This window comes from Populus trichocarpa, chromosome 13 (genome assembly GCF_000002775.5).
Source record: "Populus trichocarpa isolate Nisqually-1 chromosome 13, P.trichocarpa_v4.1, whole genome shotgun sequence".
Taxonomy (NCBI): Eukaryota; Viridiplantae; Streptophyta; class Magnoliopsida; order Malpighiales; family Salicaceae; genus Populus; species Populus trichocarpa.
The window spans coordinates 4,257,163-4,315,510 of NC_037297.2; the positions used below are offsets into that span (position 1 = coordinate 4,257,163).

At 32.9% G+C, this 58,348-nt stretch overlaps 7 protein-coding genes and 1 non-coding gene across 16 annotated transcripts; 5 read left to right on the forward strand and 3 right to left on the reverse strand.

Moving 5' to 3' along the window:
* Positions 1–1,119: 1,119 nt before the first annotated feature.
* On the forward strand, positions 1,120–9,091 carry LOC7482352 (glutamate dehydrogenase 1). Of its 8 annotated transcripts, none has more exons than XM_024583691.2 (12): positions 1,120–1,275; positions 1,600–1,671; positions 1,830–1,934; positions 6,045–6,178; positions 6,289–6,402; positions 6,564–6,785; positions 6,925–6,999; positions 7,355–7,471; positions 7,591–7,841; positions 8,032–8,107; positions 8,195–8,281; positions 8,546–9,091. In XM_024583691.2, the coding sequence occupies exons 4-12, from the start codon at positions 6,071–6,073 to the stop codon at positions 8,729–8,731; spliced, it is 1,236 nt and encodes a 411-aa protein (XP_024439459.1). In that variant the 5' UTR covers positions 1,120–1,275; positions 1,600–1,671; positions 1,830–1,934; positions 6,045–6,070; the 3' UTR covers positions 8,732–9,091. The 8 variants fall into 8 exon arrangements, with proteins under 8 accessions (XP_024439459.1, XP_024439463.1, XP_024439461.1 ...); XM_024583695.2 differs by having other exon boundaries at positions 6,053–6,178; XM_024583693.2 differs by lacking the exon at positions 1,830–1,934.
* A 994-nt stretch (positions 9,092–10,085) lies between these two features.
* On the reverse strand, positions 10,086–12,317 carry LOC7489670 (putative H/ACA ribonucleoprotein complex subunit 1-like protein 1). Of its 2 annotated transcripts, XM_052446369.1 has the most exons (5): positions 12,175–12,300; positions 12,046–12,126; positions 11,639–11,787; positions 11,433–11,548; positions 10,086–10,574 (listed from the first exon to the last, which is right to left on the reverse strand). In XM_052446369.1, the coding sequence occupies exons 1-5, from the start codon at positions 12,230–12,232 to the stop codon at positions 10,412–10,414; spliced, it is 567 nt and encodes a 188-aa protein (XP_052302329.1). In that variant the 5' UTR covers positions 12,233–12,300; the 3' UTR covers positions 10,086–10,411. The 2 variants fall into 2 exon arrangements, with proteins under 2 accessions (XP_052302329.1, XP_002319696.1); XM_002319660.4 differs by having other exon boundaries at positions 12,046–12,317.
* Positions 12,318–16,536: 4,219 nt separating this feature from the next.
* Positions 16,537–21,125, forward strand: LOC7482353 (T-complex protein 1 subunit theta). Its single transcript, XM_002319127.4, has 13 exons — positions 16,537–16,856; positions 17,265–17,527; positions 17,658–17,804; positions 17,891–18,052; positions 18,212–18,289; positions 18,447–18,580; positions 18,796–18,868; positions 18,977–19,054; positions 19,179–19,301; positions 19,402–19,496; positions 19,687–19,896; positions 20,490–20,547; positions 20,844–21,125. The coding sequence occupies exons 1-13, from the start codon at positions 16,709–16,711 to the stop codon at positions 20,910–20,912; spliced, it is 1,638 nt and encodes a 545-aa protein (XP_002319163.1). The 5' UTR covers positions 16,537–16,708; the 3' UTR covers positions 20,913–21,125.
* A 687-nt stretch (positions 21,126–21,812) lies between these two features.
* Positions 21,813–23,763, forward strand: LOC112323810 (photosynthetic NDH subunit of subcomplex B 2, chloroplastic). The gene is made up of 3 exons (XR_008057116.1): positions 21,813–21,998; positions 22,507–22,974; positions 23,392–23,763. It is a non-coding gene; the product is annotated as a photosynthetic NDH subunit of subcomplex B 2, chloroplastic (transcript).
* Positions 23,764–25,034: 1,271 nt separating this feature from the next.
* On the reverse strand, positions 25,035–28,489 carry LOC7489672 (protein SINE1). Its single transcript, XM_002319661.4, has 3 exons — positions 28,247–28,489; positions 26,362–27,706; positions 25,035–25,677 (listed from the first exon to the last, which is right to left on the reverse strand). The coding sequence occupies exons 2-3, from the start codon at positions 27,697–27,699 to the stop codon at positions 25,186–25,188; spliced, it is 1,830 nt and encodes a 609-aa protein (XP_002319697.2). The 5' UTR covers positions 27,700–27,706; positions 28,247–28,489; the 3' UTR covers positions 25,035–25,185.
* A 2,789-nt stretch (positions 28,490–31,278) lies between these two features.
* LOC7482354 (PHD finger protein ING2) lies at positions 31,279–35,928 on the reverse strand. Its single transcript, XM_002319662.4, has 7 exons — positions 35,788–35,928; positions 35,605–35,676; positions 34,823–35,043; positions 32,392–32,455; positions 32,020–32,285; positions 31,845–31,883; positions 31,279–31,522 (listed from the first exon to the last, which is right to left on the reverse strand). Exons 1-7 carry the CDS (start codon positions 35,831–35,833, stop codon positions 31,409–31,411), a joined length of 822 nt encoding a protein of 273 aa, XP_002319698.1. The 5' UTR covers positions 35,834–35,928; the 3' UTR covers positions 31,279–31,408.
* A 1,223-nt stretch (positions 35,929–37,151) lies between these two features.
* Positions 37,152–40,920, forward strand: LOC7482355 (pentatricopeptide repeat-containing protein At4g13650). Its single transcript, XM_024583139.2, has 2 exons — positions 37,152–37,392; positions 37,605–40,920. The coding sequence occupies exons 1-2, from the start codon at positions 37,252–37,254 to the stop codon at positions 40,680–40,682; spliced, it is 3,219 nt and encodes a 1,072-aa protein (XP_024438907.1). The 5' UTR covers positions 37,152–37,251; the 3' UTR covers positions 40,683–40,920.
* A 6,919-nt stretch (positions 40,921–47,839) lies between these two features.
* LOC7489673 (NADPH-dependent aldehyde reductase-like protein, chloroplastic) lies at positions 47,840–48,979 on the forward strand. Its single transcript, XM_002319129.4, has one exon. It carries the CDS (start codon positions 48,041–48,043, stop codon positions 48,845–48,847), a length of 807 nt encoding a protein of 268 aa, XP_002319165.2. The 5' UTR covers positions 47,840–48,040; the 3' UTR covers positions 48,848–48,979.
* Positions 48,980–58,348: the final 9,369 nt, after the last annotated feature.

The window sequence follows — 58,348 nt, forward strand, 5'->3', positions numbered from 1 at the left end:
TGGATATTGATGAATTTTTTACTTTTAGTTATACTTTTTAAAATATAAATGGAATACCAACATTTAATATCGTCATTTATATATATAAAAAATCTAATTAGTTTGGCCTATCTAATTAATAAAAAAAAATCCAATTACTTTCTTGCGAGTGTTGATGATCTCACAAACTTAAATTAATGGCAGGCAAATACGTCACGAAGAATAATTAGGTCATGACTCGTACGAAAGCTATTAATGGCCTTTGGTTCCATTGAGGTATCAAAACAAATGAAGAACAACGCTTCATCATATTGCAGAATCAAAATGAGAGATCCCCCTTTCTCATCTAAGCTTCCATAGAAGTCCACTGGGAGCTTTCTACACTAAATTATATAAATTTTCACATTAATCTGTGGCCTTTACATATTTTATACAAAGCATTTCTTTCCATTATAGCTCATAATAAAAGTTATTTTTCTTATAAATGTTAACATGAGGATAGAGGAACAGATACACTTAATAATCAAGGTAATCCTCTAACAATTGAAGATGGAGAAGAAAGAAATAACAACGAAAAAAAAATCAGATTTCTCTTAATTGTGTGGCTAAAGACCACTCCATCTTGGAAATTGCCTAGGAAAGTCTTCACTAACAATCTACAGTGCCCACTCTTGGAGTGGAATAATATTATATAGAAGATGTGATCGAATCGTTTGTATTCTGTAAAGTGGCCGGCCGGAGGGAGAGTTGCCGTCGTGAATGTTACGAGTTCGCTAGCTAGGATTAGTCGTGAATGATATGAACTAGCTAGAGTAGTTGTTTTCGTGCTCGAGAGTAGTTGTTTTCAGGAGTTAAATTAGAAGCTTTAACAATTCCAAGAGTATTAGACTCCTTGAATTGAATTATCACAGTAATTCCATTGCTAAGAAGAATATATATCGACGTGCACCAATAATTGAAAAGACGATACAGCAATTTCACCAGACTTTGATCATTAATTTGTCGTGATTGAAGGCATGCATGTTCTTCTCATTCTTTATGTAATCTTTTTGGCTGATAAATGACGGTACATGAAAAGCAAAGATTTAAATAACCAGTAATGGACACTATCTCGTCTTTCTGTTTCACACACCACCATGATCACAATCACTAAAGGCATTAATGCCCAAACCAGTTTCTATAAAACCCATACCTAGTTAGCACCTGCTAAACCTTCAAGAAAAGCAATCATGGGTTTCGCGTAGGATTCACGTTCATGCAGTAACCTTTGCCAGGCTTGAAGATTTTGTTTTCCACGTATGATGATTCTCTCTTTCTCTTACTTTTCTATCTATCTTGAAACATTCTCTTATGATGATCAATCACCAAGTGTATATAACCTGCGACACCATTAATGGATGGAGAGTGTGGCTTTGAGGCTGTCTTGTGAGCATAGTAGGGGTATCATATTCTTACATGAAAAGCAAGCAGCATGTTGAAGATACATATATATATGATAACAGAAATATTTAGATTTGGTTTGGCAAGTACATGGGGAGATAATAAAGTCTTCTTTCTTGGATTCTTAAGGAATTTGATTCTCATTCTGTTCTTCCTTTTTTTTACACTATTTATTCATAGATTTGGTGCTTAACTTGGATCATCGTTGATAAATTTTGGAAGAGATCGGGCTGTCGTCTTCACCATCTTGAGGTAAAGATATCTTCTGTCGCGCCCTCTTTATATATGTATCGTATGGATTTTGTTTTGTTTTTTTTCTTGGTAGTACAAGAGAAACCTGCCTCTTCGCACCCATGCACAGGGACTTAGGTTAGCATTTGGTTTAGTTTTTCGTGAATTGGCCATTTCAGGTGCTGCGCGTCGAAAACGAAGCCAAAAGGGGTAAAGTGCTGGGAAGATTTTGGTTTTATTTCAGATCCTTTTGGCTTCTTTGTTGTCAGGCGAGGACCGAGGAGGTTAGAGAGGAGGCTTTTTTTCCACTTTTATTATCCTTATTTTTGCTCTTCTGGGCTTCACTGTTTCATGACAACATGCCCCCGTGACCTCACAATATATATATATATATATATAAAAGCTCTACAGTAAGAAATTTTATTCCCCTCCCGTGAATTTGTGCAGTTCAGATCAGGCCAGTTTATATATGTCGTGACACCTCCACTTTGTAGGCCAATATTTATATTTGTCTTTCCTTGATGGGCTACCATTTACAAATTTCAGTCCTTTTTTTAAGGATATCCTCCACAATCGTCTCCGAGCAGCGTTTCCTGGCTCTGCTACGTTGATTGCTTTCTTTCTTTCTTTATTTTTTTTATCGATTGATAATTTTGCTCTGAATGTGTTTGGGATAGAAATATGGTGATGTGTAGTTTGTTTTTTTAAGATTAATAAAGAAAAATTAAAAAAACATGTAAAATTTATTTTTAACAATGATTTTTGTGCATTAAATATATATTGTATATTAAAAAAAAGCCATCACATCCAATGGTATCACACTTTCAAACCTCTGTTTTAGTACTAGTTTGCTATGCTTGTAATCGTGTTTCGAATGAGATTGGGTGAAATTTAAATTTTAAAAAAAAATGTATTTATTTTTATATTTTTAAATTGTTTTGATGTGTTAATATTAAAAATATTTTTTAAAAAATAAAAAATATATATTATTTTAATATATTTTAAAATAAAAAAACTTTTAAAAATAATCATTACTGCATTCTCAATCACCTTTTTTATCATTAATCAAATGTTAATAATGGATCGTTATGTTGTCTATTTAGAAGTGTGGTTACAGTTATTTTTCAAAGTGTTTTTTATGTAAAAATATATTAAAATAATATTTTTTTAAAAAAAAAAATTATTTTTAAAATTAGTGCATTAAAACGATCCAAAACATATAAAAAAAATTAATTTATAACAAAAAAAATTTAAAAATTTTAAAAACATGAGTTCGCACGTTATTTTAAAGACTCCGAGACATTTGTTGTAAATAAGTTATTCTCACTTTTCTTGTTTACATATACTAATTCAGATATCATTAATTTATTTTAAATTAAATACAATCAGTTTAATCTTGATATGAACAATTAACTCGAGGATATTTTATCATAGAGGGAAAAATATTATTTTTAAGAGTATAGTTTTTCATTTGAGTTGGATTTATCTAATTACATGAAAAAACGAAAAAAACATTTTAAGTTAAATTTCTGGACTCTTCAATTGTTCGTACCCTTGTTCTTACAAATCAAGTATTTTTTTTTTCATTAAATTATACTTTTTGCAAATATCAGAAAAGAAAAACACTTTTTTTTTTATGAACACGTTATTTGTGGGTGTGCTTTAATCTGCTCCGCCATGAGCACCGGCAACATCGATTAGCTTTCGATCAAGACAGTCACGTTGTCTGCTATCAAACACAGAAAATAAGGAAATGAAATCCACTGTAACAAATCCGATCGTGATCTTCATAATCCGATCATGATCTTCATAATTAATTCCCATTCAATTCTGATCCTTCACCAAAAACCCACCTACGAATCCATCCCTTTATGCTGATACAAAGCACAGAAAAAACAAAAAAGGAGGCAACTTTCCTTCTTTCTCAGCTTATATATGTATATAATGGATGTTTGCCTGTTTTTGCCTTTGGTTCATCATCTTGGAGTTTTGGCTTGTCTGCTATCTCTTGACAACTCCATGTAAGCAACCCATTCCCTTCTCTGTGTTTAAATTGGTTGTTGCTAACAGGAAAGTTAAGCATCGTCTTTAGAGCCATGAGTTTTTTACTGGTTCAAGATTGTCCTTTCCTAGGTGATGATGATGATGATGGTCAACTTGTATAAAAAACGGACAGATTTTCCAACAATTCAACGGTCTAGATTGGGATTTATGATTTGCATGTTTCTAAATACTTGCTTATGTGTCACCATCTAAGCCACCCAGAAAGCATTGCCCCCCCCCCCCCCCCGGGTCAATAGCCATTTGATCTTAGATGTTTTTTTAAAAAAATTTCTCTGGTAAAAGAAACGGGATAGTGAGGATTAAAATTATATGTTTTTTTTATGTTTTTTTTTATTTTGAAAATATAGAAATTCTTTCATAAAAGAATTATATTCGATTTTATGCTTTATGTTTTATATTTTCAATCAATTATGTTTATATATATATATATATATATATATATATATATATATATATATATATATATATATATATATATATATTATCTTGAAACATATATTATATGATATTTTTTTGGCAGCCATCCTCATAAATTCAAATCCAAAATGATAAGTATGTCCATTGATGATGTGATAAAAGTGCAACGTCAGCCTCTCTTTTTTCAAACAAAATAATGTCAGCAGCACACAATTTGACATTTATGTTAATTACAAAAGTATAGATCTTGTTAAAGTACATATACATTTTAAGGTGCTCATAATTATTGGCAATTTACATAACGTTAGTTCATGTATTCTATCCAAAAAAAAAAAAAAAACATTTAAGGACTAAATTATAGTTTAGTGGAAGGAGGAGTTTGGAAGTTCGGTTTTACTTACGGTTTAAAGTATTTTTAATTTAAAAATGCATCAAAACAATATTCTTTTTATTTTTTAAAAATTATTTTTAACATTAGCACGTCAAAACGATCTAAAAACATTAAAAAAAATAATTTTAAATAAAATATAAAAATAAAAATTTTAAACTTTTTAGAAAATATTGTTCCAACTGTATTTTCAAACACTGTTTATATATATTGGTTGATTTGCAGCTGTCCCTTTTTTAAAAAAAATTACATTAATAATTTTAAGTGTTTTTTTCCGAATTGATGGAAATTCTTGTAGTTAGGATGTCAAGTTGGAATTGAAGGACTTTTCCCCTTCTGGATTATTATTATAGAGAGAAATTAATTTTAAATTTGAAATAATTTATTGGACATGTTAAAAATGTCTGATCTTATGAGCTTCGAGTTAAAAATCATTTTAATAGAGTTATTTAAGCCATGATTTGTATTTATTTAATTTTAAAAGATTATTCAACTGATTTTCCTACACATGTTTCATACTCGTAGTAAACGCTGATAGGGATGGCACTTTGGATACACATCAGATTTTTTTTTATATTTTTTCCAACCATTGTCACGGAAGTTGTAGTCAAACAAAGTCACGTTCCAGAGTTGCCACCCACCACATTTTCCAATTTTAATTTTAGTGTCATGGTTATTTGATCCTGGCGTGGACTTGTCTTTGAGTTAATCGGAGAACGGTGGATTTGGTTTCGGTGAGTAAGATACCGATCCAAAATCATCACCGGATCACTAATTTCGGTCCCCGATAGCTTGTCTAAGAATACCGTTTGATTTCAAAACTAGAAAAAAAGAAAAAAACGTGGCCGCTTTACTGCATAATTTTCTATATGGTTTTTGCACTTTAGAGAGAGATTGTCTTGGTTGATTTACGTTAATCTGTAGGCTCATAGAGATTAGTTGATAATGTTGAGCAAGGAAGGTATCCAAGCCTCAAGAGTTGGGATCTTGGCAAGATTAATTGCTTCGTGATTTTGAATGCCTTGTAACCTACATGCATATATTCATTGCATCTGATACTTCTTAACTCTTTCGACTTGATATTTAACTCATAGCATATTTCTTCTTAGGTCTTTGTATATAATAAACCATTATGATTATATATGAAACTTTTTAAAGTGTTTGTCTTCTTTGACCAATTAAGTTTTAACGATGATCATTTGTTAATTTTGCCCTTTCAAGACCTCGACGGGCTCAAAAAATGAACCTGATTAGTCTCCTCTCAGAAGTGCTATATTTTATTTTCAGATTCTTAATAGACAACGTGGTGTAAATTGATGGCATTGCTGATGAATTAGTTTTCTCATTAGATTAATGGAGTCCTAAATCTTGTTGATGTGGATGAGTCTATCTCTTGTATTATCTTCCATAATATATTCAAATGACTGTTTTATGTAGACTTTGACTGATTGCTTTGTGGGAAGCTATAAATTGGTCTGTTTTCCTCGTCTTTATCCATAAACAAGGGACTAACTTCTGTGATTAGCTCTTCAGACAGTTTCAGGAGCAGTCATGAATGCATTAGTGGCAACCAACAGGAACTTCAAGCTGGCAGCTAGGCTGTTGGGGTTGGACTCCAAGCTTGAGAAAAGTTTGCTTATTCCGTTCAGAGAAATCAAGGTGATTACAGAAGTTGTTTAAATCTATATAATTTTTTAATACCCTATACAACTGGCTTAAACATGTGTGTCCTGCTGTTCTAATGGACTTTGATGGGGGGGGAAATGCAGGTTGAATGTACCATACCCAAAGATGATGGCACTTTGGCATCTTTTGTTGGGTTCAGGGTTCAGCATGACAATGCCAGAGGTCCTATGAAGGGAGGAATCAGATATCACCCAGAGGTACCTTACATTATCACTTTAGCTGTGGCATTATTTTGATTTAATGCCAAAAGCGAGTTCTCTTTCTCTTTAGCAAGATTTAGTGGTCAAATCTTGCAGAGATCATGACTAAACAAGTATATATTGAGTTTGATTTCTGATAATATTATGGATGATTTTAGGTTGACCCAGATGAAGTCAATGCATTAGCACAACTTATGACATGGAAGACGGCAGTGGCAAATATTCCCTATGGCGGGGCTAAAGGTGGAATAGGATGTAATCCAGGGGAGTTAAGTGTCTCTGAACTAGAACGACTTACCCGGGTGTTCACTCAGAAGATACATGATCTGATAGGAATCCACACAGATGTTCCGGCTCCTGATATGGGAACTGGTCCACAGGTTGGGCACTGAAAGCATGTCTTGTTGCCAAGGATATATTTCTTTGTAGCATGAAACAGATGAACTGAAAAGAGTTTGTGTGTTTATTTTTACTACATTGATGACTATACTAAGATATGCTTGTTATTTGGTTAAACAGACTATGGCGTGGATACTTGATGAGTACTCCAAATTCCATGGCTACTCACCTGCTGTTGTTACTGGAAAACCAATTGTAAGTACATTTAACTCTTAATTGTAGCGTAGTTGTCATTTCCTGTAGCCTTCCACTTTCGCTAATTTTTTTAATACACCATCCAGCTGTTTGACAGAAAATTTTGGAGTTCTTTCTGCTTTGCTTATGAGTGTTGACATTTAATCTAATCCATTAAATAGTTTATGTTCTTGTTTATGATGGGAGATACAGGGTTTTAGTATTGAATTATTTTTTTTTTTATCTGTTGAGTTTCTCCTAGTCCATCTAAATGGGCATCTTTTAAAATTGCAGCATTTTAGTCTTGCTGCTGAAATTTGTTTCTTGCAATAAATTGACGGTCCTTTTGGTTCTCTTCTTCTTTGTTTTAAATTAGGATCTTGGTGGATCTCTAGGCAGAGATGCTGCCACTGGACAGGGAGTGCTCTTCGCAACAGAAGCCCTGCTTAATGAGCATGGGAAGACCATATCAGGTCAACGATTTGTCATACAGGTGCAATTTGAACATTATTTCAGCTTAGTTGATCATTGACTCAAAGACATTGGGTTGCTTGCCCTAGCACGTTTCATGCATAAAAGGTCACTTAATCTAAATGGAGGTGTTGGTTTCAGGGTTTCGGAAATGTGGGTGCCTGGGCTGCCCAACTAATCAGTGAGCAGGGTGGGAAGATTGTTGCCATAAGTGACATCACTGGAGCTATGAAGAACAGCAAAGGGATTGATATTCCAAGCCTACTCAAACATGCCAAGGAACATAACGGTGTGAAAGGATTCCATGGTGGGGATCCCATAGATCCCAAGTCAATACTAGTTGAGGACTGTGATATTCTCATTCCAGCAGCCCTTGGAGGTGTCATCAACAGGTCTATTTGTCATAACAGAAGCTCTTTTCTTATCAAAATATTCACTGACGAGGAATTTTCCTCTGAAATAGATTTTAAATGCAAATAAAATTTTGTTTCTTGGACTAATAATAAGATATTCCTTCTCCTTTATATTGGTCTTGAAAGTGTGAATTTTCAACCAAACGTTGTTCTTTTTGTCTGATAAAAGGGAGAACGCAAATGATATTAAAGCCAAATTCATTATTGAAGCTGCCAACCATCCAACTGACCCTGAGGCTGATGAGGTTAGTGCCTGCTTGAGGTTTAGAGTTATAGACGGCCACACAAAATTTTGGAAATGATAATTGTTTTTTTTTTTTGTCTTTCCACAGATTTTGTCAAAGAAAGGAGTTGTTATTCTTCCAGACATTTATGCTAACTCAGGAGGCGTTACTGTTAGTTACTTCGAGTGGGTGCAGGTATAGAATGTCGCTTTTCTGTGATAGCTACATCTCCTTGCAGCTTGTCACCATGACCTTCTATTCCTTTTACTCGCATTTTCTATCTTGATACATTCAAGTTTGAATACTTGAATGATCAAGAGGAGAAAAAAGCAAGTCCAAATTCTAGGATTTTTTCCCTATATTGTGACAACCTTCTCTACTTTTTACATGTAACACTGAATCAGGACTCCTTGTCAGTAGCACATGTAATAATGTTTTTTTGTTGTCTGTGCATTGCAGAACATCCAAGGATTCATGTGGGATGAAAAGAAAGTGAACAGTGAACTAAAGAATTACATGACCAAAGGTTTCAAAGATGTGAAAGAAATGTGCAAAACCCATGATTGTGATCTCCGTATGGGAGCCTTCACTCTAGGTGTTAACCGTGTTGCACGGGCGACCGTTCTTAGAGGTTGGGAAGCCTGAGATGCCTGCTACTCTGAATAAAGATGAGGCTTCAATGAGGCTACTTATACTTGTGGGGATTTCTTATGCCTGCTAGTCTCTGTTCTTAAAGGTTTTGTTATATGTATTGCCCTAGTTTCCTCCTCACCTGAGTTTCTACCCCTAAGGCGTTTCTCTATGCACTGCAAATTCTCCTACAAAGAACAGAGACTAGAGAGGAGGAATTCCTTAGTTTTATTGTAAGCTTTTTTGGGTGGAATGATTTGAACTTGGACGCCCAACTTCTAAAACCTCGGCCTTGAGGCCTTTATCTCTGAACATTGCAAGTTCTAAATTACATTAAGGGTTTGATTAGATTCCTAATCATAATTTCAGTCTTAAGATGTGTTTCAACTTTCAAAAACCCATGGAGAATCCCAAGATGGTAGCTTTTTAGCTTGTTCCCACTAAAAAAGTTCCAAGAAAACCCTAGCATCAAACAAATTCATTGGATTTGACTACTTACATTACTTAGATTTGATTAAAAAAAATATGGGACTAGGTTTATATTTTGGATTTATTTACTAAAATGCTACATCATGTTTTGTATTTTTATTTTTTTTATTCCCTACATTGACTTTCATCTTTCAAGCAATCACATTGTAAGTTTTTATTCATCTTTTTCAAATCTCAATTTAATTTTGTGAGAAATCCTATAAACATGTGAAAAACAATTAATGAGTTGTTTCTAGCTAGCATTATACTTGTTTTTCTAATTTATTACTTCTTATCCTATCTGAGTTTGTCCGTTCTTTATAAAGAATATTAGGTTGTGTTAAGAGTAAAAAATTTTATTTTATTTTATTTTTTAGCTTTGTTAAGCCTCTTGCCTAGTTTGAATTAGTTTTACAATATGTTATAATTTTCATAAAGATTATTTGATTTAGTTCGACATTTTGATTTTTTTTTTAAACAATTGACATATAAAATATAATCAAAACATATGATTTTGAATACAACTTTATGGAGTTGACTCTACAGTGAAAAGATAAGACTCGGCAGTGTGCTTCTATTCAAGATCTCAGATTCAATTCTTGAAACTCAGGAATCGGTTGAACACCCTTCATCAAAATGCGTTGACATTCACTATAATACAAAAAAAGGTGGCACCAATTTTGGAGAAGTTGCTTAAAATCCATGACCATAGATTAAGGTATAATCAAAAGAGACACAGTAGCCTCCTTGATCCGCACAGCGCGGGTAATGGAGCTGTAGGCTCTTATAGCTAATTAATGCTTTCTTTCTTTTTTTTTACTTAAGGAAGCTAGCACAGACAGAAGGGAGGAAAGTGAACCGACTAATTATTCAAAGGGAAACGAAAATCAAGATAGCAGTGTGAAAAAAGTGATATGATTCACGAACTAGAATATGTAGAAGATCGCGCCCCCTTCAGTGAATTACAGAGGGTAGAACCCCTGAAAGCACTATATAATCTCTACAGGCACCGTGATCCTCCCATTTTCTGAATGAAAGCTCTGACCAGATTCTGAAAGATATCAGCAATTCATGGAATTTAAAATAAAATTACATTGCAACAACAACTACTGCAGAAAACCAAATCTCTTCAAGTCAGAATCCAAATGTTGATTGTTGTTTTCCCATTGCATCTTGAAATTAAAACTTAAAAGGGCAAGCGCGCTGGAAACATTACAGAAAGTTGTTTTATCCCCTCCCTCTTCCCCTAAAGCCACCACCACGTCCACGGCCACCACCTCTTGGTGGACCTCTGCCTCTGCCTCTCCCACGGAAATCACCTCTGCCACCACCAAAACCGCCTCTGCCTCTTCCTCCACGACCACCACCTCTGCCACCTTGTGCTTGTCCCCTGCAAAAAAAACATGACACAATGTAATTTGATTGAAATAGACAAGATTCTAAACACCGAGAGCATGGTCAGATACCAGACATGATATGCAAATATAGTGCGAAAGAATACAGTAGAGTGAAGGCTGGTAAGAGGATTTAATTTCAGCAATTGAATCTATATGTTAAACAAAATAACACAAAGGGTTGAAATCCTTAAGTTACACAACACTCAGTTGATCATTGCAGAATATTACGTGGTATTTAACTAATACCCATAATTTCTTCCACAGCTCAGATACTTGGAATAAACCCGCTCACGTTAAGTTTGAGTAACAACCATCTATATGTTAAGCAAAAAATCATAAATGGATTCCGTTGTTTGTCCGGAGTAATTCAAAAAATGTTCTGATACTTGGGTATAGCATGTTTACAAACTATCACAAATGAAGAATAACATCTGCAAACCTCTTGCAGCTATTTCTCAGTACATCATGTATAGAATTCACAACTGATATATATAACAATATGTGGTGCCAGTGCTTGTCTTGTATATTTCTAGAAAATGTTACAAGCAACAATACATAGAGAAAAGACAAGTAACAAGCCAATGATAACATTACCAAGATTGGAATTAAGCAACTTCCAGCCAATAGACTCATTAGTCACTGAATCTAATATGCACAATCTAAAATAACTTAAGCCATCTCCTACGATGCAAAGAAAACGTATCACATATGATGTAATGGCAGAGTTTTCACGAGAAACATCCAAATCCCCACAGAATGCAAGCAATACAGAATGGTATAGTAGTAGAACGTTCAACTAAGGAAAACAAGGAGCTTTATTTCAGTATCATAGAAAAGGACAAGAAGCATACTTTGGTTGTGTAAGAAATCTTGCAAGAGGCAAGAGTTTACTCGGATCAATATAAAACTTATCCCCTGGAGCATACGAAGTTGCCACAATTCCTTCCATCATTTTGATAGAAAAATACTGCAATCGTAGGCATAAAAAAATTTAAATCTTTAAAATGGAAAGCTACTACAATATATTAGTAAAATACAGAAAAGCAACAAAGCTCACAGATTCATTAATGGGACCGAAGATTTCATCAACTTTCCCTATCTGGGTCTTATTCTGCAAAAAGATCGGAGCATTGAAGTATGGAATTTTCTCATTGGTTAGTTTTGTCACTGCATCTCCTTCACATGCATGAAGAAACGATGAAACCTCTACAAAAAAACAAAACCCGTCAATAAATCAACGAACACCAGTCCCTCCTTGATCAAGTGCTATAAAAAGTTTTAATTTTCAATTCACCCACCAGCTACCATTCTTCACAGTTGCAGGTAAATCTCAATCATTAGCTTTCAAAGATCAAAACTTTAAAACACATTTATGCAGCTTCTTAGCTGAAACAAACTAGAAAGCATATACAGGAAAGAAAACAAGCTAGCTAAAGAGGGAAAATAGAATAAAAAAGAGCACACCTATTACTTCAGAAGGAGGGCCTTCATCACGAAACCCGCCGCCACGTCCGCCACGTCCGCCCCTGAAACCGCCGTCTCTACCTCCCCTAAAACCGCCGTCTCTACCTCCCCTAAACCCGCCGTCTCTACCTCCCCTAAACCCGCCGTCTCTACCTCCCCTAAATCCGCCGCCTCTTGGTGGCCTCATTGTTTGCTGTTCTTTAGGTGAAGAAGAAGAGAGGTGGAGAGTTTTTCTTACAGAGTGGGCAAAGTGAGTTTTTGAGCTTTATGGTCTAGGGGTTAAGAGGTAGGGTTTTGGGGTCTCGTTTTTGTGGTACAAAACTACTAAATTACCCCCCAACTTTGCTAGTATTTATCCAATAGTAATTGGGTCCGGTTAATGGGTAGAGTTGACATGGCCTTACCTTCCACCATTTGAGCCTTTTAGTGAAGCCTAAATGTGGCCCAATAAGAACCTAGATGTTGGGTATCCAGGCCCAACCCAGAATAGGTAGTCAGCTATTTAGGCCCGTTTGTTTGCTGGAAAGTAGTTTTCTTTTGAAAAGTGAATTCCGGGGAAAGTGAATTCCGATATTTGGTAGTACAATGAAAAATAAGTTGGAAAACACTTTCCAGTGTTTGGTTATGTCATGGAAAATAAGCTGGAAAATAATTTATTAATGTTTTATTTTTCTCAAGTTTATTAAAATAATGAGGAACAAATCTTACAAATTAAAAATTTGAATGAGAATGAAATTGAAAAAAAATATAATTTCATAAATTATCTCAAATAAAATAAATAATAATCAAAATAATAGAGATCAAATCTAAAAAATTAAAAAAAAATGAAATGTGAAGAAATTAAAATAATAATAATTAACATTTCATAAATTATTTCAAATAAAATAAGTAACAATCAAAAGAATGAGGACCAAATTTGATAGATAAAAAATTTCAATAAAAAAATGATAAGGCAAAAGCAAATAGCAATTATAAAAATAAGGACCAAAATTAATATAAAAATTAAATTTTAAGATATGGAATTGAAAAATAAATATTCAAAACAAATTATATATAGCAATCAAAAGTTTGAGGATCAAAATTGATATAATCAGCAAATAATGACATTTCTAATTTTTTCACAACTTCCGGAAAGTGTTTTCCGTCCAAATTTTTCAGGAAAACACTTTCCTGAAAACCAAGCCAAATTTTCCTTTGACTGGAAAGTGTTTTCCGTTGACCAACTTTTCTAATGGCAAACAAACACAAGAAAGTTTGGAAAGTGGTTTCCCGGAAACCACTTTCCGGAAAACAAACGCAGCCAAAAGGGAAAACACTTTCCTGGAAACCAAACCAAATTTTTCTTTGACTAGAAAGTGTTTCTGTTGACCAGCTTTCCTAATGGCAAACAAACATAGGAAAGTTTGGAAAGTGGTTTCCCGGAAAGTGAATTCCGGGAAACAAACATGGCCTTAAAGAGTTTCCATTGGGAAAAGCGCTTAGATTATGGTTTTAAAAAAATATTAGCACAATAAACATGAAGATTTAGCAGAATAATACTATTTGAAAAATATTTGACAAAATAACACAGTTTGATATTGTCGCACTTTCAAAGTGCAATATTTACTAAATATCGCTATTCAGAAGCGCGACAACTTAAGATATCGCGCTTTTAAAGTATGATATCAATTAAAGTTTTAGCTCTCCTCTATATCAAACAACATATAGACTAGATGCTCTCTCTTTAAAAATCAAACGATGCTCTCACAATTTCTATAAAAAAAATCCACCAAATACTTTTATTTTGCCCTTAAAACAATAAAAAAAAATCGAACCTATCCTAGCCTCTAAACATTATTGGACGTGTTTTGGGTTCAAAATCGACCGTTCCCTTTGTTTTTGCCACCTCCCCAACCTTTTTTCTAGTCCTGCAAGAAAGGTAAACATACTAAATTGCTATGAATTTGTGTTTGGTTTAGTTGAAATGAAATAATTGTCTAGGTTGAATTTAGATTTTATGGTGAATTTAGGATTTATTTAATTAATGTTAAGTTAGTTAAGAATACCATCAATTATGGTTGATTTGATATAGTTGAACATGAAAATAAGTTGAATTAATTATTTCAATTAATTATATGTTGTGTTTAACTGATTTTAAGTTGTCGAATTATGGATTTTGTGTGTGTTGTTAGAATTGACTAATAATGTAATTAACTACACTTAATGATTTAATGTAAGAGGGCATGAATGCAGTAGAATTATGAACTATATGTTCCATTGAATTGTTGATAAGTTGATGAATTTAGTATTTTTTATGAATTGTACTAATTTGCTACAGATTTGGGTTTGATTTAATACAATTGAGTATGAAAATATCAATTAGATTTCGTATAATAAACTATGTTTATTTTTTGCTGAATTTTTTTTAACGTTAAATTTTGAGGATTTAATTAAATTTGATATGATTTTTGTCAAGTAGTGTTAGGGTGATGCAATTTAGTTACAATTGCATCCAATTAACAATAATGTAATTTGTTTTTTTTACAAAATATCTTGTAACATATTTATATTATATCATTATAGTGGCACTATTGTTCATGATGTGAATAATAATATCACATACAATGCTGACAATAGTTTGTTGTTAAATAGTAATTTATGCATGTTATATGTAGAAATGAAAGAAACTACTTGTCATGAACTTAGTTGGAATTATAATGATATTGATGTTGAAATAGCTTGAAGGTGTAGATTGGTAAACATCAGTGTCATCCTATTTCAAATATGTGTGATAACAGTTTTAAGATAATTATTGATTCTTTCATCCAAAGTGATTTAATATATTATGATATTATACGTAACTAGTCAACCAAAATTTATGTGTTTCCCAACTTATGTTGGTCCTATAAATTCAGTTAGTAAAGGTAAAGGTTGAAGAGTTAATAAGAATTAATTTTCACCATTATCGTTCTTTGATTATCCATCATAAATAATGAATTAAATTTGGAAAATAAGGTTCTTTAAGTAGTAAAATAAAAGGTTTTTTTAGATTAATTTTTTATTTATCTATAATTAATTTAAATCATGCTAATTAAAATAAAATTACAAGAAATTCTTCTCTTGGCATGGCTTATTGTGAATCATGAAATAGGAGAAAAAGAAAACACTTAAAAAGGCCACTAAAATTGTTTGTGAAACGGAAAAGAAATAAAAATGTAATGTTCTTAAACTTCACATACCTTTTAATTAAAAAATAAACAAATATATACATGCATATTTCTATGCTAGTGAAAACATGTAAGCAGGGGAAGTAAATTTTAAGGACTTTGAACATTTTTTTACGAGAACGCTTCATAATCTTTGTTAATCAATAATCTTGATTAAATAATATTTTTATTCAATCTTAAATTAAATACTATCTTAATTAATTAATAAATTTTCATGTTAATTTGTAAAGGCTCAACTATACAGCAATAAAATATTATAATGATATTGTTATTAGATATAATTAATACTCCCCCATAAAAAATGTTTTAATTAACACACTTAAAGTGTTATGTATAGACTAATGACACGAAATTAAATAGTATCATCATTCCATTCAAATAACTTCAATGCACGAATAAATTTTTGTATGTCATAGAGAAAACCACAATACATTGAACCAATTAGACGCGAGTTAAAAAATTAAAAAACCGATTAAACTGAGAAAATCAGAAAAAAATAACTGAAAAAATCGAACCGTAAGAAAAAACCGATTAAAATTTTGAAAAAACCAACCGGTTTGGTTTTATAAGCCTGAAACTGAAAAACTGAACCGAACCGAAAAAACCCGAGCCAAACCGAAAAAACCGAGCCAAACCGGTTGAATCAGTTTTTGTCCAAAAAACCGAACCGAACCGAAACCGGTCGGTTTGAACCGGTTTCAGTTTTTTTTTTAAAAAAATTTTCAGTTTAGTTATTTTTTTTTAATAAAAACTGAACCGAACCGAAAATGATCACTCTTAGAACCAATCATCTATTTTTGTTATAATTAATAATCTAAAGTCAAATTCCTTTCTTAATTAGTTTATTTATCTGAAGATACCATATATGTGTGGACATATGCTTTTAAAATTGTTCAAGAAATACTGATGATAAATTTTTGTGTTTGATATTTAATAAAATTAATATTTTTGTGTTTGATATTAATTTCTGAAATATATTGGCAGGGAAACAAGGTTGTTTGGTTCCATTTCTATTCAATAAAATTAATATTTTTTTATGTAAGGACCATATGTTATAGTTTTATTTTTCAAGTTTACTGAATGTTGTGAGTGAAATATCAGTTATTTTTTATTTATTAAAAAAATTATATTAAAATAATTTAAAAATAATATTTTTAAATTAAAAAATAAACTCTTAAAAAACACTATTTCAACAAATTTAACATATAACGGCACTTTGTCAACCCTACAAAACTCGAAACGACGACGTAAAGCCTTTGAGAAACTTTTAAAATCAAGGTTTCTAGGGCGTATTCTCTGGAACCCTTGCATCCATTTGCACACACAACAGAACACAGTAAAGGACGTAAAACCTTTGAGAAACTCTTTTCAAGTTTCTTTCTTTCTGTTCTAGGGCTAGGGTTCTTAGTTTCTCTGTAAAAGAAGAAGAGAAAAATCAGAGAGAGAGAGAGAGAGAGATGGGGTTCTCAATGCAACCATATGGAATGCAATCAATGTTAAAAGAAGGACACAAGCATTTATCAGGTCTCGATGAAGCCGTTCTCAAAAACATCGATGCTTGTAAGCAGTTGTCTGCTATCACTCGCACTTCTCTCGGCCCCAACGGTACTTCCCATCTATTTCTGGATCCTCTACTTTTCTGGGTTTTTGCTGTGTGTCTTTAGGGTTTTTTCTTTTGATTGTCTCACATTCCAAGTTTTGTGCTGTGCCACTACTGGATAAGTAGGGTTTTTGCTACATTTCTGTGTTTTGTTTTTGAATTATCAATGAATGACAAGTGAATCTAAAAGCTGTTAAGTGAGAAAGAAACCAATGCTTGCACTTGTAATTTGAAATTGAAGGCAGGAAAGGCTTGGATTTAGGTTCATACATTAGGAATTCAGTTACCAAATCTAAATGATTTTAGTCACATGTATGGGGATCTTCTTTTCTGGGTTTTCTCCAATATATTTTTCCTTCCTTACATGGATTAATTATTTTGAAGCTATTTCTTTGTTTTTTGGCTGTGACCAGGTATGAATAAGATGGTTATTAATCACTTGGACAAACTCTTTGTCACCAATGATGCTGCCACTATTGTAAATGAACTCGAGGTTCAGCATCCAGCTGCCAAGATTTTGGTCTTAGCTGGCAAGGCCCAACAAGAGGAAATTGGGGATGGAGCTAACTTGACCATCTCTTTTGCTGGAGAGATGCTTCAAAATGCGGACGAGCTTATTAGGATGGGCCTGCACCCCAGTGAGATCATCAGCGGTTACAATAAAGCAATCAACAAGGTTTGTTTGGTGCTATGATAAATTTGCAAAAATGACTTGTTTTATTATGTTGAAGAGAGCGTAGTGTAGTGTGCATGTACCTTCCTCACTTGATATGTTTTTTTTTCTCTGTTTTCAAATGCTCTCTTAGGCAATTGAAATCTTAAGCGAACTGGTGGAGCCAGGTTCTGAAAACATGGATGTGAGGAATAAGGAGCAAGTTATTTGTCGGATGAAGGCTGCTGTTGCTAGCAAGCAATTCGGACAAGAAGATATTCTATGTAACCTCATTGCCGATGTAAATACATTTACTGAAACTCTTTTAATTATCACTTAGCTGTTCTATCAGTTGTTTTATTATGATTTTTTTTTCTTGCATTGTAGGCGTGCATCCAGGTATGTCCCAAGAACCCAGTAAACTTCAATGTGGACAATGTCCGGGTTGCAAAGCTTGTGGGAGGAGGTTTGATCAATTCTTCAATAGTCCGTGGTATGGTTTTGAAAGGTGATACTGTGGGAACCATAAAGAGAGTGGAGAAGGCAAAGGTGAGCATTTATCTGTCTCTTTATGCTTTGGGTCGGTAACATTTAATCCAAAGCTGATCTGAATTTGTTAATGTTTTCTTTTATTTTAATTTTTTTAAATGGACTTCTGAACCTTGCAATTTAACAATTTCAAATATTTTTTTTTCCGTGCACTCATAGGTTGCTGTGTTTGCTGGTGGTGTTGATACCTCTGCAACTGAAACCAAGGGAACCGTCCTAATTCACTCTGCTGAACAGGTATGTCTGGAGGGAATAGCATTTTTTGTTGCTCTCTACATGCAATGTTGTGGAATATACCTGCTTTTTTACGAGACTTTATATTTCATACAAAAAGAGTTAATGAAGTTTGTGGTGGCCTTGGTGTATTAACAACTACCTAATTTTTGCCTCGCAGCTAGAGAATTATGCTAAAACTGAAGAAGCTAAAGTTGAGGAGCTCATTAAGGCAGTGGCAGAAACTGGTGCCAAAGTAATTGTTAGCGGGGCAGCTGTTGGAGAGATGGCATTACATTTCTGTGAACGTTACAAGTACACAAGTTTTCTGCCTTGTGGTTTTGTTTTATTCTTCCTTTGAATATCTCCATTTGTATGGGTTGTGGGAGAGTATTTGGACAAATTGAGGTCATGTTATGCTGTACTTGTGTTTGCTTATAGTAACGTTATTAACGGGTTGCTTAAGTAGTTTCTTCATTGCATCCATAACCTCTGTTGTCAATTCTTATTTCCAACATTCTTGCTTGTAGACTCATGGTTCTGAAGATAAGCTCAAAGTTTGAACTGAGAAGATTTTGCCGCACCACTGGCGCTGTTGCTATCGTACGTTCACTTCTGTTTAAAGTTTTTTTTCTTGTTAGAAATATTTGTTCATGCTGCTTGAAAGTTCTTTTGGTTGCACTCTGAGATTCTTTTGTGTTCTTGCAACAGCTGAAGCTTAGTCCACCCAGCCCAGATGACTTGGGATGTGTAGATTCTATTTCGGTTGAGGAAATTGGTGGTGCTAGGGTATGTTCATAGACACCTTAATCCCATCATTTTGGCTGTAGATTTTCTCCTTTCCTTTGTCTCGCCTCTTTTCCTTTATTTTCTCGAAATGATGTTTGTGCTCTGAATGAATTATATGAAACAGGTCACTATTGTGAGAAATGAAGAAGGTGGCAACTCTGTATGCACTGTGGTGCTACGAGGAAGTACAGATAGCATACTAGATGACCTTGAAAGAGCTGTTGATGATGGAGTCAATACTTACAAGGTTATTGTTGCTAAACATTTATTCCGGTGGAGAATTTTGTTGCAGGAAGTCAATTCTAAACATTTCTTTGTACATCTTTTTTTTTTCTGCCTCTTTTCAGGCAATGTGTAGGGACAGTCGAATAATACCTGGAGGGGCAGCTACTGAGATTGAGTTGGCCAAAAGACTTAGAGAATTCTCATTTAAAGAAACAGGGTAAGCTGTTTATTTCTGTTCATCTCCCTTTGTATTAATTCTTTGGGTTTGTCATTTTTTTTATAACCATGATTGTTTTTTAACTTTGACAAGTTTTGAAGGCATAGAAATACTTTCCAGCATTCAGACTTCAGTCACAAGGGCATTACATGAATGATCTGTTGATATGCTACTTCCATTGCTCTTGCAGATTGGATCAGTATGCTATTGCAAAGTTTGCTGAAAGTTTTGAGATGATACCTAAAACACTGGCTGAGAATGCTGGACTCAATGCAATGGAGATCATATCTTCTCTCTATGCTGAACATGCTTCTGGAAATACCAAAGTGGGCATCGACTTGGAGGAAGGTGTTTTCAAGGATGTATCAACCACTAATATCTGGGACCTCTATGTCACAAAGTATGTTTCTTTATCACTATCTTGTAGCATCCACACTTCTCTGTGAAATATTGGCATGTCATGCTGTTTTTTCCACTTGTTGCAGTTTAGGGCTTAATGGAACTTTTTCCATGACCTTTTTTATGCTAACTTTCTGTGTGTTTATGTATATAATATTGTGCTTTAGTCTGCTGTGATTGTTAGCAATCATTTTCTTATATGCCTTGTTGTTCAATAGAAACTTCGATTTGAAAGGGTTAGTTGTGTAGTTAAACAAGGCATACATAGAATTTGGGTCTGTGAAACCAAATTTTTTTGCATGTTTCATCTATCAGCAGGGTAGATGAGTCTCTGATCATAAAAAATAAGGATAAAAGAATCTTATTCTGCCATATGATATTGGTTACTAGTTTTTTATTGTACCATTCTCAATCTTAGGGTTTCCTTCCATTTAGGTTCTCTACAAGAATGTATATTTCAAGATTCAGATCAGATATTGTGAATTCTAGTAATTAATTCTTAACTGATATAGATCAGAAACTATCATTTGTCAAGCTAAAATTATGTCTAAATAAAATACAAACTCAATCTTTTCCTCCCCCAATTTTGGACAGGTTTTTTGCTCTCAAATATGCTGCAGATGCTGCCTGTACTGTATTGCGCGTGGACCAGGTATTTAATTCTTGCATCTGTCACCTTTCCTTGTGATTTGAAATTGATATCTGCTAAACTTTTTGGTTCTTGAGCAGCTTGGTTTGCTTGCACTTTAGATTTTTATAATCCAATCTTGTCAGGGGGGCAATTTATAAAACTAAAATATTAGGTTATATTCAGCTGAGAGTTTTGGTCTATTATTCTTGTATGAGATAGCAGTGGAATTGATTTATAGCCATATATATGGAACTGAACACGAATTTGAATTGTGACTTTAGCTTGCTTTCTTTTATTTTTCCCATTCTGCCATGCAGATTATAATGGCAAAACCAGCTGGTGGTCCAAGGAGAGATGCTGCACCTGGAGGGATGGATGAAGATTAGTTTTGCACATGGCAACTTCGCTTTTGTCTTGATTGTATCAATTTAAAACGATTTTGTTTAGAGTCAAAGAAAAGATATGTATATGCCATTTCTAATCCAACTGATGTGATGGTTGGTTTCAATTAGTTCTGTAGTTTCTATTGAAAAATGTGTTTGGTTTTTTGTGCTATGAGCATCTTTGGCGAATGAATTTGATTTCTTCCAGTGCCCGCATCTGAGTTGTGCAATGTATTGGGGATGTGTTATGACTTGCGAGTTCGTTAAAGGTGTGTTTCTGTTCGGTGAAAACTGGAGCACATCCTTTCTTGTATGCCCTTCTGTTGCCAATAATGACTAGGGTTTTATGGGTTTTATGTAGGATTCATGAAGATTATAATATGGTGTTTGTGAGTATGGCAATGGTAGAAATGTTTTTCATTTGAAAATACATTAAAATAATATTTTTTTTATTTTTAAAAATTAATTTTTACATGAGTATATCAAAACGATAAAAAAATAAATAAAAAAAAATTTAATATTTTTTTAAAACATGATTTTAACTGCACTTTAGAGTCCATCTGTAATCTGACTTCCCAGTCCAATATGCAGATTTTATAATCCAAAATCTACCCTCCAGATCCAATTTAGCTTGATGGACGGGGAAGGTGAATCTGTCAAAATACCTGTGGTAATTTAGCTTGATGGATGGGAAAGGCTGCTGCTCCTAATGTACTGGGGTTTAACAAAATATCCTCCTTCGTTCGAAAGGCAAAATATTATACGTCTTGCACGTCAGGTAGATAAGGCATCAAGTTCTAGGAATCCAACAGTGTTCTCTAACTGTTAGAAATGGCAGCTCTGTGAGGGACCAGATACCTAATGCTCATGTCACGTCTTCCAGGCCAGTAGTTTATTGGAAGGATGATGGTTTTCAGGAGGTTCGTTCTTTATACAGTTCTTGGTAATGAAAAGGATTCTAGTCAAGCTGAAGGAGGCGTTGGTTTGGTCATCAGTGATTCCTCTGAAGGCGGTTCCAAAGGGTCACTCGTTTCTTCTTCTGAATGGACTGTAAAGGATGTTGGCTCTGACTCCATTGATGCTATTCAGGTATTTTCTTGGTTACATCATTTTGTTCAGCTTATATCTTAGTTCTTTAAACTAGTTCATGCCTGAAACTGATCGGGTTCTTTTTAGAGGAAAGCTAATTTTAAGGTTTTATTTTGTTTGAATTTCAGACTTTGCAATGACAAGTTAAGGACAGGGTCAAGTGACAATTTTATCAATTAATTTATCAATTTGGAAATGTAAAAATGGTTGACTAATCAATTACAAGAACGAGAAAATGCAGCAGTTTTGGAACTATGTAGGGGGTTGTTCAGTTTAAGGCTCGAATTCCCTTCAAATTTTATATCCTAGCATTTTGTCTTGGAATCATGAGCCTGGATCCGTTTATTTTCACAGTAACTGAACTTCTTTTACCATTGATCAAAATCTTCATTGGTTCAGTGGCAACAGGAAGAAGGGAGAAGTAGGGTGGGGGGTTGTAGAATTAAAGCTGCAGCCTGCTTTTCTTTGGGAGAAGGAGGATCAACGCCTACTCAAGGACTGAAATTCTCATGCCTGTTTTTCCGGCTTGTTGAAGGTTGAATTGAGCTGCAGCAGCGGACCTCTTGACATAACATATGTAGTCTCACTTTATCCTCTGAACATGGCAACAGCAGTGATAGTAAAGAATAATGGTCGAAAGGATGTGACTCTAACTAGTGTTATACTTCGTCATCTCAAATTCATAAGGCGAGCAAAGGCAGGGATCCAAGGACTCAGAAAATGTTCTTACTGAACACGGCCTCCTTTATCTTCACCGTTCGAAGTTTTATCTGCGTCTGAAGTTATGAAAGTAGAGTCTCCGAGAATGTTTGATTTTGATTTCGAGCCTGAAGAGAAACCTGGGTTATGGAAAGTGCAAGATGAGCCCTTCACAATTTTGAAGAATAGGCTTGGTAGAGTTTATGCTGCTCCACCAGAAGAGAGGTTGAAAGCATTCTATAACACCTCTCCTACAAAATATGAAGCGCTCGATCAGGTATGTGCGTGTCATTTCTACTTCCAGCCCAAGATCAAATGGCTCTAGCATATAGTATATGAAATCATTGTTGAGAAAGTTTTTAGCTTGTCACTATGGCTCATCACTTTCAGAATCACCCATTTCCTTAAATGTTCTATAAATGAGAATATGAAAAGAAATTGTCATCTTAGCTCGTAAAATTTCACAAATACAAGTGATATTACAGGAGATTTGTGAATGAAGTTTTTCTTGTTTGAAAACTGTACTTTATAGGCATCGACTCAAGTACATAGATAGTTAGGTTTTTCTTACACAAATACTGGTGAACAGAATATTTCAATTAAACTGCATGTGCTTGTTGTCTATTTATGTCATAAGATCATCTGCAACTGAGAAATCCAACGAGTCACAAAAATGGTTGGCGGTTCATTTCAGGGAAAAGAGCTTATCTTCAGGTGATACAGATCGGTTTCAAAGATAATTACATTGGAAGCCCTGGCTCATTTGCTGGTAAGTATGGTAAGAACTATTTTATCTGCACTGGCCCCGCTGCAATGCTGGTCCCTGTCGTCGTGAAAACTGGTGAAGATTGGAAGGGATATTTTGTAATTAAAGATTTTGATATCAAATTCAAAATCAACAATACATTAGCTTGTTCATTTTTCTTTCCCTTTCCCTTTCTCGTTTTCTTTTGGTAGCTGGTTTAGTTTGTTCTTGTCAAAATCATATTACCAAACACCTGTTGGTACTTCATAATAATTCCAGTCAAACACCTGCCTAGACATAGGACAGGAGTGTTAGTGTCCTTAAACCCACGGAAAATGCCCTGAATGGCCAGATGAACTACAACTGCTGGAGCACGAGTACCAATTGCTTTGAGTTTGAGAAATATTTCAGCTGGAATGCACATTGGCGGAGCCTGTGCAGAAAATCGGGTTCAGAAAACAGTCTACTCAGTAAATAAAAATATAACATGACAGATAAATTTTCAGTGATAAAAGAAATGAACTAAAATCGTTTGTAAAGGATCAGGTTGCTGTGATGCTAAAAGCTGAAACGAAGAATAGGCTGACATGTTCCCGAAACTGTTTTAAGTTTCTCAATTTCCAACAAAATTCTCTTAAAACTATCCTGTAAAGTTTTCTGTCAATTCATGAAGTTTTTTTTTTTTTTGTCTGCGTTGATGCAGGTTGAAATGTACGCACTGATGCAAAAGATGTGGTTGAAGTAAGATGCATTTTGAGTCTCCACGGAGAAATGTAAGCACTTAAGCTCAGAGCTTATTGTCTCAAACTCGAAATCTTCATCGATCCAAATGAGGGGTTGTATTATTTATTAGCCATCTTACAGTAAGCACACCAGAAGCAACCTATGCATATGGATTAGAGGGATAAGACTTCTGTAGAGGCCTATGTTCTTATCAAGTTTCGGCATTGTTCCTCCTGGCCTTAGAAAAAGTGGATTTGGTTCTGGCCAACGGTGGGGCAATTTGGGGCTCAGAAGGATTTTTTACTGGCTGGGAGGCGAGAAATTAGAAGAATGATGATAAATGAAAAGACAGTCTACTAGAGAGTGAGGAAATGGAGGGTGAAGAAAACGATAATTATAAGAATTTAACTGAGCAGATGAACAGGATTTACACCAGCTCACGACCCGACTTCACAGTCATCAACCGGTTGCTTTTCTCATCGACTCTCGTTTTCAATAATTCAAGCTCAGTAGTTTACCAAATTCTCAGCACCTTGCAATTTGGTTAATTTTGTTTTTGACTATATCAATATCTACATCTTCCTAGGAGCTGTAGATATCAGAAATGGTTTTTCGTAACCCACATACAGAAATTGTTATCATAAAATTTGAAAAGAAACGAAACACAGCAAACCATTCATGTTTGTGAAGAGAAAGGCACAGTTGCTTGCATCACATATCACTTCACTGTCCAGAGGACAATTCTTGTCTCTGCTTCTATAGTTTCTCTCCTTCCTCTTCTGAAAAATAAGCAAAACTGATTTTGCAGGTGAAGTTTAAGGAACAATATTCTGTTCTGTAGTGAACATGTTTAATGATAAAAAAAAAGGTTGCAGCAACAGAAATTGTTTCCTAATATTAAGCACATAATCATCCAACTCATAGTTTGAACAATTGACTACCTTACACTACAGAGAAACATAGGATTTTCACAATGACCTAATACAAGGTAATTGGAAGATTTTGATACAAATGTCAGAACTAAGTTGGAACCATATGATGGTCATCATCTTGCAGATAAATGCACTTTAATGAGGCAAAAATTGCTAGCAAAGCAATCCAGAACCCAACAGCTAAAATAGATGAAGTCTTCCTCGCATCTTTTTCAGTGCAAAATTTATTAGCATAAGGTTTATTTCCACGAATCACCTCTGGAGATGCTTGCACATCAGTTTTGACTGGAATGTCATCTGTTGATGCCACTGATTCAGAGGCACCTTGGAACTCCTCAACGCCAGTATACGACTTTCCATTCTCATCGACCTCTAAACCCACATCATGCTGAAAGCCATTTCGTTTTAATCTCGGAGTGGGGCTGTAATCAAATTTGCTCGGGCATGGACTTTCAAACCTTCCATTTTGTTTCTCTGACAAGTCTGAATCCAAATCATTAGGATCCTGAAGAGCACGTACGAGCTTCCTGGGAGTTGTGAAGATGCTAATGTTGTCAACATTTATATGAGATCGTGACCGCTGAAACACAAACAAAATGGTGTCAAATGCAATCTATATTAGCAATCAAAATCCAATATCACAAACATCAAGTAAATATGTAGCGATTGGCAAATGTTGATATATCTCAAGCAACTGCAACAAAAAAAGGAGCACAAGCCTACAGCCAAATGTAAATAAGTAATTTGATCATGTGTGGAACAAGAATCTCAGCAATAAATCTAGCCTCCCTTAGGCCTGTGATCACTGTATTAATTTAGGCAACTTATATCAGCTATGACTTAATGTGCGCTTGACAGCAAGGGAGGAAACATAGCCATTTCACAACAATGAAACCACTAATTAAAGCTAATTCCAAATGGGAAAAGTGGGATAATCCTTCAAACCGGTTCCCAAGCTGTCTGACCTGTATTTTGAAAACATTGGTGGCAGTTTAACATATCAAATATGTTTTAAATGGAAAATCACCACTGTAGCCAGCCTATTTCTGAATCCAGAGGTTAAAATCCGTTGTCACTATTCAATGCCTAAATTTGTGGTTAAGAATAACAAGAAAAATAAACCTCCTAAGCTGCACATTAAGAAAAGGTGTCCAAAATCACCATCAGAGCTCACTGGAGGTCAGTCTTTTTCTAACTAATCGTAGAAGTGCCTAATGAAACAAGTCCGTAGACGTGACTAATGAAACAAGTCCCAGCACAATACCTGAGGGCTGGGAGTGGTGCTTCTCGATAGTTTGTTTCTAGGACTTCTAGGCAAGAACCCTGCAAATTCACCCATGTAACTTCCTCCGTTTTCAGTAAGCTCATATAGCCCAGACTGATCAGAGAATGGATCATGGATGGGACTTCCCTGAGACAACTCTGAAAATAAACCATCTTTTAGAGATATGTCCACCCCTCCATTCTCAAAACTCCAGAGTTTTCGGTTCACACTCCCACGGTCACACTCATTAGAAGAAACATTAGTTGTTGAAATAGGTGACTCGGTGAAAGATTCATATTCCATAAAGAAATCAAGAGTCTGTGATTCTGGTGATACAGATGCTGGAGATTGATCACCATAGGCACTGGACAAATTTCTCCTCCCTCTGTGGTCTCTCCTGCCAAAGTTTGATCCACTAACTGAACCAGAACTCTTCTCAAATTTTGTCCCTTTCTCTGTAGCTATTTTCTTTGCAGTTTGCAAAGCTTCAAATGCGGCTCCACTCACAAATGCCATCTGATCGGACTGGCACTTATCCATCTCCTCGATTATCAACTCAAGCTCTGAGAATATGCTCCTAGGATCCAGACACTTCATCAAGAAATTGATCATTTGGATAGCTGATAATCGTTTCTGAGAATTACCCTCCAAGACCCCAGCTTTCAAGATACGCAATCCTGATTGTATCAAAAGTCTTACATATGCTTCAACTATCAAAGCATTATGCTTAGCCAAAGCCATCACCAAGGCCATGTGCGAATTAGTTTGCGTGCACTTCTCCTCCAAAGCGACAGCCACATTCTGACAAACCCGATTCACCATCTCATCCGAAGCAAATCGCCAATTATCTGAGTCCACTAGAGCCTTCAGGCAAAGGGCAGCCCCTGAAGTCAGGCATTCTTGAGAACCTAAGAGAGCTTCTGAAAGAGGCTTACAGAGTGAGTGGATTATATGCCTTTTCTTATCCTCTGGTGTCGTCGGTTCAATGCCATACCTTGCAATTGCTGGTACCACCTTGGAGCATGCTTGTTGAAGAGGAAAATACCCTGCACTTGAAGCTAAAGTCTTGATGATAGTAGTCATGATACTATCAATCTGAGGAACAATATTAACTCCATGGACACGAGCAAGAACTTCATAGAGTGAAATTGTGTATTCGCCAGATAAAGACCCAGTTTCTTTGGTTTCAGAAACTTGAGCAAGAAATTGTGGGATTGCCTTGGAATCCAAGCTTTTCACATACGATTTCAGTGCTTTCATTGCTGATTTACGACTATCAGCATCTTTGTCAAGATTTGCCAATTCTTGCCGCAGTATTGGACTGAGATTTCTTCCCATTGTATACCTGATACCAAACAATCAATTGGAATCGAGATTATCAAAATATATTCTCTACAACTCAGTTACTATGCTGGAAATGATTTCAGTAGTTACAAGGCCTCTTCTTTACTTCCAATTCTATGCCTAAATGCTTGCATCTTTAAGGGTTCTCCATGAGGGCTGTTAACTTTTAATTATCAGATTCATTATATACTCACTAACATCCAAACAAAGAAAAAATATAAATCCACATCAAATGAAAGTTTCATGTCCTCTCAAGTACTAAAGCAAAGAAAGGTCTGCCCAAGACTGAACAAGTAAATTTCATTCTTTCCCGCACTTTCTCAGAGACCAAACAGGAAAAACCAACACTTTAGATATAAATGACAAACAGGGAAAAAAAGAGAGAGAGCGAAAAAGGGTTCCCATTTATCTACAAAAAATACCACGAATTTATATTAAGAAATCCAAAATCTTTCAGAGAGTAGAATTGAAAAGAACTTAAACTAGCAAACGAACATTTTGAAAGCATAAGAGAAAACCCCACAAAGAGCACAAAACTTACCTCTTTAAGCTTTCTCTCTGTGTTTCTTGGTGTTGCTGCTGCTTCTTGTATATACTGCTCTCCTCACTTCTTACACAAATCAAGAAACAGATTTTAAAAAAAATAAAAAGATGAAATCTTTTGGAAACGAAATGAGAGATTGGTTAATGGTTGTGAGTTTTAGCTGGTGGGTTTCGTTTTTTATAAATATTTTCTTAGCAAATCTAGCTGTCCGATGAGGTTTCCTTCTGTGTTTTTGTCTTCGTTGTGTAAGGAAAGGGGCACGTTAAAATTCAAATCCATCTCTGAAATTCCGCCGCTATCCTTCTTTGAGTGGGCTCCATCCAGTTTCGCTTTGTCATCATGGACCATTTTGCACTTTTGGGACTGAAAGTTGTACCGTTTATTAGGAGGGCGTGCTGAGGTTATTTTTTAAAATATTTTGTATTTAAATAATATTTTTTTATTTTTTAAAATTTATTTTTTAATATTAAAATAATTCAAAATAAAATTTTTTTAATTTTGATGAAAAGCAATTTTAATCTCAATGTCAAATATCCTCTAAATATATTTGTTGATGTAAATTTAAAGCTTTTTAAAAGTATTTTTTCATTAAAGATATTTTTTAATTTTAATTTTAATATATTAAAATTAATAAAAAAATACCTAGAAGAGCATAAATTTAATATTTTTTTAAATAAAAAATATTTAAAAAAACAAAATACCAATATCAAGCAAACATTTATTTTTTTGCTCGAAAATATATCAAAATAATATATTTTTATTTTTTAAAATTTATTTTTGACGTAAGTATATAAAAACAATCCAAAAATACACAAAAAAATAATAATAATTTAAAGCTAAAAAAATTCAAAATTTTTCTAAAACACGGTTGAACCACAATGCCAAACTAATCAAACACTAATTTGCTCAATCAATCCTAAAAATTTATTTTTTTCTTAAAAATAATTTTTTAGGTTTTTAAATTGTTTTAATATGCTGATGTAAAAATAAAATTTTAAAAATAATAATAAAATTTTATTTTAATATAATTTCGAGTAAAAAACACTTTAAAAATAATTATTATTGTTATTTTATAAAAATATTTTTTATTAATCGAACGGCAATTGTTCAATCCGTCGTAAATAACCATTTAATTTACTTTAATTGATTCCTGGAGATTTGTGAAGTTTGAAGTTCAAGAATTTCAAAACTTTATGGCACTCGATTATCTATGATTATCCAAAGCATTCGATTAGAATAAAAAAAACATATCCAATCATCTCAAAGGCTATTGACACGTGTATCTATAAAAAAAACATTAAGAAAAAGGTTCTTGATAACAAAAAGCTATATGATTACCTTTATCCGTAATTGTTTGTATTTTAAAAAAAATAATTTTTTTATTTTTTTTATTTTTTCATATAATTTTGATGTGTTGATATAAAAAATAATTTTTAAAAAAATAAAAAAAATATTATTTTGATGCATTTTCGAGCTAAAAACACTTTGAAAAACAACCGTTACCACACTCTCAAACATGCATGAGTGTTGTAGTTATTACGTTTTAAAATATTTTTTTTACTTGAAAACATATTAAAAATTAATTTGAACGTAAATACAAAAATTTTTAAAAGCGTGATTGAACCGAAATGCTAAACAAAGTTTGTTTGTCATTGTGTTAACGACTATTTTTAATGTATTTTTTGTTTATAAATACATTGAAATAATTTTTTTTTATTTTTTAAAATTTTTTTTAATAAAATAATTAATTTTTTTTGTTTTAAATATACTTCCCATCATGTCTTGACGAGGGTACCTTCGTCATTCAGCTCAGAATTCCAATTTTCAAGCTCGCGCTTACTTTTGGGCACCCAAAATCTTAAATGTTTCCCGCTATTTCATTCGTTCGTCTCAAAAAGAATCTTGCTGTCCAGAAGAGTACAAAAAGGAGAGTGAAATAGCCACAATGCCCCTCTCAGTTGGGTCTTCTATCAATTAATCTGTTTAGAAATATAGTTGTAGTTGCTTTTTAAAATATTTTTTATTCAAAAATATATTAAAATAATATTTTTTTTTTATTTTTTTTAAAATTATTTTTGATATCAGTGCATCAAAATAATTTAAAAATATCAAAAAATATTAATTTGAAATAAAAAAATAAAAAAATTTCAATTTTTTTTAAAAAACACTTTTAAAATACAAAAACAAACAGGATCTAACCTAACAAAACTACGCACGAGTCTTGTGTTCTGGCCTTCGGTGTTAAAATGAATTTTATGTTTTAAAAATATTTTTTTAAAAATTTATTATTTTCTAATATTTTTATTTTTAATTATTTTTTAAATATTTTTAAATCGTTTTTGGTATTTATATCCCTAATAATATTAGATTTTTGGTTAGATATCCGTCCATACACAGCGATTAGTTTCCACGACAGATTGTGCCGGAGAAAGTGACCGGTGGTCCAAGTTTCATCGGATGCAGAGACAGATAACAGGTAAGTAGAGCAAGATAACGACGGATACAAAAGAATCCCTGCCCCATGACTCGCACTGGTAAAGCTGTAAATTTTGATGCAAGACAAGAAGAATAAAAGTATAAACTTTATCTTCAAATTTTCATACCACCATTTGCCTATCCAAATTCCCCCCACGAAAAAAATTCAATTTCCCTCCAGAAGATGCCATTGCTCTTGCCTTCTGCTAAAGCACGGGGGATTTCGGGCATTTGTTTATTAATTCTGGTTTTACTGGTTAAACTATTCTTGGATTAGCTGTGTACCAAGATCAACTCTTCCCCCAATCAAAGGATTTATAAGGTGTTGAAATTGGAGGACACCCTAACCATTAAGGGACTGCTGCTTTGACTTTTCCCTTGTTGAAATAACTTCGGTTATGAATGCAAGAATTCATAGTAATATATGCATAATGAATTTTACTGCGGTATCGATGGGGATATGTAAACATCTGTTTCCCTTGCTGTTCCTGGAAAGAAGGGAGGGCAAGGTGGGGAGGAAGAGGGAGAGGGAGAGGGAGAGGGAGAGGGGAGGATAACATAAGAACTTCAGAGAATCCAATGTTGGAACAAAACCTGGCTCTATTTGACCACATTGCAGTTGTAATGTTTTGTTGCAAACAAAAATTGATGGTACAATAAAGAAACTGTAATTATGAATACATTCTACCATTGAAATTGGGGTAGATTCCTGCAGGTTGGACAGTACCATTTTCCCTTGAATCTTGTCTCCGGTGTCAACCCAACACATGAATAATGGAACCATTCACCTCCTTGGCACTGTAAACAGACAAACAAGTGGGTGAGTATTTAGCAAAAGTATTCTCACACATACGAAACAGTTACAACTATTAAAATTGTTCTGCTGCAATAAAAATGATGAAAGATCAAAGATATTATGATTTCTGGGTTATAAATTCTCATTATTTTTGCCATATCAATTTATAATGTGAACTCCATAAATATTGTCTTGAAATCTTATCAAAATGTTCACAAAAACTTGTTATGACTTAAACTCATGTTGAGTGCAAGAACCATAGCAATGAACTTCAATCAAGAAGACAAGCACCAACATACACAGAGCAAAGGTGAAAGTACTTACATTCTCATTATCACAAGCAATCATATCTCCAAAGGACACCTAAATGACCACAAACATTACAGAAGTTTAGTGATGTACAAGAATTTTTATTGTGTATCTAAAGAAACCGTAAAGCAACTCTGCTGAAGAAAGAGTTGAATTTGAAACTGAAATAACATTAAACAAAAAGTCAAACCTGATGGCAGACACAGTAGGTAGGTTCATTGGGATCAATGGGTTGCTCAACTTCAACAGGAACAGGGAAATCCTTTCTATGGCTTCCTGGAGGAGGCATGAGCTCAAAATCCCTATCACGCTCTCTGTCCCAATCCCGATCCCTGAAATCAATCCTTTTCGATTGAGATTGAGGTGTTCCGTAAAAATTCCTGCGTTTCTCAATTTTAGGGACTATTATAGGCAGTGGAGGAAGGATTGCTGGTTCATCTGGTGATAGTTTTCCCTCTGAATACATGACAAAAAGGAAAAGAATTAAGCCACTAAATAGATCCTGTGCTAGGTTTAGTGTAGCAAGAGACAACAATAAAGTAGTGACAATCCATTATTGTACCTTGCTTCAAATCTTCTGCAAAGTTGTTCAGATCCTCATCAAGTCGTTTTACATGGCTGTCTATCTGCATACGGATCAAAGTACAAGACATTGAGTGTGCGTTAATTAGAAAGAATCTATCATATCCTCTCCTAACAGAATGACAGGGGGAGAGAGAATGAACCTATCATATGCCTCAGGTAACACTTAGAATGAGAAGGATCATATGTTATTATCCTCAACTCAGCCCAAACTTAAAGCTAGATTATTGGGGTCTCACAAGCTAGCTACACTGAGCATCTAGAAAAAACCCGAGTGAGTTCAGCAGGATATTCCATGCCGTGAAAGGCGCAACTGCTAGATGGCTTTGCTTGCATTGATGAAATCCCTAATAATTGAGGAAATCTCTACTTGCTCAGTAAATGTCCTCAGGTGAAGAGAAACCTCCAATGGTGCAAATGAGCAGTCAAGAAAGAAGAACAACAATATATGTAGGAGCAATATTGGCTACTGATTCTAAAGTTCAGTTAAGATGGTTTTTGAATCTTGCCATAAAATTATGAACAAATGATTACAGGAAATTGCAATACAAGATAGTCTCATCAAACAGTCTCTCATTCAGCTGTACGCGTCAAGCAAAACTAGAAGATGACCTCAAAAAATCAGGGAAGGGCCAAGAGGAAGTCTAGCATGCCCAAAATCCTAAATCCTAACAAAAATTTCAATTATTTCCAATTTTACACTTTCTTCAAGCATTAGTTTTAGTGTGTCAAATCAACCTTCACATAAGATGGATATTTTACTCAACCCCCACCTAAGAAAAAGAGAATACAAAAAAGAAAAAGACAGATAATACCATCACTAGATGGTCGCTTCCATATTTGCTATACTAGGAAAAATTTACTTAACATAGAGGCCAGCCAGCTGTCTGTTTCCTGGTCAAGCGCAGTTCAGTGGTGTTAAAACAGTTATAAGCTTCTTTAGCCTGTAACGAACTGCTCTCTCTCATCAAGCTAAATTACCAAAAAAAAACCCTAATTACAAGTTGCTTGACAGCTTGGGAAGCTGAGGAACAGAAGTTGTCAGCTCAGATATCCCAATAATAGCGACAATTTAGGATCTGGGAGTCATCCTTGTCCACAATCACCCCTCAACAAATGAAGGAAACAAGAGAAAAGATGAGTGGATATAATTTCACTTGGCCATCTAACTTGAAATTTTGAGTGCATCATAGATCAGTTCTTTAACATGATATATTTTCCATTTAACCTAATAAAAGCAAAGTGGTGCTGTTTTTTATCCTTAACCCACTAGAAATTCCTGGTTGAATACATGATATGAGAATTGGCCATTAGAAGTGCACCAAACTCTGGTTTCACCATAAAAAAAAACTACAAAAATTCCTTCACCATGATCATATCATCCTGGTGAAGAAATGCCAAAGATGCTAAAATGTAATTCAATGCTGAGAAAGCTCCAATATTGTCTGTGCTCAGAGCTCAGGTTGACAGCATTGGAATACCATTTATGTCATGCTGTGCCTATACTCTTCTCTCTATTAATAGAATTTTATGAACTTCTGTATAGTAATTTAGGAAGATAAACTATATTAGTTACATACAAATTGCATTCCATCTACCAACACTCAATGCTCTCCGCTTCCTTTTCCAGTTTCAGTTAAGCCAGAGTTAAGATGCTATCTGTGAACAATGTATGACTAACGCAACATTGCTTATTGGCTAACGCCTAGCTATCACATAGAACAGATTAAACAGCCCAAGGGAAATAGAAGAGTAAATGAACTTCAGACAGACTTTTTTTTTTAAGCCTTATACGTCTTGGTTGTCCCTATTGGCGAAAACAATCTCATCCTGAATGTGTTGCACTACCCTGTCAAGCATTTGAATCTTGGAAAATAAGATACATACGATGCTTTAGCATAGTAACTTATTCACTAAAGCTTTCCATCATTGGAAAATGAGAAGAGGGCAAGAGTGTGTGTTTAGCTAGGGGTTTTACCAAGTACCAAGGACTTGACAATGCTGAAAGCAATAATCACTAAGTAGATATTTACCTCACAATGCCCTGAAAGAAATCTTCTTTGGAGTGGAAGACATTACATACTATTCTCCATAGCCATAAGCAGAGAAGACTATGGCAGAATTTTATCATCCAGTCAAAGAACTACTTTATAGGAATTAAAAAATCTTTCTCCATGTCTTCTGACACAAAGCAATTCAAAACAAAATAATCCCTAAGAACTACAACACAACCTTGAATGCAAAAATGCTCCCTATGATTTACTAAACACGAATCAAATACCCCTTTTCATTGTAGCGACTACATAATACCCCAAGAAACTCCTAATAAATCAGCATGCCCCATATAACATCAATTTGAGATGTTGCAAGAAACAATTTATTAGAAAGGCCTTGGAATAAAAGAAACTCACAAGGTCATAAGCTTGCCGTGCCAACAAAACCTTCTCTGTACACAAACTCAATGCACTATCCTGATTTGCCTCGATATCCTTCCTCATTTTCTCAACTGCCTCATCCTCTTCATTGTTATTAGTGTTGTAGCAATTATAAATACTACCATTTCCTTTTCTTAAGCTTTGAGATGCCAATCCCAGACAATAGTTTGTCTGTTGCCTTGTTTGGTTTATCATTGCTTCCACCCATAAAATACCAAAAAATCAAAAAATTAACCATACGCATTCATACACACACACATGTTGGCTAAATGAAGGCTGGATCAAAACTTCCTGTCATACAAGAAAATGTAACATACACACATGCACAAGCATGTAAGGCGTGCACATGTTTATATTCATATAACAATTGAAATTCTGTTGTTTCCAAGTAATTAAACCATAAAAACAAATTTTACAGCTTGTTTACACAAATACCTACCTACATGCATGAAAATGTGCAATAATTAAGCAATAACCCTACAAAAAAAGATTAAAATTTCACAACTATACCGCATTATATTTTCACCAGAAGCAAATCTAAAAGTAAAAACTTCATAGTTTATATGCATGAATACATGTGAATGTACAACAATTAAGCAATAAACCTGAAAAAAAATTCAAAACTTTTACAACCTTCTAGATAGTGACATTTATATACTTGCAGAAAATTTAAAAAATTATACATATACACACAAGTGAAATGTATGTGTACAAAAATACATGCATGTATACGTATATGTGGATGGGAGATTTCTTACATTGGGATCGGTCATCAAGCTCTCTAACAGTATTAAGAAGCCGTTGAAGCTCAGCTGGCAATGTATTTGCATCTGTTGGAATTAAAAAAAAAAGATACGAAATTTATTAAACATTGACGAGATTGTATTTCAAGAAAAAAAATGAAACTTGATGCGAAACCCAGGGACTGCAGAGGAACCTACACTCCAGGTAATCGTCAACGTAGACTCCAGTTCGTGCAATTGCCATTTATTGAGATTAGGGATTAAGTTTTTAGAAATTCTAGGGTTTTGCAGATTCCTGATTTGTGTTTTTCATTTAAAGAGGGAGGAAACGGTGTCGTGTTTGATATATTTATTTTAGTTGGAAGAATTTTGGGTTTTTTTGTAATATTAAAAATCGAGATACGAGTTTTGACCGTTGGGAAGCCAAGTAACAATTATGTTCATTTATATTTATAATTAAACAAATAAAGGATCCTAATTTAATTATAATATTTATTAAGAAAACCTGTAAAAAATTTTTTGGAGTTTCTAAATACTCTGAAAAACGCCAAGATTATAGAATGACAGTATTGAATTTTATGCTTAATTAACCTTAAAAATGAAATTTCAAATAAAAACAAATTTAGATTGATTATAAAATATCAGGGTACACATAATAAATAATATAATTTTAAGTGCTCTTTTCATTAATAATATTTAGTAAATATATATAATTAAAAACAAATAAAAAAACTTGATAAATCAATCGAAAGTTAAAAATTTATTTTTACATTTTAGTATTAATATTTTTTTAATGAATTGTCCTACTACTATTGTTATTAGTATCATAATATATATATATATATATATATATATATATATATATATATATTTAAACGAGTCTTTTTTCAAATAAACCTATTAATATTCATGTTTTTATTTTATTTTAAACCATTTTATTTAAATTAAGTACAAAGGATAAAAAGTTTATAAATCTTTGTAAAATATTTTTAATATTAGTAGAATTTTCTAGAATAAATGATAATTTCTTTATGAAACTTTTTATTTAAAGAAGTCAACTTGTCGAAACAATAATAAAAAATCTCTAATAAAAATAACTAAGAGTTTGATTTAATATTTAATTAATTTTTTGTGATTATATTATGTTTTTAAGGTTTTTTATTTTTTGATTTATTTTAAAATATTTTCAACTTTTGATAGAGAAAATAAAATATTAAGAAGGTATTAGTCTGGTTTAGGATGATTTAGAAAATTTATTATGCCTTATTTAAGGTTTTATATAGTGTTTAAATGTATATATAATTGAAAAACAAAATTATTTTTATAAGAATTAAAATTGGGAATATATTGTGAGAAATTTACTATTTTTTCTTATTTAAAAGATTAGGTAAAATTATAAATTAAAAAAAAGTTAAAGAAGTTGTAAAGAAATTGAAATTAGAGATTTTTTTCCAATTGCTGATCATTTTTTCATTTTAATTATTGTTATTTTCAAACTTGAAACAAGTAAGTACTCTCATCCATAATTAAAAAAAAAAAAAGTGTACAAAAAATCCATCCTTCTCTCCTCTTGTCCACTTACCCATAATCACCACACGTCTTGCCTCTCTCAATCTACCATCTCAGAAAGACATGAAAGCTAGTATTCCATTGGATTGATTGATGCTCACTCAAATCCAACGAGAACCCATGATTCTTAATCAGATTTCCCTTCGTGGCTCACTCTCAAAATCCTTCCTGTCTCACTTCCCGCGCAAATTCAACCCCACTCCCTCTCTAAAACCCTCCCAAAACCCCCGCAAGGTAACAACTAATACCCACCTTTTATCATTGTTATTACTATTGCCAATTTTACACTCAAGACATGTTAAAAAATCATGTGTATAACTTCTCATTTCATCGAAATTTAAGTAAATAGCGACGATTTAGTGTTAAAGATATAGGCTTCACATGTAAAAGTTCTCTCTCTCTCTCTCTCTCTCTCTCTCTAATTGGATTTTTATATTTTTTGGCAGTGTTTTAGCTGGGATTTAAGTAGACCAACTCTAGCTTGCTATGCATTCGATGAATTTCCCAACCAAGTAAATGAAGAGAATTTGAAAGGGATTGCGTTTCTGCAGTTGATGGAACACCGTGGGATTTGCGCGAATTGTCAAACATATATATGGCTTTTAGACCTTTGTTTGAATTCTGGGTCTTTGGTAGAATGCAAGAAACTTCATGGGAAGATTTTGAAGTTGGGATTTGGCAATGAAAGTGTTTTGTGTAACAAGCTTGTTGATGTTTATTTTGCGTTAGGTGATTTGGATGGTGTAGTCAAGGTTTTCGAGGATATGCCTAATAGAAGTGTGCGAAGTTGGGATAAGATAATTTCTGGTTTTATGGAAAAGAAAATGAGTAACAGAGTGCTGGATCTATTTTCGTGCATGATTGAGGAAAATGTAAGTCCAACTGAAATTTCTTTTGCCAGTGTTTTAAGGGCTTGTTCTGGTCATAGAATTGGTATTCGCTACGCAGAGCAGATTCATGCTAGGATTATTTGTCATGGTCTTCTTTGTAGTCCAATTATTTCTAATCCTTTGATTGGTTTGTATGCCAAAAATGGGCTTATAATATCTGCCAGAAAGGTATTTGATAATTTATGCACGAAGGATAGTGTTTCTTGGGTGGCTATGATCTCTGGTTTTTCACAGAATGGATATGAAGAAGAGGCCATTCACCTCTTTTGTGAAATGCATACAGCGGGAATTTTTCCCACTCCCTATGTTTTTTCGAGTGTTCTAAGTGGCTGCACAAAAATAAAGTTATTTGATGTTGGGGAGCAACTTCATGCCCTAGTTTTCAAGTATGGATCCTCTTTGGAAACTTATGTCTGCAATGCTCTTGTCACATTGTATTCCCGAATGCCAAACTTTGTATCTGCTGAAAAAGTTTTCAGCAAAATGCAGTCTAAGGATGAAGTTTCATTTAACTCGCTGATCTCTGGTCTAGCTCAGCAGGGATTTAGTGATGCTGCTTTGGAATTGTTCACGAAAATGAAACGGGATTACTTGAAACCAGACTGTGTTACTGTTGCAAGTCTCTTGAGTGCCTGTGCATCAAATGGGGCCCTTTGTAAGGGAGAACAGCTTCATTCATATGTGATAAAAGCAGGGATATCTTCAGACATGATTGTTGAAGGTGCTTTGCTTGATCTTTATGTGAACTGCTCTGATATAAAAACAGCCCATGAAATGTTTCTCACAGCACAGACAGAAAATGTGGTTTTGTGGAATGTGATGCTTGTGGCTTTTGGGAAGTTAGATAATTTAAGTGAGTCATTTCGAATATTTAGACAAATGCAGATTAAAGGCCTGATACCTAATCAATTCACCTACCCTAGTATTTTGAGAACTTGCACCTCAGTGGGTGCTCTTGATCTAGGAGAGCAGATTCATACTCAAGTCATAAAGACTGGCTTTCAGTTTAATGTGTATGTTTGTAGCGTGCTCATAGATATGTATGCTAAGCATGGAAAACTAGATACTGCCCATGTAATTCTTAGAACACTTACCGAGGATGATGTTGTGTCATGGACAGCTCTGATCTCAGGGTATGCACAGCACAATTTGTTTGCTGAAGCTCTTAAACATTTCAAAGAAATGCTTAAGCGAGGGATCCAATCTGATAACATAGGTTTCTCTAGTGCAATCAGTGCATGTGCAGGTATTCAAGCTCTAAATCAAGGACGGCAAATTCATGCTCAATCATACGTTTCTGGTTATTCAGAAGACCTTTCAATTGGTAATGCACTTGTTAGTCTTTATGCCAGATGTGGTAGGATCAAAGAAGCCTACCTGGAATTTGAGAAAATAGATGCCAAAGATAGTATATCATGGAATGGATTGATCTCAGGTTTTGCACAGAGTGGATACTGTGAGGACGCACTGAAGGTCTTTGCTCAAATGAATAGAGCTAAACTAGAAGCTAGTTTTTTCACATTTGGCTCTGCTGTGAGTGCTGCTGCTAATATTGCAAACATAAAACAAGGGAAGCAGATCCATGCGATGATTATAAAAAGAGGGTTTGATTCAGATATTGAAGTTTCCAATGCTTTAATCACATTTTATGCAAAGTGTGGTAGCATTGAAGATGCCAGGAGGGAGTTTTGTGAGATGCCAGAGAAAAATGATGTTTCTTGGAATGCCATGATCACGGGCTATTCTCAACATGGATATGGTAATGAAGCAGTGAATCTTTTTGAGAAGATGAAACAGGTTGGTGAGATGCCAAACCACGTCACTTTTGTGGGAGTTTTATCAGCCTGTAGCCATGTGGGGTTGGTTACTAAGGGTCTTGGCTACTTTGAGTCTATGAGCAAAGAGCACGGCTTAGTGCCTAAGCCTGCACACTATGCGTGTGTTGTGGATCTGATCAGCCGAGCAGGGTTTTTGAGTCGTGCAAGAAAGTTTATCGAGGAGATGCCAATTGAACCAGATGCAACGATTTGGAGGACACTTTTGAGTGCTTGTACAGTTCATAAGAATGTGGAAGTTGGAGAGTTTGCTGCTCAGCATCTTCTGGAATTGGAACCTGAAGATTCAGCGACTTATGTTCTTTTGTCAAATATGTATGCTGTGTCTGGGAAATGGGATTGCAGGGATCAGACCAGGCAAATGATGAGAAACAGGGGTGTGAAGAAGGAGCCCGGTCGTAGCTGGATAGAGGTTAAGAATTCGGTTCACGCATTCTATGTTGGTGATCGACTCCATCCACTAGCAGATAAAATATACGAGTTCTTGGCTGAACTAAATAAAAAAGCAGCTGAAATTGGTTATTTTCAAGATCGATATAGCCTTTTGAATGATGTAGAGCAGGAGCAGAAGGATCCAACTGTTTACATTCACAGTGAGAAACTGGCTATTACGTTTGGACTCCTTAGTTTGTCTGACACTGTTCCAATACATGTAATGAAGAACCTTCGTGTATGTAAAGATTGCCACTCATGGATTAAATTTGTATCAAAGATTTCAAATCGAGCAATTATAGTCCGAGATGCATACCGCTTTCATCATTTTGAAGGTGGTATTTGTTCATGTAAAGATTATTGGTAATTGAGAACACTGTGAAGATTATTGGCGAGCAGCACGAACTAATGGGAATTCACAACAGCTGGTAACATCACCTGTCATGTTCTTGAAGTGGGGTGTGAGGTAATGGCTTCATCCTTCATTTACCCACCTACCAATCAATATTCTTAAAAATTATTTTTTGGAAACTTCACTTAAAGATGAAAATGGAGATTTATGAAAACAATATAGCTTCCAAATATAGAGGTCTTCTATTTTGTTTTATGTAGAGCATATTTTCAATTTATCGTGGAGCTTTCATTTGACTTAATCATTCTATTTAAGAAAAATAAGAATGGAATAAAAACGAATGTCTTCTGACATTACATTTTGTTTCATTTGGAAGTTTTGTCAATGATATAAATAATTGCTCCTAAACAAATGACAGTTCTCAATTTCTTGTAAGTATATTTTCTGACATGAGCATTTAATTGAATTGGACTGGTGCAATTTTTTTTCTCTAGAGACATACTTACAGAGAATTAGATATTTGAGTTTAGTAATTTTTCTCTCAAAGGTTTTTCATATTTCACTTCCACTTAATTATATCTTCACCTGTTTTAAGTATAAGGTTCTATATATGCAAATACACAGGTATAATTTCAACATGATGGAAAAACTTGGCAAACCTGTGTTTTATCAACTCTCTATTATGTTTTTCTATGCAGCAGCATGATGTAGAAGTTTAAATCCTGTTTTCACAAACATTGCTGTTGATGGATTTCTTTTTAGTTTTTACTAATACGAAATGAAAGATTCACTCGGTGACTTTGGTCCAAAGTAGCAATGCCCAAGATGGTCATGACCTGGGAATTGGAAGCTGGTAGTTTTGCTGCGTTGTCATCAAGTTATTGCTTATTATCAATCTTTCGTGCAAAGTAATAGCTAATTTTTTTTATTCTGATTGAAATTCTACACTTCTGTCCTCATGACGATAACCAAAGCAGTGAATTAGAGCCTTGTCATCAAGTTGTTGTTTTTTTCCAATATTTCCTGCAAAATAATATCTAATCTTTGAATCTGACTGAAATGTTATGTTACTATCCTCATGATGGCAACCAGAAGAGGTGAATTCTCTATTTTTTGTTATTGGATAGGGAGAGTAGAAACTAAAAAGAAATCATTCAATAGCTATGCTAGTCTATAGAGTCATTATTTGTGAAACGAACAGTCAAATAATCCATGTTGCAATTCATTACTGGCATGCCAATTTGGATCCCAAAATAACATAAATGGCCAAATTTGAATATTTAGGTATGATTTATATGAATCAAGTATGGTTAATTTTGATCTGTTTGGGCTGACATAAGTATTTTCTTCATGTTTTTCTGTGTGTGGTCTTATTTGAATATTTAACTACGATTTCTATGAATTGATCTGCTTTGATACTTAAAATGTGTAGTAGTGAGCATGTCAACTTCAAAATAACTAGTACTTTTCTTTTGGCTTGGAGCTGTTTATTCCCACATGCTCCAGATGCAACAGGGTGTGCTTTCCTAAGGAAAAATTATTTTTATCCCTGTAATTCCATCATTTTTCTTTTGCAAGGTGAAAAATTATCAGGTTCCTTTTATGGGCTAATTTTTTTTCTTTTAACTGCAGTTTCTGTCTTGTTTACTCACAGAAAATTTTGTATACTTGTGAATTGTGATAATTCAATGGGAGAAAACCCATTTTCTCCCGAGTTCTACATCTCTGATTATCCATATTTCTCAGCTCTGGATATTAGTGCCGTTGAGATTTAACATTGATATGAAGAACTTGGTGGCATTGCTGATAGTGAGTCCTTCCTAAAGGACTCGGATAATTCTTCACCGTTTCTAATTTGGAGTTCATATCATAAGGTTTCTGAATCTTTCCTTTCCTGGAGAATGCCATTCTTCTTTTATCTCCCATCTCCTTGCATAATATGTTGTATGTACTTGGAACACTCTTGAGATAAATAGTTTTAAGAAGCTAACTTTTCATTGTAAATCCCTCGTCTCGGTGCTCATATCTGCAACGAGTCACCTTATAGCAAGAACCTATCATGCTTTCTCTTTCTCAAACAATGAGTTGTCAATAATGAAGAAAGAGATTTAAAAGGAAAAAAAAAAAAAAAAAACCATGGTAATCCAGTGTCAATTATTTTTCCAGCTATATCATAATAGCATACAATCACCAATTTTGTTCACATCTGCTTTTGTGATAATATATTTATATGAGAAAATGCCATCAGCCGGTTTTTATGTTCTATACCTTCTGTTATATCAATTGTGTTTTTTCCTTTTTTCGAGATAGGTTTGTTCTTTCTATGCTTGTTATATATCTAACTTGCTTAGGCTTTTTTTTCTTTCCAAAGATTTCAAGACAAGAACAGAGATCAAACCATTTTGTTTGTTAATAAATCAGAGTACCTTGGTCAGGAAAAGAAGAGAAAAAACAAGCATTTCAAGCACTTCTACAGTGCCCTCTTGCTTTGGTAAGCAGGAAAATTGTTCTAATTCAGTTTGTACCTGTTGAATTCATTTTGTATTAGCAATATTTAATACCATAAAACTTCTTACACCTCCCTCCCTGCTTCGTCCTTTTACTCGTTGATAAAAGGCGTCGTTGAATATGTAAATTATATTCTAGTTTTATAGCCTCTTTCCTTGTTTTGCACTTTATAATAAATGTTGAGGTAAGACTGATGTATCTGATGATGCATGATTGATCTACTCGTTACGCATTTTTGTTTGCCATTCAACTATGTTGACTTTCTGTAGAACATGCTACCAAGAGTTTGTTCTAACATGGCTGCTGCCGACTGGCATTAATATCTTACGAAATGGCATGTCCGCGCGCTGTCGCGAGTTTATAAAACAAATATACTTGATAATGTTATAATTATGAATCAACGCTAAATAAATAATAAAAACTAAAGTTATGATGGAGCCAATATTTTATGATGGGAAAAAAAGTTGTGTTGGTGATCAAAAACTTAGAAACTGAACAAAATGATTGTTTTCGCCATATTTTTTAAAAATTACAAAGCTCTCTACCAACTTAACATAAAAAAAAGCAACAAAGATAATCTTGGAAGGAAAAAAACCCATGAGGAAAAACGTTGTAGCAAATGACAATGTTTTGTGAGGAAAACTACAGTGTTTTCTCCAATAAAATCAACAAAGATAATTTTGAAAAAATCATAAAAAAAACCATTTAGATAAATACTGTAGCAATTCACAGTGTTTTGTGAAAAAAGCTACAACGCTTTCCTCATATGATTTAGCTTTATTGTAATTATAATTCTTAACCACCTCAATATTAAAACAAATCGACAAAGATAATTTAGAAAAAAATTATAAAAAAATCATATGGAAAAACACTGCAACAATTCACAGTGTTTTAAAAAAAATTACAAAACTAAATTCTCTATAAGCTCAATATTAAAAAAATAAAATCGACAGATACAATTTTAGAAAAAAAATAACAAAAAAAAACAGGGAAAAAAAACCATGTTGGAAACATTGTAGCAATTCACAATGTTTTGTAATGAAAGCTATAGTGTTTCCCCACATGATTTAGCCTTATTTGTAATGACTTGTAATTGTAATTCTCAACCATCTCAATATTAAAAAAATAAAATTAACAAAGATAATTTTGAAAAAATCATAAGAAAAAAAAACCATGTTAAGAGACACTCTAGCAATCCATAGTGTTTTGTGAGGAAAGATACAATGTTTTCTCCACATGATTAAGCTTTATTACAAAGTTAAATTCTAACCAGCTCAATATTAAAAAAATAAAATTGATAAAAATAATTTTGGGAAAAAATATTACAAAAAAAAAACACAAAAGAAACTGAAAAAAAACCATGTGGGAAAAAACACTATGACAATTCACAGTAATTTGCGAGGAAAGTTACATTGTTTTTCTCACATATTGTAACTGTAAATTTTCATCAGCTCAATATTAAAAAAAAAATCAAAAAAGTTAATTTCAGAGAAAATCATGAAAAAAAAACAACAAAAACCATACGGAGAAACACTATAAGCAATCAACAATGTTTTAAAGAAAAAAAATTACAAAAATAAATTCTCAATCAGCTCAATATTAAAAAAATAAAATCAACAAATATAATTTTGAAAAATAAAAAAAGAAAAAAGAAAAACCATGTGGGAAAACACCGTAGAAATTCACAGTATTTTAAAGGAAAAAAATTACAAAGCGAAATTTTTAACCAGCTCAATATTAAAAAAGTAAAATCAACAAAAATAATTTTGAAAAAAAAATAAACAAAAAAACAGGGAAAGTTGGAAAAAAAAGGAAAGTAATTTTGGGAAAAAAAGGGGGAAATTTGAAAAAAAAAATGAAAAAAACAAAAAAGTAAATAAAAAAAAAGGAATGCACGGTGGATTACTATTGTAATCCACAATGCATTGGGTGTGGGTGAACAATGAATTCCTCACACCCTTTAGCTTATTACTTAATTGTAATCCTAACCAGCTTAATATCAAAAAAATAAAATTGACAAAGATAATTTTAGAAAAAAACAAAAAAAAAAACTATATGGGAAAAAACACTGTAGCAATCCACAGTAATTTGCGAGGAAAGCTACAATGCTTCCCTCACATATTGTAACTGTAATTTTAACCAGCTCAATATTAAAAAATAAAATTGAAAAAGATAATTTTGGAGAAAATCATAAAAAAAAACAAAAAAAACTATGTGGAGAAAAACTGTAGCAATCAACAATGTTTTAAATAAAAAAAATTACAAAACTAAATTATCAATCAGCTTAATATTGAAAAAATAAAATCAACAAATATAATTTTGAAAAATAAAAGAATAAAATAGAAAAACCATGTGGAAAAACATCGTAGCAATCCACAGTATTTTAAAGGAAAAAACATTACAAAGCAAAATTTTTAATCAGCTCAATATTAAAAAACTAAAATCGACAAAGATAATTTTTTTAAAAAAAAACAAACAAAAAAACTAAAAAAGGGAAAAAAAATAAAAAGTACAAAAAAAGAAGAGAAATGCACTGTGGATTACTGTTGTAATCCACAGTGATTTTGGTGTGGGGGAACAGTGATTCCCCCACACCATTTAGATTATTGTACGAGATGACATGCTCGCGCGCTGCCGCGGACTTATAAAACAAATGTATTTGATAGTGTTATAATTGTGAACCAACGCTAAATAAGTAATAAAAACTATTGGAAGAAAAAATGTTGATGCCTTTTGGTTATAGTTAATTACAATATTTAAAGATGAAATTGGAAGAAAAAAACCAATGAAGAAAAAGAAAAAAAATTTGAATCAACTAGGTTGACGCATCTAATCAGCTTACAAAGAAAATAAAGCCTACATGAAGAAAAAAACTAATGAAGAAATAGAAAAAAAATCTGAATTAACTGAGTTAACCCTTCAAACCAGGTTAACCAGTCAAACCAGAGATTCGTGTCATGAAATTTTGATAACTGAATAGGAAAAAAAATTACGGGTAACCCAGAATTAGCCGGGTTAACCTGTCAAACCAGGGATTCGTGTCATGAAATTGGAAGAAAAAATGTTGATGCCTTTTAGTTATAGTTAATTACAATATTTAAAGATAAAATTGGAAGAAAAAAACCAATGAAGAAAAAGAAAAAAAATCTGAATCAACTGGGTTGACCCACCTAATCAGCTTACAAAGAAAATAAAGCCTACATGAAGAAAAAAAAACTAATGAAGAAATAGAAAAAAAATCTGAATTAACTGGGTTAACCCTTCAAACCAGGTTAACCAGTCAAATCAGAGATTCGTGTCATGAAAGTTTGATAACTAAATAGAAAAAAATTTAACATTAACAAACTAAATTAAACGAAAAAATTAATTAAAAAGAAAAACCAGAAAAAAAATCTGGGTTAATCCGTCAAACCCGGAATCTGTGTCATAAAAGTTTGATAACTAAATAAAAAAAATTCAACATTAACAAACTAAAAAAAAAATTCATTAAAAAAAAACAAAGAAAAAAAAATTGCCCAACCTTTTCACGGTGGGTTAATTATAATGTTAAAAGATGAAATTGGAAGAAAAAAACTAATGAATAAAAAGAAAAAAAATCTGAATCAACTGGGTTAACCCACCAAATCAGGTTAACCCGTCAAACCTAGGATTCGTGTCATGAGAGTGTGATAACTAAATAAAAAAAATCAATATTAATGAACTAAATTAAACAAAAAGAGATTAATTAAAAAGAAAAAAAAACAAAGGAAAAAACATACAGGAAGAAAAAAAACTAATGAAGAAAAAGAAAAAAAATCTGAATTAACTGGGTTAACCTGTCAAACCTGAGATCCGTGTCATGAGAGTTTGATAACTAAATAGAAAAAAATTTAATATTAACAAACTAAATTTAAAAAAAAAATTAATTAAAAAGAAAAAAGCAAAAAAAAAAAGCAAAAAAAAAATACTAAAAAAAAAGGGATTATTTTAAAGGAAAAAAACAAAGAAAAAAAAAGCCTACATGAAGAAAAAAAACTAATGAAAAAAAAGAAAAAAAATCTGAATTAACTGGGTTAACACTTCAAACTAGGTTAACCCGTCAAACATCGGATTCGTGTCATGAAAGTTTGATAACTGAATAGGAAAAAAAAATTACGAGTTAACCCAGAATTAGCCGGGTTAACCTGTTAAACCCGGAATCCGTGTCATGAAAGTTCGATAACTAAATAGAAAAAAATTTAACATTAACAAACTAAATTAAACAAAAAAATTAATTAAGAAGAAAAACAAAAAAAAAAATTCAGGTTAACCCATCAAACCCGGAATCCGTGCCATGAAAATTTAATAACTAAATAGAAAAAAAATTAACATTAAAAAAATTAAATAAAAAAATATTCATTAAAAAAAAAAAAACAGCTTTAAAAAAATAAAAAGAAAAAGAAAAAACAGCTTAAAAAAAAAATTAGCTCAGTTTTTTTTAATATGGATTACACTGTGTAGTTCACGATAAAAGAATGAGCCGTTTTATATTTGCCATTCAACTATGTTGACTTTCTGTAGAATATGCTACCAAGAGTTTGTTCTTACATGGCTGCTGCCGACTGGCATTAATATCTTATCAGGTGCAGAGACTAAGTTGCCCCCGGTTCAGCCACGTATTGAAATAGGCCACGTATTGAAATAGGTTCTAAAGGACAGTTCTGGCGTTCTGATACCTTTAGTTATGGAAAGATGCATCTTTGCTGAGAGAACTATTATTTTATTTGAAACACATATATTTAAGCCCGAGTATCAAGCAACAATCCATTTGCATTTAAGCTCCGATGTCCGAAGTACGAAAACCGCTTTCCTTTTCTCTTGAGTTCTGAACACACCAAATCTTCATCATGGCCGGTGACATTACCAAGGAGGTGGTGTCCTCTTCCCTTCCTCTTGATGGCCTGGTTGCAATAGTAACTGGTGCTTCAGGTGGCATTGGCCGAGCCATTTCTATCCACCTTCACTCCCTCGGTGCAAGAGTTGTCATCAACTATGCTTCGAACTCCAATCAAGCTGATCTCCTAGCTTCTGAGCTCAACGCCTCAGCACCGTCTTCACATCCTCAAGCAATCGCCATCAAAGCTGACGTTTCAGACCCAGATCAAGTCAAGCAACTATTCAGCAGAACTGAAGAAGAATTTGGCTCAAAGCTTCATATACTTGCACATTGTGCTGGGGTGCTCGATCCAAAGTTTCCCATCTTGGCTAACACAACAGTGGAGGATTGGGATAAGACCTTTAATGTCAATACTAAAGGGGCATTCCTGTGTTGTCGAGAGGCAACTAATCGGTTGGCCCATGGGGGTGGTGGAAGAATCATCATGATATCAACATCTCTTGTTGGAGCACCCACACCAGGTTATGCGGCCTATACTGCTTCCAAGGCAGCCGTGGAGACAATGACAAGGATAGTGGCCAAGGAGCTGAAGGGTACAGGAATAACTGCTAATTGTGTTGCTCCAGGTCCTGTGGCGACAGAATTGTTTTTTGCAGGTAAAACTGAGGAAACATTAAAGAGAATTGCGGATGCTTGCCCTTTGAACCGACTTGGAGAGCCCGAGGATATAAGTAAGGTTGTAGGATTCATAGCTAGTGATGCTGGGGAGTGGATCAATGGCCAGGTTATTAGAGTTAACGGTGGATTTGTTGTTTAATTGAGCATGTGTGTTAATTTTATTTTCCTTTCCCCTCTTTTTTTTTTTTTTTTTAACCTTTTCTACCATTTGCAAGTTTTTCTTCATTTTATTAATAGACGTACACTAATAATATTAGAAGCTTAAAGGTTCTCCATTCTTGCAATTAAGATTAAGAAACTAACTAAAGGACGTGGGACAAATACTATTCAAGTTTTTTTCTTTTTGCATTTTGATCTTTTTTTTCCTTTAATTATTTAATTTCTTTTACTTCCAAATTAGTCCTTAAATTGTGTGTTCAAGAGGCTTTCTTTGCAGCATCCGTCTTGCAAGCAATCTATCCCCCTATATTAGATTAATCGGGTTACAAAAACTCTTAACGGATATAGAGCCAACGGACGCTATGGATTTGTTGTACCATTTTACGTGCTTGAACTCAGAACACACGCCATCCGATCTATTGAAATATAAGGTTTATAATTTATTTTAATTTGTTTTTTACATGGTACGATATTGAAAAAATGTTTCGATTTAAAACCAAAGAACTAAAGAAGAAGACGAGCAACCCCTTGTCGTTTTTTTAATATCTTTTTAAAAGTGCTTTCAAGTTGGGTCTTTTATTTTATTTTTACTTATTAGATTTTTTTTTTAATTTCATCATTCAATGTTGTGTTGTGTTGATTAAGGTTTTTGGTTGATAATTTATTTTGATTTAATTTTTATGTGCTCACCATTATATCAAATAATTGTCCCCACATTGGTTGATGATCGATTTTACAAGATATTGTCAGATCCTTTATTTTTTAAAAAAAATTAAGAGTAAAGGGACTAGAATTGAAAAATAGGAAAATATTTAAGCATGAAGGGAAGAATAACATAAGCTAGTCATGAAAACCGAGGTAAGGAGAGAGAAAAAAGAAAGAGAAAAAAAAAAGGATTGTTGGAACCACATTAGACCCCCTCCTCCCAGACACACCATCTTATAAGGAAGAAGATGTCGTGATGAATTCAACGGAATAAAAAACATTGATTGGAGCTTGGATAAATGCTTACACGCCACTTTATAACTTTATAAGGAAGAAGACTTTATGATTTGTTTTGTTTCGCTTTAAATAAAAATATCCTGATAGAATTCAATTTTATTACAAAAAAAATTCAAACTCTGGTGATTAACTTTGACACTAAAACAAAAATTAAGCTTTTTCTCTCCTTTTTTTACTATTCACGAGGCATGTTTTTAAAAATCCAGTCCCCAAAGATTTTTTGATTTTTTGTTTTTCAATTATGATTCTTATTTGTTAAGGGTTTTACATTTTGGTCCAAAACTTAATTTTATTCATGTTTTAGTCCCTGAGTTTGAAAGAGAAGAGGGAAAGTCATTGAGAAACAGGGAAGGAGAAAGAAAGTGGATGGTTAGGCTCATGCTGGTGATAAAAAAAATTGTTCTTGGTGTCAATGAGTCCCTATTTGATTAAAGAAGTTTTATTGAGGTATTTTTTACCCCTCATCTTGTTGGAAAAGAGATTGAAGCTCGAGAATATTTTTTGAAATTGGGGTGAATTTTTGGTTTTTAAAGGGTTTTTTGAGGTTAGATATGAGTTTATTGAGATATATAAAGCGTTACTTACATGTTTTTAAGTGAAAAAAGGTTGAAAACGAGTCTTTTTAGGATTCAAGGAGTTGGAATTTGATTCTTTGACAACCTTTTGGCCTCCTAAGATGATTGGAGTACAACTACTGAGTGACACGTCATTTACCATTACATATGACACATTATATGTTTTTTTAATAAAAATAATGGGTGAATGATGTGTCAACCAACTATTTTAAGAAGAAGAAAAAAAAGGGCCAACTACAAAAGGCTGAACCTATTTTTAAATGAGCAAGGTGCAATGACCCACCTACACCCAAACACTTCCATCAATTTAATTAAAATTCATTAAAATAAATTGTTTTAAAATATTTTTGGGATATTATTTTATTAAATACCCTTCTATTTTTACTTTGTTTTCGAATAAGACTATAATATATATATATATATATATATATATATATATATATATACTATTAGCAAGTTCTCTTTTTGTAAAGCCCTTCATGATATATTCTTTTTAAATTTAATTTGGTTGCTTTCTTGCTCATGTATATTTTTAATATTGTATAATTAAATAGTTTTTTTTAAAAAAAAGTTATTAAATCAAACCGGGTCCATAAGTTGAATTGCGAGTTTGATGGTTAACTTTGATTGATCCAAAACATCTTCATCTTAATATTTTTTTTAAATTAAAATGAAATCATCTTGTAATTTTTTAAAGTCAAATTGTGTTTCGACTAGGTTAGTCTAGTCATGTTTGGAGCACACCAAGTTGACCCAGTAGAATTTTATAGTTTTTAATCTAATTGATTTTAGACTTTTACTAATTTTTATTTTCCACTGAAATGATTTTAGAATTATATTTTTTCATGTAAAATTTATTATTTATTATTATATTCTTAATTACAAATGAGAATTTATTTTGGAGATTGAATTTTTATATATTTTCTAAGAATATTGAATTTTTTTTCCACATACAAAAGTTTTAAGAAAAACTATATATATATATATATATATATGTGTGTGTGTGTGTGTGTGTGTGTGTGTGTGTGTGTTCGTTCATTATTTTTTGGTTCAATTCTAACCAAGTATTAACTTTGACCGCTGGACCATATCATCAACATCATGTACAATGATTCAACCAAACAAACAAAAGTAGTCGGTAATTAATTAGAAAAATTCAAAAAACTACACACATGAATTATGAGTATGATGAGTTCCCAAAAAATTCAAGTAGCTTAGGAACAAGGTTTATGTGTTAGATAATCAATTAATCTCTTGGTTATATCAATTTGATTCATTCTGCCTTACTAAGGTGGCTGGTCCTAGTGCCTGGTAAGCTAAGGTAGTTGGTGGCTAATACCTGCAAAAGATCCTCTTTTATAGAAGTGAAGACTCTCAAATGCTTAAGTATCTTTTAAGAGAGAGAAAATACAACAATATTTTAAAGAGAAAGACTTTGAAAATATATATGCTAAAAATGTTGAGAATGAAGAGATTATGAACCTGGAGTTTGAAGGATTCATGGGGTATTTATAACTTATGAGTCTTGTTCTTTTATGAAGAGAAAAGGTTGAAGAGATATTTCACCTATGTAATATGTAATATTGATACGCAAAGACTTATAAAAATACCCGATTACTGTGATGAGTTCGTTGAATTTTCTTCGTATGAGACGAGGGGTGAAAACCCAAGGTAATATATCGGAGAGCCCATGTGTAGGGGCATGTACCCTGGTTGAAAAAAGAATTTCTAAGAATGTAGAGAAGAACCGTAGAGGAACCCATACTTAGAAAATTCTCTAGGAGGGTAAGGTGAAACCATAAAGGAATCCATACCTATAAAATTTTTCTAACAGTTAAAGAAACTCATAGAAAACGAACCTGTACTTAGAAAAAATTCTATGTGATTAAGGGGAACCCATGAATGATGGAGCCCATACTTAGAAAATTTCTAAGTAGTTAGGAGGAACCTATAAAAAGAACCCATTAAAGGAACCCATTAAGGGTAGAGATCGTACTTAGAAAATTTCTAGGGGAGGAACCCATTTAGAGGAACTCATTTGAGGAACTCATTTAGGGTAGAGCCTATACTTAGAAAATTTCTAAGTGTTCGAGAGGAACCCATTAGAGATGGTGTTACTGCACTAGAGAAACCAAGTTCATCTCTTAGAGAGTGATGTTATTGCACTAGGGAGACCTCATACCCATCCTTTGGAGAGTAGTGTTATTGCACTAGGGAGACCAAATTCATCCCTTTGAGTGTAGTGCTATTACATTAGAAAGACCTCATACTCATCCCTTGTAAAGTGGTGCTATTATATTAGGAAGACTTATACCTATCCCTTGAAGAGTGATGTTATTGCGTTAGAGAGACCAACTCCATCATTTGAAGAGTGATGTTATTGCACTAGGAAGACTAAATCTATCCCTTGAAAAGTTGTGCTCGCCTAGCAGGTGGAACTTTTTTTTTTGTGTATTATTATAGCCCTTAAGTCTCGATGACAATTTTTGACACATACAAGCCACCACGAAAAAAATTTGTGGGCGTAGCCATAGACATAGAGCGTGTTTGGCAGTGTGGTTGCGAGTGCTTTTCAAATAACTTTTCGTGCCAAAATGCATGCCAATGATGTTTTTTTATTTTTTAAAAATCATTTTTGACATCAGCACATCAAAACGATCCAAAACGTACAAACCATATTAAATTTTAGTAAAAAAAAAATTTAAATTTTTTAGGAACTCAACCGCGTTCCCAAACGTTCTCATAGTCATGGGCATCGCTGTGAGTGTAGCCACTGGCGTAACCAAATAGGGTGTAGTCGTGGGTGTAATTGTAGGCATAGCCACTGGCATGTCATTGGCATAGACGTAGACATAGCCACTAGCATAACTACCATTGCGTTGGGGTTTTGTCATCCATGAAAAGGGCTTTTGAGGAATATGAATGAACTGTTTTTTTGTTCATTTCCCACAGACGATGCCAATGATGAGGTCCTAAAAAATCCAAGTAGCTTATGAATAATGTTTATGTATTGAATAATCGGTTAATTTGATTTATTTTTTCTAGTGAAGGTGGATGGTAGCTTGTACCTGATGTCTAGTAGGCAAAGGTGGTTGATTGCTGGTACATACAAAATATCCCATTTTTTAGATATGACGACTCTCATATATTTAAGTAATTATCTTTTTAGAGAGAAAAAGTGCAATAATATTTTAGAGAGATAGACTTTAAAAATATGTTTGTTAGAAATATTGAGAATGAAGATATTGTAAACCTGTAAATTGAAGAATTTATAGAGTATTAATAGCCTATGAGTCTTAGTTTTTAATGGAGAGGAGGGATTAAATAGTCATTTCACCCCTGTGTTATTATGAGTTGTATTCAACTCAAAATAATACATATTGGATTAATATAAAATATTAAAAGATCTAGATGGAGATCCTGCAAAATTACCGAGAGAATGTTAGGCCCAGACGAGTTGCCTAAGTCTATTAGAAGCATAAAATGGGCTTAGACAAGTTGCCCGGAGCCCATGGTTGTTGGGGTTTTAATCCCATTAAATTTAGGTTCGTTAGAGTAAAACCGTTTTTTATATATACATAAATGACTTAAAAATCCATTTTATTTTATAATTTTCACACACGTGACATAATATAATTAACTATTATAGATAAATACATGATTCACAATACGAATAACATGAATAACAATTAAAAAATTCACATATAAAATATATATCCAAAAAAGTTGATTAAAATTACAGTCAAGTTGTTAAAATAATTTTTTTTCATATTCATTTCTTATAACTTTTTGCTAAAGCAATTAATAATGTGCTTTTATAAAAGTAATTATAATTAAATATACTATTCAGGTTTTTAATTTCAATAATTGCTCATACCTATTAATAATATTTTATAAAAAAATTAAAAGAGTTTATGTTGTGCACTTTCATTTTATTAGAGAATATAATGTAGATGAAATTATGAAGCAATTAGAACCACCATGAAATCAAACATGATTATTTGAAGATTACCATAAGAGGATATTAAAAAAAAATATTTATGATTATAATTTGGTTTGATTTGTTATAATAGTCTTTTTATTGTATTGACTCTATAGATATACCCATATGTAACAATTCAATATTATTGATCAATATAAGTTTCTCTTATTTTATTTTTAATAAAAAAATTAAAATAGAATAGAATATTATTAATAACTTAACTCATGTAGAGTATATATAACCATAAAATTAGACAGATAAATAAATATAATAAACTAAATTATACAAATTCTTGATCATCTTTAGATATTAAAATAATTTCTTGATTCTTTTAAGTTGTTCAATTACTTAATTTCTTTCTTTTATTGATAAAACAATAAACAAGAATATTTACTTTAATTATTTTTTTAACACATTTAACATGCATATTGCATCCTTTTTTTGCAAATATATGAAATAAAAGAAATAAAGACAATAAATTTTAAGATCTCTTAAATTATTCAAAAATTTATTATAATCTAATTTTTTGGATATATATTATTTATATGGTTATTCTCTTTTGATAAAATCTTTTTATAATTAAGACATAATATTTTTATATTAATCAATGTTTCAGTTATTGATTAGTATTGATATTTTAACCTTTTATTTTAATAAACATTTTAAATTTTTTCCCCAAAATTTAATCTATTAATATCTTTAAAAATATTAATTGTAATTGGCAGACATGTTTGGATTTGACAGGTTGATAAAACAAACTGTTACAAGATAAAATGGAATGAGTTTTCAAATAAATTCTAAATTTGAATTTTAAAATGGATTTATATTGAGAATAAATATATTTCATCGATAATATTTTAGCACTATTTCTATTTTGTCACGTACAAATTATAAGAAGTAAAATGATTGTATTGATTTACTCAATTTACGGATAACAATAAAATATAAAATTTTGATTTGATACATTAAAAATAATAAAAAACTAAAAATATGGTTATAAGTAGAGAGCAAAGTATAATCATCTAATTTAAATTATTGAAATAAAAAGTTAAATTAAAATGAAAAATATTTAGATCAGACTATAAACAAATACTAATATTGCACCAAATTCAAAATAAAAATAAAAACATAAAACAATCAAAATAGACCATCATGCCTACAAGAAGCTTTAATTACAATTAAAAATAATAATAATTTAGTATATCCATAATTTCATGATGAGACGTGGGAATATCATGCTCCAATAAAGAAAAAAAAGAGAGAACTGTCAATTTATAACTATAAGGTAGTGTTTAGAAACTTGATAAAGATGAATTGAACAAAATAATTTTTGTTATGAAGTTCTTCTGTGTATTTTTAGATATTATAAAAATTAATTTTTATTATGTTTAAGATTATTATAGTAGAAAAATGTTTCTCCTACTAAAAAAGATAGTATAAATTTGTCAAATTCTCTATACAAGAGTTGTTTTGTGTTGATTTGTATCAACATAAAAATAAAAATGATTATCATTATAGTTTTTAAACCCGACTAGAGGGTCAACTCGGGGTAAAGCCAGGGTCATGGATCAAGTCGAGTAGTCGACCATTGACTTAGTCAACCCAGTGCAAGGGTTGGGTTGACCATTAACCCGAGTCAATGTAAGAATAAAAATAGTTATTCTCAACTTGGGGCAAGGACCGAGTTGAGAGTAAGGTTGACCATTGACCAGGGTCAATTTAAGGATAAAAATAGTTATTATCATTGTTTTAAAACTTAACTAGGAGGTCAACTCCAATCAAGGCCCGAGTCACTGGTAGGATTGACCGTTGACCCAGGTCAACGTAATAATAAAAGTGGTTATTATCATAAGTTTAAAACCCGACTTGGAGATTGACTCGAGTCAAGACCCAAGTCATAGGTCTGGTTGAGCATTGTCCCGGCTCAACTCAAGTATAAAAGTGATTATTATCATAGTTTTAAAACATAACTCAGGGATCGACCCGAGACAAGGCCTTGGTAACGGGTCGGGAGGGTAAACCTGGGTTGACCCAAGTCAATGTATAGATAAACGTTGATATTATTATAGTTTTAGAACCTGACTTGGGAATCAACCCGAGACAAATCTCAGGTCACGGGTCGGGAGGGTAAACCTGGGTTGACCCAAGTCAATGTATAGATAAACGTTGATATTATTATAGTTTTAGAACCTGACTTGGGGATCAACCCAAGACAAATCTTAGGTCATGGATCGGAAGGATCAAACTGAGTTGATCCAAATAAAAAATAATCAAAACAACCTTATTTTAACCAAAAAAATTTTAAAAAAATAAATGGATTTTTTACTCATGTTTTATTTAGGGTCGACTGGGTAACAGGTTGACCTAGGTTTTTAACCGAGTCATATCAAATCAATTCTTCCTATATTTTTTCTTAAACTCATACCAATCTAGACCTCGGATTGGCCATGTCCCGTCCAATGTCTATCAAATATAAAATAAAATAAATTGTCCAGTCGAATGTACATTAAACACGATAATTAATTGTCTATTGTAATCTAGGAGGTGTTTAGGAACACGGTTCAACCACTCTTTTAAAAAAATTTGAATTTTTTTAAAATTGTTTTTGGTGTTTTTTTATTGTTTTAATGCGCTGATATCAAAAATAAATTTTTTAAAAATAAAAAAATATTATTTTAATATAATTCTAAATAAAAAACACTTTAAAAAATAATATCTAACATTGTCTCGAACACCCTCCTAGTCCTTAATCCTTCCAGTATACCAAACATTACCTAGGTGTATTAATTGGTTGGTCTTTAGAGTGTAGCTTCAAAGGATAGTGTAGTGGCATTGACTACATATTTTCTACTGGTAGAATCATAGTTATTAAACCCTTATTGATTCGGGACTTGGTCGACCCGGTGGCTGGATCGGTCATGATAAGGCAAAAGACCGGGATAAGCAAAAACCCGGCAAAACCCGGTTGACCTGTGACCTAGGGGACCCGACAAAACCCAATTTTTTTTTTCAAATGTTTTTTTTTTCCTAGCTAGAGATCCATTTTTTTTTATATTTTTTAGTTGGTTATTAACCCTTTTCAAAGTTCACTATATAAATACTAGAAGAATGTTTTATTTTTTAAATGTAAGATTTAAAACCCTTTAGTATATACTAGTTGGATGCCCGCGCTACGCGACAGACTCACTTTTTATTTTCATAAAAAATACTGTAAAAATTTATAATATAAAAATAATATTTTTTAATATTAAAAATATTTTTTTTCAAATTTATTAATTATTTTATTAATAATATTAATTATAATAAAAATAATAATTTTTATAACACAAATGATAATATTTTTAAAATTCATACTATTAATTATAATAAAAATAAGAATATTTTTAACACAAATAATACTATTTTTGATATGAATATTTAGAATTATAATAAAAATAATAATATTTATAACATAAATAAATATATTAAGAATTCCAAGGATGATTATCACACAAATAATAATATTTTTTATATCAATATTTTGAGTTATAATAAAAATAATAATATTTATAACACAAATAATAATATTTTTTATATGAACACTTTGAATTATAAGAGATTAATAATATTTATAACACACATTATTATATTAAGAAAATTGATGTGGGGTTGGGCGTAGACGCATCCAGGGCCAATATAGGGTTGGACGCGGACGCGTCCAGGCCAACGTGGGGGTGGGTGTTGATACGTCCACGTCCAACATGGGGATGACTGGGACAAGTCCAGACCCAACGTGGGGTTGGGCATGGACGCGTCCAACCCCAACATGAGGTTGAGCCTGCACGCCCCCAAACATAAATTGAGTTTGGGTGTGGACGCGTTCAGACCCAATTTCAGGTTGGGCGTGGACGCGCCCAGACATTTAATTATAAAAAAAATAAAA

Excerpts from the sequence above, each read along its gene's own strand:
- LOC7482352 (XM_024583696.2), top strand. The coding sequence starts at position 3,599 with ATGTTTGCCTGTTTTTGCCTTTGGTTCATCATCTTGGAGTTTTGGCTT. Across the intron at positions 3,672-6,044 it reads CTATCTCTTGACAACTCCAT|CTCTTCAGACAGTTTCAGGA; the intron begins GTAAGCAACCCA and ends TTCTGTGATTAG. Across the intron at positions 6,179-6,288 it reads TTCCGTTCAGAGAAATCAAG|GTTGAATGTACCATACCCAA; the intron begins GTGATTACAGAA and ends GGGGAAATGCAG.
- LOC7489670 (XM_002319660.4), bottom strand. The coding sequence starts at position 12,232 with ATGAGGCCACCAAGAGGCGGCGGATTTAGGGGAGGTAGAGACGGCGGG. Across the intron at positions 11,788-12,045 it reads CCCTCCTTCTGAAGTAATAG|AGGTTTCATCGTTTCTTCAT; the intron begins GTGTGCTCTTTT and ends GTTTTTTTGTAG. Across the intron at positions 11,549-11,638 it reads TCGGTCCCATTAATGAATCT|TATTTTTCTATCAAAATGAT; the intron begins GTGAGCTTTGTT and ends CTACGATTGCAG.
- LOC7482353 (XM_002319127.4), top strand. The coding sequence starts at position 16,709 with ATGGGGTTCTCAATGCAACCATATGGAATGCAATCAATGTTAAAAGAA. Across the intron at positions 18,053-18,211 it reads AGAGAGTGGAGAAGGCAAAG|GTTGCTGTGTTTGCTGGTGG; the intron begins GTGAGCATTTAT and ends GTGCACTCATAG. Across the intron at positions 18,290-18,446 it reads TAATTCACTCTGCTGAACAG|CTAGAGAATTATGCTAAAAC; the intron begins GTATGTCTGGAG and ends TTTGCCTCGCAG.
- LOC7489672 (XM_002319661.4), bottom strand. The coding sequence starts at position 27,699 with ATGGGAAGAAATCTCAGTCCAATACTGCGGCAAGAATTGGCAAATCTT. Across the intron at positions 25,678-26,361 it reads GCACCACTCCCAGCCCTCAG|CGGTCACGATCTCATATAAA; the intron begins GTATTGTGCTGG and ends TTTGTGTTTCAG.
- LOC7482354 (XM_002319662.4), bottom strand. The coding sequence starts at position 35,833 with ATGGCAATTGCACGAACTGGAGTCTACGTTGACGATTACCTGGAGT. Across the intron at positions 35,677-35,787 it reads CGTTGACGATTACCTGGAGT|ATGCAAATACATTGCCAGCT; the intron begins GTAGGTTCCTCT and ends TAATTCCAACAG. Across the intron at positions 31,523-31,844 it reads TTGCTTGTGATAATGAGAAT|TGCCAAGGAGGTGAATGGTT; the intron begins GTAAGTACTTTC and ends GTCTGTTTACAG.
- LOC7482355 (XM_024583139.2), top strand. The coding sequence starts at position 37,252 with ATGCTCACTCAAATCCAACGAGAACCCATGATTCTTAATCAGATTTCC. Across the intron at positions 37,393-37,604 it reads CCTCCCAAAACCCCCGCAAG|TGTTTTAGCTGGGATTTAAG; the intron begins GTAACAACTAAT and ends ATTTTTTGGCAG.
- LOC7489673 (XM_002319129.4), top strand. The coding sequence starts at position 48,041 with ATGGCCGGTGACATTACCAAGGAGGTGGTGTCCTCTTCCCTTCCTCTT.